At 43.3% G+C, this 72,089-nt stretch overlaps 2 protein-coding genes across 4 annotated transcripts in view; both read left to right on the top strand.

Annotated features, from left to right (window-relative positions):
- Positions 1 to 19,314, top strand: part of LOC135523917 (ubiquitin carboxyl-terminal hydrolase 43-like) — a 128,433-nt gene extending 109,119 nt beyond the window's left edge. The window contains exons 9-16 of one of the 2 annotated variants that reach the window (XM_064950947.1): positions 3,443 to 3,546; positions 9,249 to 9,326; positions 9,473 to 9,602; positions 10,311 to 10,430; positions 10,587 to 10,845; positions 11,108 to 11,266; positions 11,671 to 11,832; positions 16,973 to 19,314. In XM_064950947.1, the coding sequence (XP_064807019.1) occupies positions 3,443 to 3,546; positions 9,249 to 9,326; positions 9,473 to 9,602; positions 10,311 to 10,430; positions 10,587 to 10,845; positions 11,108 to 11,266; positions 11,671 to 11,832; positions 16,973 to 18,195 (2,235 nt within the window). In that variant the 3' untranslated portion in view covers positions 18,196 to 19,314. Of the gene's footprint in view, positions 1 to 3,442; positions 3,547 to 9,248; positions 9,327 to 9,472; positions 9,603 to 10,310; positions 10,431 to 10,586; positions 10,846 to 11,107; positions 11,267 to 11,670; positions 11,878 to 16,972 lie in introns of both variants that reach the window. The other variant, XM_064950941.1, reaches the window with a different exon arrangement.
- A 16,558-nt stretch (positions 19,315 to 35,872) lies between these two features.
- LOC135523903 (growth factor receptor-bound protein 2-like) lies at positions 35,873 to 69,031 on the top strand. 2 transcript variants are annotated; one of them, XM_064950928.1, is made up of 6 exons: positions 35,873 to 36,017; positions 36,714 to 37,007; positions 58,553 to 58,650; positions 62,413 to 62,535; positions 63,587 to 63,755; positions 65,548 to 69,031. In XM_064950928.1, exons 2-6 carry the CDS (start codon positions 36,930 to 36,932, stop codon positions 65,731 to 65,733), a joined length of 654 nt encoding a protein of 217 aa, XP_064807000.1. In that variant the 5' UTR covers positions 35,873 to 36,017; positions 36,714 to 36,929; the 3' UTR covers positions 65,734 to 69,031. The 2 variants fall into 2 exon arrangements, with proteins under 2 accessions (XP_064807000.1, XP_064806991.1); XM_064950919.1 differs by lacking the exon at positions 35,873 to 36,017 and having other exon boundaries at positions 36,050 to 37,007.
- Positions 69,032 to 72,089: the final 3,058 nt, after the last annotated feature.

Here is a 72,089-nt window from a genome sequence, read left to right as displayed (position 1 = left end):
TTTAAATTGATCTACAGACTATACCCCATAATGAAAAAGTTTTGAGAAGATTTATTTTTTTGTATTGAAAATAAAATACAGAAATATATAATTTACATAAATTGTCAGACCCCTGAGTCAATACTTTGTAGAAGCGCCTTTGGCAGAAATTACAGCTGTGAATCTAAAAGCTTTCCACACCTGGATTGTACAACAGTTGTCCATTATTCTTTTCCAAAATGTTCAAGCTCTGTCAAATTGGTTGTTGATCATTTCCAGACAGCCATTTTCAGGTCTTGCCATAGATTTTCAAGGATATTTAAGTCAAAACTGTAACTTGGCCACTCAGGAACATTCACTGTCTTCTTGGTAAGCAACTCCAGTGTAGATTGGGCCTTGTGTTTTAGGTTATTGTCCTTCTGAAAGGGGAATTAATCTCCCAGTATCTGGTGAAAAGCAGACTAAACCAGGTTTTCCTCTAGGATTTTGCCTGTGTTTAGCTCCATTCCATTTCTTTTTATTCAGAAAAACTCCCCAGTCCTTAAAGATTACAAGCATACCCATAACATAATGCAGCCAACACTATAAAATATGTGTTGTGTTGGATTGCCCCAAAAATAATTACACTCTGACGTTATGGAATATTGTGTGTAATTGTCTATTTAATCATGTTAATTCAATTTAATTTATGCAACTTATTATGTGATTTGTTATGCAGGTTTTTACTCCTGCACTTATTTAGGCTTGCCATAACAAGGGGGTTGAATACTTATTGACTCGAGACATTTCAGCTTTAGTTTTTTATAAATATATATTACATTTTCTACAACCAAAATTCCACGTTGACGTCATGGGGTATTGTTTTTAGATCAATAACAAACCATCTCAATTGAATCCATTTTAAATGCAGGCTGTAACACAAGGACATTTGGGGAAAATGAAAGGTGTGTGAATACTGTCTGAAGGCTCTGTAACAAGTGATGTTTTGAGCACTATATACTACCCTGTATCACCACCAAAACTGTCCTCTAGCAGGGAAGAGATTGCTTGAAAGATTCGTAATTTACAGGCAATACACCAGTGAAATGAGAACATGCGAGGAGAAGTGTCTGTTATGGTTTGGTAAGTTCCTCGCCACACCATGTGTTGTAGAGGTCAGATCTTGCTCTCGTTAGATCCCACAACCACATAAAAGCTTTAGTACCCACCTACATATGAGTCATTCCAGCATTGTGTCAACTTTAGACAAAGGGAGATGATTGTGGAATACAGGAAAATGGGGGCGTACTCAGTCCTCTTTCTCATCGAAGGGGGTGTAGTAGAGCAGGTTGAGAGCTTCAAGTTCCTTGGTGTCCACATCACCAATAAACTAACATGGTCCAAGCACACCAAGACAGTCGTGAAGAGGGCACGACAAAACCTATTCCCCCTCAGGAGACTGAAAAATATTTGGCATGGGTCCTCAGATCCTCAAAATGTTCTACAGCTGCACCATCGAGAGCATCCTGACTGGTTGCATCACTGCCTGGTATGGCAACTGCTCGGCCTCCAACCGCAAGGCACTACAGACGGTAGTGCGTACGGCCAGTACATCACTAAGGCCAAGCTTCCTGCCATCCAGGACCTCTATACCAGGCGTTGTCAGAGGAAGGCCTAGTCATAGACTGCTCTCTCTGCTACCGCACGGCAAGTGATACCAGAGCGCCAAGTCTAGGTCCAAGAGGCTTCTAAACAGCTTCTACCCCCAAGCCATAAGACTCCTGAACATCATGTCAAATGGCTACCCAGACTATTTGCATTGCCCCCCCCCCCCACTACTTTCTGTTATTATATATGCATCGTCACTTTAATAACTACTTACATGTACATATTACCTCAATTACCTCGACTAACCGGTGCCCCCGCACATTGACTCTGTACCTGTATATAGTCTCGCTATTGTTATTTTACTGCTGCTCTTTAATTACTTGTTACTTTTATTTCTTATTCATATTTTTTGGGAAACTGCATTGTTGGTTAGGGGCTCGTAAGTAAGCATTTCACTCTATGGTCTACACCTGTTGTATTCGGCGCATGTGACTAATCCGATTTGATTGCAGTATGCTGATAACTGTTAGATCAAATCTACAAGACAGATAATAATGTACAAGACATATTACTTTGAGGCTCAGAGAGGATGTGTCTCTTTGAAAAAGATCCTATGTGTGTTGTGCACTATATAGAAGTAGTTCAGAAGTAGTGTACTGTGTAGGGAATAGGGTGCCATTTTAGACACAGACCTGTGATTTTTTTCCAGGCTTGGTGTATTTTCTGCACCATACAGTTTGTTGTTCTCGCGAGCTGTGCTTTTTGATCATTTGTGTCTGTCCCCAACAAATACACAAACATTTGCTGAAAAGGAAGATAAGGATTTTCTCTCCTCAAGGCTTTGTCGGTTTAATATTTAATCCCACTTGATTTGTCCCTAATCCAGACAGATTAAACGTATTACAGATATCCTCCAGAAAGACAGTGGTATGACAGGAAATCTTCACAGGCATTAAATAAACAGGTGTTTATCTATTCTTCAACATGCACACATACACACACACCTCCTCCACTCACTTTCACTCTACTCTCCCTCATCCAAAGAAGTTCCCTCGAGTTACAAACTTCCCTCAAACTTCCCCAAACTCACTTATAAACTCAGCCTAATTGCTCATCAACGCAGAGTTGTTCATTATGGTCTTACGAAAGATAACCCCACACCCGCATATGTATGGTCCACTCCCCCAAACAAAATACTTCTTTGCCGTTTTCATTTGGTGGTCACGGTCTTATTAACTAGGATGCATCCCAAATGTCACCCTATTCCCTACACAGTGCACTACTTTTGACCAGAGCCCTATGGCTCTAGTTGTGCCCTGTGTAGGGAATAGGTTGCCGTTTGGGACACAGGGTTACTCATTTATTTCTCTGTATGCTTGGCTGCGGCTCTATTCTCCAGCGGCCTTCATTCCAAATGAGACCATTAGGTTTAATTTGCGACGTGATTCTCCTCTCTACCTTCTAATAACTTAGCCCCTCTTGTCTAATTCATCTCCTAATGCACCTTGTTCAGTCAAGGGTGGAGCTGTGGAGCTAGAGACACCGCTAACAAACTTGTTGCTATGCGTGGAAGCTATGTCCGTTTGTGATACATGTTTATTTTAGCCAAAGAACGATACCGTACTGCTTGCTCCCGCAGTGTTCTTACAGTATTACAATGCACTGGTACGATAGAAGCAGTTTGAACATTTTCGACCACCTCTGTTGTGGTGACCAGGCAGCTTTCAGAAGCATAGCAAGTTTCACTGCAAATGTACGATATCTCGTCTCGTGTCATCTTGCCTCGTCTCGTCTTATCTCATGGCGTCTTATCTTACCTCTTCTCGTCTTATCCCGTGTCTCACTTATCCCTCTGAATGTCTGTGTTTCCCTGCAGAATGCAGGGTCGCTGTTCAAGATCAGAGTGGTGGGGGGGTCTGCCTCCTACAGCTACCTGTCCCCACAAGATGGACGCCCTCTCTTCCACCCTGCCGTGGACAGGTAAGACCACCAGCACCTGCATTATCCATCTCTCTCTCGCTCTTTCTGTCTCACTCTCGTACTCACACTCTCTTTCTCTCTTTCTCTCACACTCTTTCTCTCTCAGACACTGTATCTCTCTCTCTCTCTGTATCTCTCTCTCACTCTGTATCTCTCTCTCACACTCTGTATCTCTCTCTCTCTCTCTCTCTCTCACACACTCTGTATCTCTCTCTCTCTCTCTCTCTCTCTCTCTCTCTCTCTCTGTCAGTCAGTCAATCTAAAATACCTGAACTAAGGTACTGTTCGTACATAAAGCCCACTAAAATACCTGTCATTGAGTAGCTTTTCCAGTCTACTGAACTGCCACTGTCAGACATAAAATGGTAAATCATGGTGTCTCTGAACACTTGCCTATTCTGTGCAAACAAAGCCTTTGAGAAGCCAAAGACACTGTTTACTGTAAAAAAAAAAGTAGAGGAATCAAGTCGCAGTGAAGATAAGACAAAAGCCTTTATTCTCCCTCCTGTAGAGCGGGTTCAGCTGTCGTAGGAGCCACAGGGAGCTCCATCTAAAGCTGTGCTGTTGTTGTGATGTCACGGTATAGTGCAGTAGTTCTATTGAGGAGGTGGGACATGGGGTCAGACGCTCGGTAAAAGTAAACTTGTCTCAGGGTGGGTGAGTTTGGGGAAGAGGGCTTGTCTGAATGTCTCTCATCAGCGTTTTCAAGAGAAGATGTGTCATGGAATGTTAAACCGCATATCCGTTTATATGCAGAGATACATAGATTGATCAGAAAACCGTCTCGATCTGGATCATCTCTGAGTTGTCCCTTCAGTATACTGAATTGACCAGAATGAACAAGTGGTATCTGTTACGGTTTTCTTCTGGTGAAAGAAAGAGAGGAGGACCAAAATGCAGCGTGGTTATCTTTATACGTCTTTAATGAAAGATGAACAATATACAAAAACCGTGAAAAACTGAAACAGCCCTATCTGGTGCAACAAACACAGAGACAGGAACAATCACCCACAAAATACCCAAAGAATATGGCTGCCTAAATATGTTTCCCAATCAGAGACAACGATAAACACCTGCCTCTGATTGAGAACCACTCTAGGCAACCATAGACTTACCTAGAATACTACACTGAACACAACCCCATCAATCTACAAAACCCCTCAACAAGACAAACACATAATCACCCATGTCACACCTTGGCTTAACCAAAATAATAAAGAAAACACAGAATACTAAGGCCAGGGCGTGACTGTATCCTATCTGACTATCCATTATCCTTTGCTCTGGCAATTCATCTCACTCAAGATCATGGCCATTCAGTTCCCAAGGTCCTTGAATTACGATGCGGTTATAAACGAAAACATGGTACCATTGCTATTTCAATTGTGTTCTTCCCTAAAGTTAGAGAGGAGCCGCCCTGTCTGGCCTTTATATTTAAAAACGTGTATTTTCATCATAACACAGTATTACTGTATTCCTCTTACAATGAAATTGCACCAAGTCATTTTTCATAAACGAGCAGGCAAGGAGACTTGGGGTATTGACCTCTATACAGCGTTGGCTTTACAAACATGTCATATGGAAGTTATTTCATCAAATGTTCCCTGGCCAATGTCGAACATGATGTTCCTCAGAAACAGTACATAGCCTGAGGCAACAATTTCAGGTATGAACAAGATTCGATTAAAGAGTAGGAGTCTTTAGGAAAGAACCACATTGGGGATTTGTATGGTCAGGTAGGTATTCTGCTAGAGGCAGAGGGGAAGGTGAGCCACAAACACAGACAGACAGGGAGACAGGAGACTTTCTCCTCAGATCAAGTATACAGACAGGAGGAGAGAGAGTGACAGAGGGAATAGCAGCTGACTGACAAGTAGCTGGTTGGCTGAGGACTGAGTAGGTGGACAGCTCTGTACAGCAGGGGGACATGGTATCATCATCAGACACTCTTCAAGGGTTCTGAGCTTGGCTCTCCCATGAATGAGTGATCCTCTGAAGGTCAGAGATGAGGCCCTTGGGAACTGGAAAAGGGCACTGGGAAAGGTCAAGGGCACTGAGAAAGGGCTCGACAGGCTTCCTACCACCCACCACCCTCTCTGGGAGTGTGTGCATGCATGTGTACGTCTCTCTCTCTCGCTCTTTCCCCTGGTGCTAATTTCAACCGCTCCTTCAGGGTATTAGGAGGTCTGGTATTCTAAAATGAAGTGGTATTGATCGCCAGGGAAAGGAAAGGTGAAGAGGAGGGGGAGGTTTGAGAAGTAGGACTGTTCTCAAGGGAATTAGAATGGCGTGTGACGGACAGAGGATGAGACACAGGCATGGCTTTTGAAGGAGCATGTGTGTGTGTGTGTGTGACAAGTATACATGTGGATGAAAGAGCCATTGGAACCCCAATAGTGCTTTGAATCAGAGTGCATTGTTGGTCTGAGTGTATTGAGGCTGAATGGGGTGCTTCTACACCTGCATTGCTTGCTGTTTGGAGTTTTAGGCTGGGTTTCTGTACAGCACTTTGAGATATCAGCTGATGTAAGAAGGGCTATATAAATACAGTTGATTTTGAATTCCAAGTCAGAGCACATGTGACAAAGATCCAATGTAAAGAATGTTGACACCAGTGCCTCTTGACACGGTCATCCTGTATTGAAGATACAGTCAGGGGGGGATGAGGTTATCTTCCTTGATTTCCTTTTGTAGGATTAGCATTTTTATCCAGTCAAAAGAATAACAGTGACATCATACTCTCTCTCTCTCCTCATCTCTGTAACTCTTTTTTTAATCTATTCCATGACAGAGAGACAAAAAACAATCCTATAAGCAGCTCTGCTATAGTGCCTAAGTGCCTGCTCTTTGCCCCCAGTTAGTAAAGTCATAAGCAGGCATTTAAAACGTTAGGTTCAGACCGTGGCAGACTTTTCAGCTCTGAATTACACAGTCAGACTCATTTTGACAAGCAGCCTCTCTTCCTTAATTGCAATTGTTTCTGCGTGGATTTGAAGGCGGGTTGGAATAATGCGTGAACGTGAAAGGAATTAATGGGGCCGTGGTCGTCTGTGAAGGGAAGCTGGCTGTTCATTCTGAGGTGATATTGATGAACACAATACACATGCATCCAGACATGATTGCATGCACACACACACACACACACACACACACACACACACACACACACACACACACACACACACACACACACACACACACACACACACACACACACACAAACAACACATCCTTTACAGATTCAGCTATTTATAGTTAAGTTAAGAGTTCAAGTTAAGGAAAGGCTTAAAAAACTATTTTTACACGCAACCCTCAGCGCCAGAGCTCAACTTTTACACCCGTCCACCATCCCTGTCCACAATGCCCTATAGCAAGCCAAAAGCCTACTTAAAAGTAGTAGCACTCACCGTTCCCCCTAGTGGCCGGTTTTTGAAGGCTATTCTATTCACGTTCTTGGGACCTGGATGGATGTCTCTCCTTTGACTTCAAACTAAAGCGATCTCCCTGGTCCATGAACACACGCACACACAGAGAGAGAGAGAGAGAGAGAGAGAGAGAGAGAGAGAGAGCGAAGTCAGACGACATCCACTATTGAAGCAGTGTCCTTTATGTCCCAGTGTCCTGCTGGTAGAGGAAGTGTTAGATCTATCACAGTGTGTATTCATCACTCATCACTGTCTGTCTGGGACTGTGACCTTCGGTTGATTCCAAGGCAGACAGCAGCACACACCGTCACACAACCGAGGACTAACTTACCTTTACAACGTACACTTTCAAGGACACAAACAAACACACGCTCAGACACCAAATGAATCCTCTCACAACTGTTTTTCTGACAGCAGTACTTCAGACACTAAGTTGATTCCCCGGATGGATTTCTCCGTCTGTGCTTCTACCTCAGAACTCCCTGTTTCCTGGAGAGGGATTGTTGAAGAGAGAGACGTTGAAGGTTGCCTTCTATAGCAACCCTTTGTGTCAGTGAGACCAAAAGGGAGACGAATGATCCTTGTCACACGACAGTATCGTGTCTATTGTGGCAGCTGCTCGGCAGCAGTTGAAAGCCACAAAGAAAAGTTAAAAAGCACTCCGTTTACAGTTCCAACAGAGAGCAGTCTCTTTCATTAAATCTATTTATTTTCAGTCACTTTCATTTCGTGCTGTTTTAGTAATCAACACTGTGATCAAGATGATTTGATTTTGCTCTTGGCGTCATTACCTTATGGAAGCCTGACACCTAGTGGTGCATGTCAGAACTTCCCACTGTGCCCACGAACCGGTGCCCATTGTATTTCACTCTGTCAGCACTTCTTATCATCAATCAGACTCACTTACAAAGACTACCTGTACGTTTGAGTCAGGAATGTTTTACCATGATGGAAGTCTCAGGTAAACAATGGCTTGACTTAGAATACGGATGTTTGTTTGCATCCACACCACCACACATACACCGTAACTAACAGGGAAAGGTTAGCAGGGACGTGATGGCATCTCAAAACAATATCTGACACTTTAGGATTCCGAAGGCTTGACGACTGTGCTTACAAACTGATACAAGAGTATCATGCTGCAGAATACTGATGTGTATTACAGTGTCAGTTACAGATGGACTTCAATAAATGCAGTTTAATACCACATATAATACAACTCCCATCGTAATGGCATTTTAAAACAGTAGTGAGACTCAAACCTTTGTCTAATTGGAAAAAAATGACTGTATGGGATACCTAAGGCTCACTCTTTATCCCAGTGGTAGTCTGGTAGACATTGTACCCAGTGGTAGTCAGGTAGATATTGAATCCAGTGGTAGTCAGGTAGACATTCTATCCAGTGGTAGTCTGGTAGACATTGTATCCAGTGGTAGTCAGGTAGACATTGTATCCAGTGGTAGTCAGGTAGACATTGTATCCAGTGGTAGTCAGGTAGACATTGTATCCAGTAGTAGACAGGTAGACATTGTATCCAGTAGTAGTCAGGTAGACATTGTATCCAGTAGTAGTCAGGTAGACATTGTATCCAGTGGTAGTCAGGTAGACATTGTATCCAGTGGTAGTCAGGTAGACATTGTATCCAGTGGTAGTCAGGTAGACATTGTATCCAGTGGTAGTCAGGTAGACATTGTATCCAGTGGTAGTCAGGTAGACATTGTATCCAGTAGTAGACAGGTAGACATTGTATCCAGTAGTAGTCAGGTAGACATTGTATCCAGTAGTAGTCAGGTAGACATTGTATCCAGTAGTAGTCAGGTAGACATTGTATCCAGTAGTAGTCAGGTAGACATTGTATCCAGTGGTAGTCAGGTAGACATTGTATCCAGTAGTAGTCAGGTAGACATTGAATCCAGTGGTAGTCAGGTAGACATTGTATCCAGTAGTAGTCAGGTAGACATTGTATCCAGTGGTAGTCAGGTAGACATTGTATCCAGTGGTAGTCAGGTAGACATTGTATCCAGTGGTAGTCAGGTAGACATTGTATCCAGTGGTATTCAGGTAGACATTGTATCCAGTGGTAGTCAGGTAGACATTGTATCCAGTGGTAGTCAGGTAGACATTGTATCCAGTGGTAGTCAGGTAGACATTGTATCCAGTGGTAGTCAGGTAGACATTGTATCCAGTAGTAGTCAGGTAGACATTGTATCCAGTGGTATTCAGGTAGACATTGTACCCAGAAGATAGTGTGTATTCATTATGTATCATTTTTTCCAGAGCGCTGAAGTTATGTGGCCCGGGAGGACCTCCCCACGTGAAGCTGGTGATTGAGTGGGAACACAAGATCAAAGAATGGTGAGCACTGGACACACACACACACACATTCATTATTTATTGTATAGAAGGATTCACTATGTCTTTATCTTTCTCCCTCTCACAAACACACACACTCATACCCCCACCTTTCTTTGTCTGTACGTGTGTGTGTGTGTGTGTGTCAGTCTGTTTGGTAACATCCAGGAGGAGGTGGTGAAGGACTCGGAGAGTGTGAGAATCCAGCAGCAGCTGCACCTGCAGCAGCACAGCTGTACCCTGGACGAGTGCTTTCAGCTCTACACCAAAGAGGAACAGGTAACATGGACTATACAATACCGTCCAATGCAACTGGTCTGCCCCTGGGGTACTGAACATTAAAGATGCACTATGCAGAATCGTACCTCCTTTCAATGAGGATGACAGCGCTATAACACACATTTCTATGTGAATTGGGTCGAGTCGACCAAAAAGTTACAGTACATATTGCATATTGCATATTTTTCTCTCTCTCCTTTCTCCCTCTCTCTCTCTCTTTTTTGTCTCTCTTTTTTTTTTTCTCCTTTCTCCCTCTCTCTCTCTTTTTTCTCTCTCTCTCCTTTTTCTCTCTCTCTCTCTCCTTTTCTCTCTCTCTCTCTCTCTCTCTCTCCTTTTTTCTTTCTTTCTTTTTTTCTCTCTCTCTCTCTCTCTCTCTCTCTCCTTTTTTCTTTCTCTCCTTTCTCCCTCTCTCTCTCTTTTTTCTCTCTCTCTCCTTTCTCCCTCTCTCTCTTTTTTCTCTCTCTCTCCCTTTTTTCTCTCTCTCTCCTTTTCTCTCTCTCTCTCTCCTTTTTTCTTTCTTTCTTTTTCTCTCTCTCTCTCTCTCTCTCTCTCTCTCTCTCTCTCTCTCTCTCTCTCTCTCTCTCTCTCTCTCTCTCTCTCATATTTCTACTCCCTGTGTATTTTTATATGGCTTTGGACAAACAGAATGTATGGTGAATATAGCTTTACCTGAGACTTCCCAACTGACCGTGCATTTTATCTCTCCAGCTGGCCCCAGACGACGCATGGAAGTGTCCCCACTGTAAGCAGCTACAGCAGGGCATGGTGAAGATGTCCCTGTGGACCCTCCCCGACATCCTCATCCTCCACCTCAAACGCTTCCGACAGGTAACTGGAGCGGATCACATGTAGCTGATTGCCATTCTTCCCTTGCCTGTCTGTTCTTCCTCAAAGGACCACAATGGAAATAAGCCATTTATTGTGTTAACCTTTGAACGTTGATTAAATGGCAGTACTGGTCTTTTGAAAAATTCAATGAATCAGGTGGGCGAGCGGCGCAACAAGCTGTCCACCCAGGTGCGCTTCCCCCTGGCCGGGTTGGACATGGCCCCCCACGTGGTGAAGAGGTCCCAGAGCATGAGGAACCTGGGGGACCTGGGACCCTGGCCCCCCACATGGAAACAGCCTGAAGGCAGCAGTCATCATATTAGTCACCCAGACATGGCCCTGCCTCCTGACTTCCTCTATGACCTCTATGCAGTGTGTAACCACCATGGTGGAATGCACGGCGGACATTACACAGGTACTGGTTGGCCATTGATATACCATTGGTATAGGAGACGTGATGTTGATGAGAGAGGTACACTGACTGGCTGTTGATCGAGAAGTGAGGAGAGAATATTGTTAGTGAGAGAGATGCCTACTGCCAAATAACGATGATTCATAGAACATGCATAACAGTACAGGGCCCTCCTCTATAGTGGTCGCATCAACTTACATTACTATACCCAGGACATAAGGATTGTGGTGCAGCCTGTCTCTACAGTCCTGTGTGCGTTTTGCAGCGTACTGCAGGAACTCAGTGGACGGCCAGTGGTACAGCTATGACGACAGCAGTGTGGACCTGGTGCCTGAGGAGGAGGTGTGTACCAGGGGGGCCTACATACTGTTCTACCAGAGGCGTAACGTCATCCCCCCCTGGTCCGCCAGCAGCTCAATCAGAGGTGGGTAGTGTAACACACACACACACACACAGGCATGGACACACACACACACATCACAGGAGAGAGTTCACTCAGGGTTCAATTCCATTACAGCTGTACTCTGTACAGAAATACAACAAGACCATTCTTAGATACAACAAGACCATTCAGCCTTTATCCACTAAAGGTTAACTCATAACTGCAGGGTTCACTCATGTCTGCAATGTATGGTGTTCCAAGCATCATGCTCAACTACCTGAACCAGCAAAACCACAATGTGATATTTCAATTGCTGAATGCTATATAGTATATAGGAATTATCTGTGTAGTTGTTCTGTGTTTTCTGTATTGACTGGAATGGAACTGACAGGTGTCTTTCTGGTCCAGTGCCCATAGTCACAGAGACGTCTCTCTCCCCTCTGTAGGCTCCACTAGTTCCTCCATGTCGGACCACTGGCTGGTCCGTCTGAATGGGGACAGTAAGAGGGGTAGTCTGGTGTCCCGCTCCTCCACCACCTGCCCCTCCTCTGTCCCCGACTCCCCAGAGTCCCCCGTCTTCCTTGACGACCCGCCCAGAGAGGAGGAAGGTGAGGGGCCTGGGAAACATGAGATGCATGGTAAACCAAAGAAAGGTAAAAAAACAACATAGGTCTTCATTCCATTGGTGGTGGAAGGGTGATGGGTGGTGGTGGTGAGTTTTCCCATTACTACAGTAGGGGAGAGTGGAGTAATGTGACTCCGTCAAGGGAAATATAGTATTCTTTCTAACAAAGATATTTACCTACACTGAGTATACTAAACATTAGGAACAGCTTCCTCATCTTGAGTTCCCCCCTTTTGCCCTCACAACGGCCTCAGTTCATCAGGGCATGGACTCTACAAGGTGTCGAAAGCCCTTCCACAGGAACACTGGCCCATGTTGACTCCAGTGCTTCCCACAGTTACGTCAAGTTGGCTGGATGTACTTTGGGTGGTGGACCATTCTTGACACACACAGGAAACTGTTGAGGCCCTGTTGAGGCCCAGCGATAATGCCTTTCATTACACCTGGGAAGAAAACACATACATTTGCTCAACTTACCCCAAGGCAAACATTTTGACTATATTAGCCCACACAGCAACAAGGATGCACTTTCCTGCTAGGTTTAGGACCTCATATTGAAGCTTATAGAGACCCAAACTGATGTATAGAACAATCTTAAAATTATCTACTTTGGTTTAGACACAAGCATCATAAAAATACACAATACATTAATTTGACTTTGTGAAAATCCATTTTTTGGACCTAACTTGCTTACCACTTTTTCCATGTGGTTTCTTCCTTTTCCTAAATATTTGGTCAAATGATTATTGTGTATGGTTTCCTAGAAACAAGGGTGGCTCAACTTACCCCTTTGGCTCAACTTACCCCACTCTCCCCTATTTAAATAACATTGAGCATCAGCTACATCTAATCAATGGTTATTATTATTCCATGTTGCTGAAAATACGCCACACGTGAGCATAGATTGCATCACCTCTTTAATGTTTAGCTGAACACATTCTACTCTAACTGTGGATGTGCATTTACATCATCTCTTCCTATACATACACAGTCCATGCCTAAATACAGTTGAAGTCAGAAGTTTACATACACTTAGGTTGGAGTCATTAAAACTTGTTTTTCAACCACTCTACAAATTTCTTGTTAACAAACTATAGTTTTGGCAAGTGGGTTAGGACATCTACTTTGTGCATGACACAAGTAATTTTTCCAACAATTGTTTACAGGCAGATTATTTCACTTATAATTCACTGTATCACAATTCCAGTGGGTCAAAAGTTTACATTCACTAAGTTGACTGTGCCTTTAAACAGCTTGTGAAATTCCAGAAAATGATGTCATGGCTTTAGAAGCTTCTGATAGGCTAATTGACATAATTTGAGTCAATTGGAGGTGTACCTGTGGATGAATGTCAAGGCCTGCCTTCGAACTCAGTGCCTCTTTGCTGACATCATGGGAAAATCAAAAGAAATCAGCCAAGACCTCAGAAAAACAATTGTAGACGTCCACAAGTCTGGTTCATCCTTGGGAGCAATTTCCATATGCCTGAAGGTACCACGTTCATCTGTACAAACAATCGTACTCAAGTATAAACACCACGGGATCACGCAGCCGTCATACCGATCAGGAAGGAGATGCGTTCTGTCTCCTAGAGATGAATGTACTTTGGTGCGACAAGTGAGAATCAATCCCGAACAACAGCAAAGGACCTTGTGAAGATGCTGGAGGAAACAGGTACAAAAGTATCTATATCCACAGTAAAACAAACTGTATCAACATAACCTGAAAGGCTGCTCAGCAAGGAAGAAGCCACTGCTCCAAAACCGCCATAGAAAAGCCAGACTACGGTTTGCAACTGCACATGGGGACAAAGATTGTACTTTTTGGAGAAATGTCCTCTGGTCTGATGAAACAAAAATAGAACTGTTTGGCCATAATGGCCATTGTTATTTTTTGAGGAAAAAGGGGGAGGCTTGCAAGCCAAAGAACACCATCCCAACCGTGAAGCACGGGGGTGGCAGCATCATGTTTGTGGGGGTGCTTTGCTGTAGGAGAGACTGGTGCCCTTCACAAAATAGATGGCATCATGAAGAGGGAAATGTTGTGGATATATTAAAGCATCTCAAGACATCAGTCTTTAAGTTAAAGCTTGGTCGCAAATGGGTCTTCCAAATGGACAATGATTGAGGTCAAGCATACTTTGACCCCAAGCATACTTCCAAAGTTGTGGCAAAATGGCTTAAGGACAACAAAGTCAGGGTATTAGAGTGGCCATCACAAAGCCCTGACCTCAAACCTATAGAACATTTGTGGGCAGAACAGAAAAGGCATGTGTGTGAGCAAGGAGGCCTACAAACCTGCCTCAGTTACACAAGCTCTGTCGGGCGAGATGGGGCAAAATACACCCAACTTATTGTGGGAAGCTTGTGGAAGGCTACTCGAAACGTTTGACCCAGGTTAAAAAATGTAAAGGCAATGCTACCAAATACTAATTGAGTGTATGTAAACTTCTCATCCACTGGGAATGTGATGAAAGAAATAAAACCTGAAATAAATCATTCTCTACTATTATTCTGACATTTCACATTCTTAATGTCACGATCCTTATAACGATTGGACCAAGGCGCAGTGTGCGTAGAGTTCCACATATTTTAATAAATCGAAACTCACCAAACAAAACAATAAAGCACAAACGTAACGTGAAGCTAACATTGCTACTATGCAACTATACATAGTCAAGATCCCACAAAGCACAATGAGGAAATGGCTTCCTAAATATGATCCCCGATCAGAGACAACGAATAAACAGCTGTCTCTGATTGGGAACCATACCAGGCCAACATAAATCATTAATCACCTAGATGACCCACACTAGTCACTGTCACGCCCCAACCAACATAGAGAATAAACAGCTCTCTATGGTCAGGGCGTGACAGTACCCCACCCCCCACAAAGGTGCGGACTCCAACCGCAAAACCTGACTCAATAGGGGAGGATGACACAGGGCGGCTCCGGTGCGGGGCGAAGTACCCACTCCGCTCGCAGATACGTCATCCTCCATGGCGACTCTGGTGCGGGGATCGTCGCCGGAAGCTCCGGACCATGGGTCGTCGCTGGAGGCACCGGACTGTGGACCGTTGCCAGAGGCTCCGGACCATGGCGTCGCTGGAGGAACCGGACCGTGGTTCATCGCATGAGGCTCTGGACTGAGAACCCCTGCTGAAGGCTCTGGACTGCCGACCGTCGCTGAAGGTTCTGGATTGCCGACTCACTGGAGGCTCTGGACCGCCGACCGTCGCTGGAGGTTCTGGATTGCCGACTCACTGGAGGCTCTGGACCGCAGACTGTCGCTGGAGGCTCCAGACCGCAGACCCTCGCTAGAGGCTCCGGATCGCAGACCGTCGCTTGAGGTTCTGGATTGCCGACTCACTGGAGGCTCTGGACCGCCGATCGTCGCTGGAGGTTCTGGATTGCCGACTCACTGGAGGCTCTGGACCGTCGCTGGAGGTTCTGGATTGCCGCCTCACTGGAGGCTCTGGACCGCCGACCGTAGCTGGAGGTTCTGGATTGCTGACTCACTGGAGGCTCTGGACCGCCGACCGTCGCTGGAGGCTCTGGACCGCAGACCGTCGCTGGAGGCTCCAGACCGCAGACCCTCGCTAGAGGCTCCGGATCGCAGACCGTCGCTGGAGGCTCCGGACCGCAGACCGTCTCAGGAGGTTCCAGACCGCAGACAGTCTAAGGAGGTTCCGGACCGCAGACCGTCTCAGGAGGTTTTGGACCGCAGACCGTCTCAGGTGGATCCGAACCGTAGACCGTCTCAGGAGGTTATGGACCGCAGACCGTCTCAGGAGGGATTTTGTCCCACTCCTCTTAAGGTCTGGAGACTGGCTAGACCACTCCAGGACCTTAATGTGCTTCTTCTTGAGCCACTCCTTTGTTGCCTTGGCCGTGTATTTTGGGTCATTGTCATGCTGGAATACCCATCAATGACCCATTTTCAATGCCCTGGCTGAGGGAAGGAGGTTCTCACCCAATATTTGACGGTACATGACCCCGTCCATCGTCCCTTTGGTACGGTGAAGTTGTCCTGTCCCCTTAGCAGAAAAAAAACCACAAAGCATAATGTTTCCACCTCCATGTTTGCGGGTGGGGATGGTGTTCTAGGCAGCATTCCTCCTCCCCCAAACGCGGCGGGTTGAGTTGATGCCAAAGAGCTCCATTTTGGTCTCATCTGACAACAACACTTTCACCCAGTTGTCCTCTGAATCATTCAGATGTTCATTAGCAAATTTCAGACGGGCATGTATATGTGCTTTCTTGAGCAGGGAGACCTTGCGGGCGCTGCAGGATTTCAGTCCTTCATGGCGTAGTGTGTTACCAATTGTTTTCTTGGTGACTATGGTCCCAGCTGCCTTGAGATCATTAACAAGATCCTCCCATGTAGTTCTGGGCTGATTCCTCACCGTTCTAAGGATCATTGCAACTCCACGAGGTGAGATCTTGCATGGAGACCCAGGCCGAGGGAGATTGACAGTTCTTTTGTGTTTCTTCCATTTGCGAATAATCGCACCAACTGTTCTCACCATTACAGCCTTGTGTAGGTCTACAATCTTGTCCCTGACATCCTTGAAGAGCTCTTTGGTCTTGGCCATGGTGGAGAGTTTGGAATCTGATTCATTGATTGCTTCTGTGGATATGTGTATTTTATACAGGCAACAAACTAAGATTATGAGCACTCTCTTTAAGAGTGGGCTCCTATTCTCAGCTCGTTACCTGTATAAAAGACACCTGGGAGCCAGAAATCGTTTTGATTGAGATGGGGTCAAATACTTATTTCCCTCATTAAAATGCGAATCAATTTCTAACCTTTTTGACATGCGTTTTTCTGGATTTTTTTGTTGTTATTCTGTCTCTCACTGTTCAAATACACCTAACATTAAAATTATAAAATTATAGACTGATCATTTCTCGTTGTCAGTGGGCAAACATACAAAATCAGCACTGTAAACTTCCGACTTCAACTGTATAATGTTTCCGGGAGAAAAGCTAATAATCATCACTGTGCTTGTTATTTGCAATTTAATAAAAGGGGTTTGAAAATGAAAGTTGGTCTAGCTTTAAATGTCAGAGACACTATGGTAAAGTGATCTTTTCTCTCTCTCTCTCTCTTTCACCCCTAGGTGGTTTTGAGACCAGGCCGTTTGTACGGGGAATCCAGGGTCGTAGCGTCAGCATGAGGACCCCCACTAAGAACAAAGAGACACTGAACAAGGTCCTCCCCCTACGCTGGTCGTTCGGCTCCAAGGACCGCCAAAAAACTGCAGCCGAGGCCGCCCCTGCTCCCATCCCCACCCCTGCCCCTGTGGAACTGGTGGAGTACCTAGAGTCTGGAAGAAGACCTCGCTGCACCAAGGAGTCTATAGTCAATTTAATGACGGGCTCTGAGAGCCGGAAGGGTCCTGCCATCAGCTCTCCCAGTGTGGGAAGCAGCCTGAACTGCATGGGACAACCAGAGTCTCCGCAGATGCCAGAGGGCCAGAGAAGACCAGTCACAGATAAGACAGGGAGTCTGAGACGAAGTAGCAAAGGGTCCCATCAGCAGCAGAGAGACCAGGGGGACCAGAGAGACCAGAGGGACGAGGGTAGGATGGGCAGTAGTAGTAGTACTAACACTCTGACCAGGAGGAATACCAAGAAGAGTAAGGAGAAGGACCAGGGAAAGCCCCAAGAGGCCCGGTCTAGGAGGGGGTCTTGTGCAGGCATCCAGCCCAGCTCCAGCACCCACAGCCTCAAGGACAGAGACTGGGAAGGCACCCTGAGGAGAGGGGCCAAGGGCCTCCAGAGCCCACCACCACGGGACCATCTGGTACCACCCGAGGGAGAAAAGTCCAGGAAAGGTGAGAAGGTAGAGGAGGACTCCAAGAGCCATGAGGGGCTGCTGTCTTTCTTCAAGAGCAACTTCAAGAAGAAGGACAAGGAGTCGTCATCTTCTCGCAAGTCCGACTCTGGAAAAGTTGGCGACGTCAGCGGGTCCAGCACCTCTCGGCTGTCCCTGTCCAGTGGAGCCCCAGGAGGGGCCACGAAGATGGGGGAGGGGAAATCCAATGGAGCCCCCCGCAACGGGGGTGCCAATCGTCTCGGAGACGAGCTGCCCAACGGTAAAGCCAGACGCGCCGCTGCTGCCGATATCAAACGCTCTCAGAGCTCATCCAACATCCCCAGCAAGGAGGAGTCTAGCATGCGAAGGACCGCCTCTTTACACCGTAAAGGGCTGTCCCATGACGTGGCTCCGCCCCCTTGCAGCCTCTCAGCCGAAAAGCCCTCCTACGGTACCCTGCAGAAGACTCGCTATAGTACCAACTCACTGGGACGCAAGAGGGCGGTCCCCGAGTCCAGCTTTTAGCTGACACGCACACACCCCCTGACACACACACACCAGGGTCGTTTTCACTAGGCACCAAACAGAAGAAAATGGACTGAAACAGGGAGGGACTAGCTTAATTTGTCCAGTAAGAAATGTTTGTTTTTGTTTTCCATTGTAAAACGTTAACTAGATTTTGCTACGGTGACTTTGTGCACTAATCAATCTGACCCTGATCAAAGCAATGGATCTCAGCTGGAAGGATACACCTGTAGGTACACACAGAAGCACAGGCATGTGTTTATAACACAAGGTGGCTCCCTCCGGGGTTGTGGAGGGGTATAGCGTCAGTCACAGGGCCAATGAGAACATTTAGGAAAGGTGACACATGAAGTACGCCTGCTAACATAAACAAAATGTCATATCAGAATGAATATTTTCTTATTCCAGTTTTGTTTTTATTTATTTTTATTTGTAAAAATGATTGTGACTTAACAAGTGCCTCAGTAACTGATATGCAGATTTAAACCAATGTGTTTGTGGACACCTGGTCATCACCGGAAGCACATGTTGTATTCACACTCACATACACACACACACACACACATACACACACACAGGCATGCACACACACACATTATCTACACTCGTGTCTTAAAATCATAGTAAATGAATGGCATTCATCACTTTATCTTCCTCAGTCGGTTTGTCCAATAGTGGCACCTAAAGGAATGTTATGACAGTGTCATGACAATACCTTTTGTTGTTTTGTCTATACGCTCTAGATGATTTGGACCAAAACATTGATTCATTGGAAGTCTACATCAGAGCTTTAATAGGTGATTTCCTCCTAGATTGAACTATGAATGATTTAACTGGTTGTACGTGCTGCTTGCACTGCAAACTGGCTGCTATATAGATTCGCACATTGCAAGTGAAGGTTATGATATTGCACTTTCTACAATGCCAATGGTACCCAACTCTCCCTTTCATGCAGTAAGAAAGATTCGATCCTGACAATATAACTTGGCCTACGCAACACTTCCCCCTTTATTCTTAAGCTCGTGAAAATATGCAGTTTGACCACACGATCCATTATTATAAATTCAAGTACATTTTTTATGGAAATTTGACATTTTTAGTACTAAAGTCTGGTTTTATGATTCTGTTTTAAATGAATAAAAAATGACCTCAGATTGATCTATTCTTGCTACCGGTAGGTAATTGAACTTACTGATGCTGATACATTGACAGTCTGGTATGTAGGTCTATGTGGTACTGTATTAGAGAGGCAAGCGGTGTCGATGGATTGTATTACTATGCAGTTCTCAATGAAGGATTATGCACTGTAACAGTAAGGTCACTGTAACAGTAAGGTCACTGTAACAGTAAGGTCACTGTAACAGTAAGGTCATTTATTTGAATCATCAGACTGTCCACTACAGTAGACAGTAGATGCACTGGTCCGACCACCCCTGAATGTCACATACATGTTATTTATCAACTGTGATGAGCTCTTTGCCCCCCCCCCCCCCTTATCCAGTCGTACTTCTCATCCTCTCTCTCTTCACTTCTCCTCATCGATCCGTCTTATCTTCTTTTTTTGTTCATTCTCTGTCATCCATCGTGTCTCTCATCAAGTCTCTTTGGCAACTGACTAAAGGTCCCCTCTGCTCCAATCTGCAGAGCTCTCGCCTGGCGTTAACGGCGCCGTAGGCGTTTGATTGAAACACCCCTCGCTTTCACTGTGGGTTAAAATTAACGGTGTAATTGGGTCGAGTCTCTACGGTACAATTTCCCTTCTTAAGAGTCGTTAAGGTACCCCGTGGGAAGAGGCTGTAGATACTGGCAGAGTCACGTAATGTCTGAGTCTCTGAGAAGCTTTTTCATTTTTTTAAGCTGTTAGTCATCCATTTTCCTTCCTGAAAGCTACAGTATATGTACAGCTGCAGTATATGTACAGCTGCAGTATATGTACAGCTACAGTCTTTGTACAGCTGCAGTATATGTACAGCTACAGTATATGTACAGCTACAGTATATGTACAGCTACAGTATATGTACAACTGCAGTATATGTACAGCTACAGTATATGTACAGCTACAGTATATGTACAGCTGCAGTATATGTACAGCTGCAGTATATGTACAGCTACAGTATATGTACAGCTACAGTATATGTACAGCTATAGTATATGTACAGCTACAGTATATGTACAGCTACAGTATATGTACAGCTACAGTATATGTACAGCTATAGTATATGTACAGCTACAGTATATGTACAGCTACAGTATATGTACAGTATATGTACAGCTACAGTATATGTACAGCTACAGTATATGTAGCTTTCAGTTGATACTTTTAATGGACCGAGCAATGCCACACTTTATCGTAGGGGTGAGAAAAACACCCCACACCAGTTAGTCCTTGACACTAATTAACTCCTTACACGTCTGCCTGTGCCACTCAGGCACAGTTCTAAGCAATAAAGATTGAATGAATGTCTGGTCACGTCGTGTCCATGTTTTGCACATAGAATATACTGCTGAAATGTAAGTTGAAGGAAGCATTGTAGGCAGCAATTCAACAGCTTGTCATTGGTACGCCAAGCAGGGATAACAATAAGGTACCAAATCTATATGGGCAGTTTTCAGCTGATGTCTTTAACACATTTTTCCTTTGTTAGTATAGCCAGTTTTCACTCACAATAATTAGTGGACCAAGCCAAAGCATTGGTATTATCCTGGAGCAATTCTTTACAAAATCAAAACTCACCAGTCACTATTGACTTTGTTGGGAAGATGGAGGATCACATCAGTTTTATGTTAAATAAATAGTTCGCAAATAAATGATACTATTACAATCCTGAATTGTGATGTTTGTTATTTGTCTTTGCAGCTTGAATTCCTGGGGGACAGAGGGGTGTTGAATTTGAGTTGCTACAGTACTTCCCAGTCAACCGTCTGAAAACGTCACTGTTGCCCGTAGGTCTTTTCTGTGACAGAGCTATGCTTGGTGATTGATAGCATGTCTTATCTATAGACAACATGGTCTCATTAAAATATGTCGAAATAGTGCCATATTAGCCATTGTAGTTATACTCTATGTCACCAAAACGAGCACTTGTATTTAAAATGAAGACTATAAATGAAGGATTTTTTTTTTTCAATTCTTTTGTGAAATGTGGGATAAAGATGTTTTATATGCAACTTTTCTACATTTTATAAAGGTTTTGTAAATGAATGAATACACATTGCTCTATATAATGTATGTAAAGGGAGAGATGATGTAGCATAGCCTTGTATAAATCACGGGACTATGAGGTTAAGGCTGATGCACAAGTATAGGCTACAACTGTGGTGTGTACTGTTCTTCTATGCACAAGAGTACGACAAGGTATATGCTATTACTGTAAAACTACAACAAGGGTTTGTATCTGCCTAATATGTCTCTGTAATGATATCCAATTACATTTTTTTTATACTGCAAATAAAACACATTGTTTATCACAATTGGGCTTGTGTGCAGTTATTATGTATTCACTCACTTGGCTGCATGTGTATTGTATATTATAAACAGAATGGTTCGAGCCCAGAATGTTGATTGGCTGACAGCCGTGGTATATCAGACCGTATACCACGGGTATGACAAAACATTACTTTTTACTGGACTACGTTGGCAACCAGTTTATAATGGCCATAAACAACACCCCCTCAGGCCTTATTGCTTAATGTTCTTAATGTTTTGTACACTCAGTGTATAGTATAGTATACGTGAGTATAGTATGGTGCTTGGTTCCATTGTTGGAGCTGTCTTCATACTCTTCAAGCGTCTACATAAAGCACACCTATAAACATCATCTCTCCCACCTACCATGCCAGTATTTCTTTGAAAGGTTCACATTGTTGCACTTCAGTGCTGGGTTCAATTCGAATTGAAGGTATTCAATTCAGGAGGGGATTTAAAAAATATATGAAATGGAAACACTTTTGAAATAAATAGCTTCTACTACTCAGTTTATTGAGAAGTCATTGAAAATAGATACAATTTTTTTTAAATGACGTTTACTTTCTGAATTGACTGCCTTCAATTCGAATTGGTCTCTAGTACTTTATACGTCAACAGTGTTAAAGCAAGAGGCTTTTATCTTATTGGTAATAAGATCAGCCTGTTAATCAAAGCTATTTCCCTTCCTGTTTTTTCTTGAAGGGATGTGCTCATTATCCCTATACAGTGCAATACTCTGACTAGAGCCTAACAGGGTGTTGTTTTGGATGCACATAGAGACTGGGGCTTTTATGGGACATTCTGTCATTCACTTGATCACTATGATGCATCATACGTTCCTCACCCTAATGCCAGTATTTAGGTAAGTCAGACAAGTCAGTTTCACATGGTTGGCAATAATTGCTCAGTAGATGGCACTATTGCAGTTGGTATGGTTGTGTCTCGTGGTTGAGTGCAAATTATATCGTTTGATCATATCGGGTTTAGTTCTAACGTTCATCACATTCTAATTCTGTTTGGAAAAGTAAACCTGCCCTGAGTCATAGATTGAAGGCAATGAGACCAGACAAATTCATATTAGTCTGTCTTAATGTAATTTATGCTTAATGTACATCTTGAGAAATGTATTTGGGTATAAATGAAATTGTGTATATTAACCTTCCATTTGATTTCATACCAGTGAATCATGGGATACATGGTGAGCCGTCAGGTAGAACATTCAACAATCCTTTGCCCTGACACCTGAGGGTCAGTAGAGATGCCGATACAATTAGCTCCTTAGTTCCTATGGAGAAACAGACGTCTGGCTCGGAGCCATTTACAGACATGTACAGATGTGACTTGTTATCTTTAGTCACACTGAGACAGAGATCCACAGTGTGTGAACTAAAGGAGAAGGGATGAATGAATAGGGTAAAGGTATCCTGTGGCGTCTTCACAAAGATGGCACCCATTTAGACTGAAATTAACAGGCTCTCTCTATTGAAGTCTCATTGATACATCTGATGCATTGAATTGTAATGACTACATCTGAAAGAACACACGCCATGCCTCCTGCCTTGCATTGACAACATTGAGCGGTTACAGCGAGTTTTATCTGTTTTCTGCGGCAGTGATTTTTGACCAATGTGAGGAGACGTCCCAAATGGCATCCTATTCCCTATGTAGTGCAGTATAAAGGCAATAGGGTGTAATTCTGGTTAAACGTAGTGCACTATAAAGGGAATAGGGTGTAATTCTGGTTAAACGTAGTGCACTATAAAGGCAATAGGGTGTAATTCTGGTTAAACGTAGTGCACTATAAAGGGAATAGGGTGTAATTCTGGTTAAACGTAGTGCACTATAAAGGGAATAGGGTGTAATTCTGGTTAAACGTAGTGCACTATAAAGGGAATATGGTGTAATTCTGGTTAAATGTAGTGCACTATAAAGGGAATAGGGTGTAATTCTGGTTAAACGTAGTGCACTATAAAGGGAATAGAGTGTAATTATGGTTAAATGTAGTGCACTATAAAGGGAATAGGGTGTAATTTGGGATGCACACCAGTTTGTTCTTATATGTGATCATGTTGGCTGGATTTATGGCTGCGTTCTGGTCTGGAGAGTGGACTGTCAGACTCAGTAGAATGAGTGGGATTAAATTAGATAATGACCACTATACAGAACAAAGATAATAGACACAATGGACAGAACATTACCCTGTTCTTGGAAACGAGAAAGAACAGCATCCTAAGCTTCGCCAATGAGGTGAAGGGACATTGGGTTTGTTTGAGTTGACTTTGTCATTAACTCGCAGTGCTTTACTTTCCATATTACCCTCATTCTAATGGTTTACTTAAAGTTCTTGAGTTCTTGGTAACCTTTCAGATTTTTAAATGAAGAAGGCTCAACTTCAGTCCCTAGGTGACTAATGTAATAATATAATTACTTCTGATGCCCTTTAATAGCCACTCTTGTTTGCTCAATTAAAAATCAAAGTGGAAAGAAAATCAGCCCACTATGGGGCTTTAATGACTATGGAGCTTTAATAACTATGGTGACTATGGGGATTTAATGACTATGGAGCTTTAATGACTATGTAGCTTTAATGACTATGGTGACTATGGGGATTTAATGACTATGGAGCTTTAATGACTATGGTGACTATGGAGCTTTAATGACTATGGAGCTTTAATGACTATGTAGCTTTAATGACTATGGTGACTATGGAGCTTTAATGACTATGGTGCTTTAATGACTATGGAGCTTTAATGACTATGGTGACTATGGAGCTTTAATGACTATGGAGCTTTAATAACTATGGTGACTATGGAGTTTTAATGACTATGTAGCTTTAATGACTATGGTGACTATGGAGCTTTAATGACTATGGAGCTTTAATGACTATGGAGCTTTAATGACTATGGTGACTATGGAGCTTTAATGACTATGGAGCTTTAATGACTATGGTGACTATGGAGCTTTAATGACTATGAAGCTTTAATGACTATGGAGCTTTAATAACTATGGTGACTATGGAGCTTTAATGACTATGGAGCTTTAATGACTATGGTGACTATGGAGCTTTAATGACTATGGAGCTTTAATAACTATGGTGACTATGGAGCTTTAATGACTATGTAGCTTTAATGACTATGGTGACTATGGAGCTTTAATGACTATGGTGACTATGGGGCTTTAATGACTATGGAGCTTTAATGACTATGGTGACTATGGAGCTTTAATGACTATGGTGACTATGGAGCTTTAATGACTATGGTGACTATGGAGCTTTAATGACTATTGAGCTCCGCCCACAACCGTAAGGCTCTCCAGAGGGTAGTGAGGTCTGCACAACGCATCACCGGGGACAAACTACCTGCCCTCCAGGACACCTACACCACCCGATGTTACAGGAAGGCCATAAAGATCATCAAGGACAACAACCACCCGAGCCACTGCCTGTTCACCCCGCTATCATCCAGAAGGCGAGGTCAGTACAGGTGCATCAAAGCTGGGACCGAGAGACTGAAAAACAGCTTCTATCTCAAGGCCATCAGACTGTTAAACAGCAACCACTAACATTGAGTGGCTGCTGCCAACACACTGACACTGACTCAACTCCAGCCACTTTAATAATGGGAATTGATGGGAAATGATGTCAAATATATCACTAGCCACTTTAAACAATGCTACCTAATATAATGTTTACATACCCTACATTATTCATCTCATATGCATACGTATATACTGTACTCTATATAATCTACTGCATCTTTATGTAATACATGTATCACTAGCCACTTTAACTATGCCACTTTGTTTACATACTCATCTCATATGTATATACTGTACTCGATACCATCTACTGTATCTTGCCTATGCTGCTCTGTACCATCACTCATTCATATATCTTTATGTACATATTCTTTATCCCCTTACACTGTGTATAAGAAATTCGTTTTTGAATTGTTAGTTAGATTACTTTTTGGTTATTACTGCATTGTCGGAACTAGAAGCACAAGCATTTCGCTACACTCGCATTAACATCTGCTAACCATGTGTATGTGGCAAATAACATTTGATTTGATTTGATTTAAAGGACTATGGAGCTTTTCTCTTAATCCAACTCTCAGCGAGCGCCTCCAGGCTTTAGGTGATGACGTCATTTAAAGAAAACTTCATAAAAAATCACATGCTGACAGTCATTAGGCCCTATAAGTTAAAGCTATGGTTCTTAATAGTACTATTCGTTCAGTACTATTCGTTGTATTTTCAGTTAATCACACACAGAGTCATTTAATACTGAATCGTTCCTGGGGCAAGCTGAGACATCAAGTACCGCAATTGATGTTGCAGCTGAATCAGATCTGTGTGACTGTGAGGTACGCTCATCACACAGACACACAGACACACAGACACACAGACACACAGACACACAGACACACACACACACACACACAGACACACAGACACACAGACACACAGACACACAGACACCTCCCACCCATGCAGTATTAAACTGACTGACCTGCCATTCTCAGAATCTACACTATAAAAAAGATGATGCCCTCCAGAGAGAGGTCATGAGTGTGTTCTTTCCTGTAGTGTGTCTGCTCAGAGTTAGCTTCTGAAGGCTCCTTTTCTCCAAATGCCAAGCACATTTTCATTTCAGCCCACTAAGGTAAAAATATAACTTTGTTTGATTTCTGAGTATTTTTTAAGGACATTAATTCCTTGAAGACCCTACTAAATGTTATATATTCATAAACATATTTCCAGTATGAATTCACCGTCTGTTTTATTTTGTCTAGAAACATAAGTACACAGCATTTGTCAATGCAACCCAGAATATATACTCCCTAATCATAACCAGAAGCAAACATTATGCTTGGAGAAAATTGCATGTGTGTCACGCCCTGACCGGTGTGATTTGGGTGTGCAGTCTATGTTTTATGTTCTATGATTTTCTATTTCTATGTGTTTGGCCGGGTGTGGTTCTCAATCAGAGGCAGCTGTCTATCATTGTCTCTGATTGAGAACCATTCTTAGGTACCCTTTTCCCCCACCTGTTTTGTGGGAAGTTAACTTTGTCTTTGTTCAGGGCACATAGCCCAAAGCTTCACGGTTTGTTTTTTGGTCTTCGTTATGTCGCCGTCATTTTTTAATAGAGAGAAAATCCAGAACTGGCTCAATACGTCCAGGCTGGATGCCCATTCTAGCCCGGCAAATGCGAGGAGCTGGAATAGAGCGCTCCGCTTTCGCTGCATCTAACTCCTCAGAATGGCGATACTCCCCCAGCTGTGTCCAGGGTCCTGCTCCATCTAATATCTCCTCCCAGGTCAATTTCCCCATTAAGCGCTGTTCCTCCTTTTCACGCTGCTTGGTCCTGGTTTGGTGGGTTATTCTGTCGTATTGATGAGACCAAGGAGCAGCGTGATATGAATACATTCTACTTTATTAAACGAAGAACACTAAACAAAATAACAACACAAACGTGAAGCTATATACAGTGGGGCAAAAAAGTATTTAGTCAACCACCATTTGTGCAAATTCTCCCACTTAAAAAGATGAGAGGCCTGTAATTTTCATCATAGGTACACTTCAACTATGACAGACAAAATGAGAAAACAAAATCCAGAAAATCACATTGTATGATTTTTTTAAATGAATTTATTTGCAAATTATGGTGGAAAATAAGTATTTGGTCACCTACAAACAAGCAAGATTTCTGGCTCTCACAGACCTGTAACTTCTTTAAGTGGCGCCTCTGTCCTCCACTCGTTACCTGTATTAATGGCACCTGTTTGAACTTGTTATCAGTATAAAAGACACCTGTCCACAACCTCAAACAGTCACACTCCAAACTCCACTATGGCCAAGACCAAAGAGCTGTCAAAGGACACCAGAAACAAAATTGTAGACCTGCACCAGGCTGGGAAGACTGAATCTGCAATAGGTAAGCAGCTTGGTTTGAAGAAATCAACTGTGGGAGCAATTATTAGGAAATGGAAGACATACAAGACCACTGATAATCTCCCTCGATCTGGGGCTCCACGCAAGATCTCACCCCGTGGGGTCAAAATGATCACAAGAACGGTGAGCAAAATCCCAGAACCACACGGGGGGACCTAGTGAATGACCTGCAGAGATCTGGGTCCAAAGTAACAAAGCCTACCATCAGCAAGGGCATTGAAGATGAAACGTGGCTGGGTCTTTCAGCATGACAATGATCCAAAACACACCGCCCGGGCAACGGAGTGGCTTCGTAAGAAGCATTTCAAGGTCATGGAGTGGCCTAGCCAGTCTCCAGATCTCAACCCCATAGAAAATCTTTGGAGGGAGTTGAAAGTCCGTGTTGCCCAGCAACAGCCCCAAAACATCACTGCTCTAGAGGAGATCTGCATGGAGGAATGGGCCAAAATACCAGCAACAGTGTGTGAAAACCGGGTGAAGACTTACAGAAAACGTTTGACCTCTGTCATTGCCAACAAAGGGTATATAACAAAGTTTTGAGATAAACTTTTGTTATTGATCAAATACTTATTTTCCACCATAATTTGCAAATAAATTCATTAAAAATCCTACAATGTGATCTTCTGAAAAAAAAAATCTCATTTTGTCTCTCATAGTTGAAGTGTACCTATGATGAAAATGACAGGCCTCTCTCATTTTTTTTGAAGTGGGAGAACTTGCACAATTGGTGGCTGACTAAATACTTTTTTGCCCCACTGTATCTCCAACTGTAGCTTCAAAAATACCAATCTGTAGAAAAGGAGAGGAATCAGATTAAGATTCAAAGTGAGATTTGAAGTGTCAAAGCTAAACAAAGCCTAACAGTTTATTAAATAAATTCAGATGGGCCAAATGTCATTGCCATTGCATTGTTGATTAAGCAAATGTATGATTAATATGAGGATTGCACTGGTTATGCATGAAATTATACTTGGTATTGCCTGTCTCTATACTGTGATGAGAAGTGTGAGTTTGAACCATATTTATTGTAATTTCAATCATGAACAACATCTGTAAATGGTGTTGACATTAAAATGCGAATAAATGAAAAAACCCTGTGAAACACATGAAAAAACACTGTTTCTGTACAAATACAATTACACCAAAACATACAGTATATATATATATTAGTATATATATATATATTAATATATACATATATATTGTAATGTCATGTGTGTAGGTGGCAGGGAAGTCAGGCGCAGGAGAATCGAACTTGGTATAAATGGAGTAGTTTAATAGCCTTTAACAAAACTCCAAAACTAAAGTACATAATATATAAAGTGGGTAGAGGAACCCGTCGTGCACCAATACATGATACACGAGCATACAAAAACAAACACTCTGACAAGGACATGAGGGGAAACAGAGGGTTAAATACACAACATGTAATGAATGAATGAAAATTAAAAATGGATTAATGATGGCTAGAAGAACGGTGACGTCGACCGCCGAGCACTGCCCGAACAAGCAGAGGCATCGACTGTTAGAAGAACAGGCATTTCTTAGCCTTGACGCACAGGTCATGCTCCAACAGGCGACTAAGCACTCTGCGCACCAGGGACACATGCTCGGCGCGTGTAGCGGAGTATATCAGAATGTCATTGATATACACCACTACACTCTGCCCGTGCAGGTCCCTGAAAATCTCGTCTACAAAGGATTGGAAGACTGATGGAGCATTCATCAACCCGTACGGCATGACGAGGTACTCATAATGCCCTGAGGTGGTACTAAATGCCGTCTTCATATCGTCTCCCTCCCGGACACGCACCAGGTTGTACGCGGACCTGAGATCCAGTTTAGTGAAGAAGCGCACCCTGTGCATTAACTCAATCGGCGTGGCGATAAGAGGTAGCGGGTAACTGTACCTCACCGTGATTTGATTGAGACCTCGATAATTAATGCACGGTCGTAGACCTCCATCCTTCTTCTTCACAAAAACGAAACTCGAAGAGACGGGTGAAGTGGAGGACCAAATGTACCCCTGGCCCAGGGATTCGGAGACATATGTCTCCATAGCCACCGTCTCCGCCTGCGACAGGGGCTACACGTGACTCCTGGGAAGTGCAGCGTCTACCAGGAGATCTATTTCACAATCCCCCCGTCGATGGGGTGGTAATTGAGTCGCCTTCTTTTTACAGAAGGCGAGAGCCAAATCGGCATATTCTGGGGGAATGAGCACGTGGAGACCTGGTCTGGACTCTCCACCGTAGTAGCACCAACGGAAACCCATAAACACCTACCGGAGCACTCTCGCGATCAGCCCGTGAGAGTCCTCTGTGGCCAAGAAACGGTGGGGTTATGACAAGCTAACCAGGGTAGGCCCAGCACCACGGGAAACGCAGGAGAATCAATAAGGAAAATACATTTTTTTTCCATGTGACCCCGCTGCGTCACCATGCCCAAAGGAGCGGTGGCCTCCCTGATGAACCCTGACCCTAATGGTCGACTATCTATGGCGTGAATGGGGAAGGGCACATCCATGGGACACAATAGTGATCCCTAAAATATGAGCTTACGCTCTATCAATGAAATTCCCAGCTGCGCCTGAATCTACTAGCGCCTTCGCTGGGAATGCGGGGACTCCCTGCCTGCTGCCTCGATCCCCAGAGGAACCAGCCCGGCACCGACCGGCAGTGTGACAAGAACATGAGGGGAAAAAGAGGGTTAAATACACAACATGTAACGAATGGGATTGAAACCAGGTGTGCAGGAAGACAAGACAAAACCAATGGAAAATTAAAAATGGATCAATGATGGCTCGAAGACTGGTGACGTCGACCGCCGAGCACCGCCCAAACAAGGAGAGGCATCGACTACGGCAGAAGTAGTGACATATATTTACGACACATCCACACTGATTGGTCATACCTGATGACTTCTTAGACAATGTACAAATGTACAGTATGATAAAAAGTACCACGCAACATTAAGTGAAGGTGAAACATACATTTATGATGCAATTACAGTGTAGGTACTAGGTACTGAACATACTGTACAATATAAGTGGTATGTGAACATTGTACATTGAAATGAAATTTAACACACATTAGTTAGATTGACAAACCAAAACTACAGTAAGGGATTGTGCTAAAACTTGCCTTCCCTGAAGAATTGGAATACAAATGCCTGACACAATATCAAATTAGTCATAATCATGCTGGTAATTTATGTCTGTGTATGTATTTATTCATTGATCCATACATTGAGCTATGAACCCTCTTGACTCTCACACTTTTACATTATCCACTGAATATCATTAGCAAATAATTTAAAAATATATACAGTGCCTTGCGAAAGTATTCGGCCCCCTTGAACTTTGCGACCTTTTGCCACATTTCAGGCTTCAAACATAGAGATATAAAACTGTATTTTTTTGTGAAGAATCAACAACAAGTGGGACACAATCATGAAGTGGAACGACATTTATTGGATACTTCAAACTTTTTTAACAAATCAAAAACTGAAAAATTGGGTGTGCAAAATTATTCAGCCCCCTTAAGTTAATACTTTGTAGCGCCACCTTTTGCTGCGATTACAGCTGTAAATCGCTTGGGGTATGTCTGTATCAGTTTTTCACATCGAGAGACTGAAATTTTTTCCCATTCCTCCTTGCAAAACAGCTCGAGCTCAGTGAGGTTGGATGGAGAGCATTTGTAAACAGCAGTTTTCAGTTCTTTCCACAGATTCTCGATTGGATTCAGGTCTGGACTTTGACTTGGCCATTCTAACACCTGGATATGTTTATTTTTGAACCATTCCATTGTAGATGTGACTTTATGTTTTGGATCATTGTCTTGTTGGAAGACAAATCTCATGTCCCAGTCTCAGGTCTTTTGCAGACTCCATCAGGTTTTCTTCCAGAATGGTCCTGTATTTGCCTCCATCCATCTTCCCATCAATTTTATCCATCTTCCCTGTCCCTGCTGAAGAAAAGCAGGCCCAAACCATGATGCTGCCACCACCATGTTTGACAGTGGGTATGGAGTGTTCAGGGTGATGAGCTGTGTTGCTTTTACGCCAAACATAACGTTTTGCATTGTTGCCAAAAAGTTCAATTTTGGTTTCATCTGACCAGAGCACCTTCTTCCACATGTTTGGTGTGTCTCCCAGGTGGCTTGTGGCAAACTTTAAACAACACTTTTTATGGATATCTTTAAGAAATGGCTTTCTTCTTGCCACTCTTCCATAAAGGCCAGATGTGTGCAATATACGACTGATTGTTGTCCTATGGACAGAGTCTCCCACCTCAGCTGTAGATCTCTGCAGTTCATCCAGAGTGATCATGGGCCTCTTGGCTGCATCTCTGATCAGTCTTCTCCTTGTATGAGCTGAAAGTTTAGAGGGACGGCCAGGTCTTGGTAGATTTGCAGTGGTCTGATACTCCTTCCATTTCAATATTATCGCTTGCACAGTGCTCCTTGGGATGTTTAAAGCTTGGGAAATATTTTTGTATCCAAATCCGGCTTTAAACTTCTTCACAACAGTATCTCGGACCTGCCTGGTGTGTTCCTTGTTCTTCATGATGCTCTCTGCGCTTTTAACGGACCTCTGAGACTATCACAGTGCAGGTGCATTTATACGGAGACTTGATTACACACAGGTGGATTGTATTTATCATCACTAGTCATTTAGGTCAACATTGGATCATTCAGAGATCCTCACTGAACTTCTGGAGAGAGTTTGCTGCACTGAAAGTAAAGGGGCTGAATAATTTTGCACACCCAATTTTTCAGTTTTTGATTTGTTCAAAAAGTTTGAAATATCCAATAAATGTCGTTCCACTTCATGATTGTGTTCCACTTGTTGTTGATTCTTCACAAAAAAATACAGTTTTATATCTTTATGTTTGAAGCCTGAAATGTGGCAAAAGGTCGCAAAGTTCAAGGGGGCCGAATACTTTCGCAAGGCACTGTATCTGTTCCATTTATTATAAGTACGCTTCGGAGTCGTCAGTAGAACCCAGCATCTTAGGATGCAACATAGAAATCACTTGACCATAAATATTAGACACGGTAAAAACATTTGTTTGGAGAATATATCATTTTATTTGACATTCTGGGAGAAGGTAACTCCGCTCCCCTTGCAGATTACGGATCCATAAATGTAATAAAATCCAACAATAAAATGATGACAAACTCATTTGTTACATTACAGACTTATTCTAAAATTGATTAAATAAGTACACACAATACCCCATAACGACAAAGCAAAAACAAGTTTTTAGAATTTTAGCAAATGTATAAAAATAAAAAACAGAAATACCTTATTTACATAAGTATTCAGACCCTTTGCTGTGAGACTGGAAAATGAGGTCAGGTGCATCCTGTTCCATTGATCATCATTGAGATGTTTCTACAACTTGATTGGAGTCCACCTGTGGTAAATTCAATTGATTGGACATGATTTGGAAAGGCACAAACCTGTCATTATAAGGTTCCACAGTTGAAAGTGCATGTCAGAGAAAAAAAAACAAGCCATGAGGTCGAAGGAATTGTCCGTAGAGCTCTGAGACAGGATTGTGTTGAGGCACAGATCTGGGGAAGGGTACCACCAACAACAATTCTGCAGCATTGAAGGTCCCCAAGAACACAGTGGCCTCCATCATTCTTAAATGGAAGAAGTTTGGAACCACCAAGACTCTTCCTAGAGCTGGCCGCCCGGCCAAACTGCGCAATTGTGGGAGAAGGGCCACCATGGTCACTCTGACAGGGCTCTAGAATTCCTCTGTGGAGATGGGAGAAGCTTCCAGAAGGACAATCATCTCTGCAGCACTCCACCAATCAGGCCTTTATGGAAGAGTCCAAGGCTTTTACTTGCGACATGATGTTAAATGCACTAAAGAGAAACAATGGGCACATATTGAAGATGCATGTTTATGCATGTGCATGTTTATCCCAGAATCTTTTCACATGTCTGTTTTCAAAGGATGGAGCTAAGAACATGAACAACTTCACAGTTAAGAACACTATAACAACTTGAGGGATTTCTATTTAAGTCAGACAATTATACCCATATGATAGGTAAGATATACAAAGATATACAAAACCTTACAGAAAAAAAAATAACTAAATGTTGGGCCTTTTATAAACGCATTTCATGCAATTCTACGTCATTTTAGACGACTGGAGACTTTGGCATAATCGTTTTTAATTCTGCGTTTCAAAAAACTGGCAATTAGGAGTTGGGAAAGTCTCCGACTTCAGTGTGTTCAAGACAACTGAGAAATCAGGGAAAAACAAGTTCCCGACTGAGAATATTAGTTTAACGGTCATCTAACTCAAAATTATAGTCCTAAAAATGCTTTCTAGTTCCACTGACTCGCCCAAGGAGTCTTGCTGGTGATGGCATATGAGCTCATGGAAAAAGCCTTTCTGTCTCTTGCTCTCTCATTTTACTTTGCAAAAAAATATTTGGAAGTTGATCTGATTGCTGATGGCAATGCTGGACGCCCGATGTCTATAGTGTTGCAGGGCAGTAAGTATGATGGGATGTTAATTGCTTAATTCCATTTTGGGGGGCAATTACCTGTATGTAGCCTATCCAATTATATGCATATTTTTTCTCCTGTGTCATTTTACAATTTATTCTAATTTTGTACCACTAGATGGCCAAGTAATCCCTGCTATGGAGTCAATGGTTGGCATTACACACCTATTAGGCCTACATGTACCCTACACCTTATGACACGTCTACAACAGGTGAGGTCTAGAGCCAAACTAAATGTTGTCTTCTACTCTTCACACATGTATATTCATGCAAAAGTGTGTGTTTGTGTGTGAGAAAGAGAGAGAGATCATTAGAAAATGAAAAGATAATTACTTGTCACATTGGAAAGAACTAACCAAAAAAACAGAACTGAATTTGGCCCTAAACAGAGAGTAGTACACAGTGGCAGTATACCTGAACACTGTGACTGATCCAAAATTAAGGAATGCTCAGTTTCCACAAAATGAGGTGGAAACTGAGATGCACTTTCTAACCTCCTGCCAAATGTATAACATATTATTTTTTTAATGTATCCTTTATTTAACTAGGCAATTCAGTTAAGAACACATTTGTAATTACAATGACGGCCTACCAAAAGGCAGGGACGGGGGCTGGAATTAAACATAAATTAAATAAAAATATAGGACAGAATACATATCACAACAAGAGACAACACTACATAAAGAGATACCTAAGACAACACAACATGACAACATGGTAGCAACACAACACGGCAGCAGCACAACATGGTAGCAGCACAAAGCAGGGTGCAAACATTATTGGGCACAGACAACAGCACAAAGGGCAAGAAGGTAGAGACAACAGTACATCACGCAAAGCAGCCTCAACTGTCAGTACGAGTGTCCATGATTGAGTCTTTGAATGAAGAGATTGAGATAAAACGGTCCAGTTTGAGTGTGCGCTGCAGCTCGTTCCAGTCTCGAGCTGCAGCGAATTAAAAGACGAGCAAGCCAGGGATGTGTGTGCTTGGTGGACCTTTAACAGAATGTGACTGGCAGAGGGGTGTTTTATGTGGAGGATGAGGGATGCAGTAGATATCTCAGATAGGGTGGAGGGAGGCCTAAGAGGGTTTTATAAATAAGCATCAACCAGTGGGTCTTGCCACAGGTACACAGAGATGACCAGTTTACAGAGGAGTATAGAGTGCAGTGATGTGTCCATATAAGGAGCATTGCCAATGCCAATTAGAGACACATATTTCCCTCAGATTACACTGACCCACAAAGAATTTGAAAACAAATCCAATTTTGATGAACTCCCTTATCTATTAGGTTAAATACCACAGTGTGCCATCACAGCAGCAAGATTTGTGACCTGTTGCCACAAAAGGACAACCAGTGAAGCAAAAAAATCAATTTAAAAAACAAACTATATTCATCTGTCTAATTATTTTCGCTTTTGTACTTTTCACATTGTTACAACACTGCGCATAGCCAGAAGTATAACATTTAAAATGTCTCTATTCTTTTCAAAACTTTTGAGAGTTTGTTTACTGTTAATTTATGATTGTTTATTTCACTTTTGTTTATTTTCTCTTCCACTTCCATTGGCAATCTAAACATGTTACCCCTGCCAATAAAGCCATTTGAATTGCAAAGGGAGAGAGAGGGCGGAGCAGTGGAACAGGGGAGTGGGCAAATTTCTGTGCAGATTTAAGTAATCCCATAATGTCGCGATAGGAAGCTTCCTATATATACAGAGCTCACGTTCTAGGGAGTGGATAGCCTACTAATAACACGTTTTTTGTATAATTCCAAGGGATAGAAAGTAGAAAACAAGGTAACATTAAATGAGTGTAGGTGGACAAGGCTACTTCGGAGACCTGAACAGTCACTTCAAGCAAGACCTGGTGGGCCATCGATCACTTTTTTGAAATGATTTAGCCTATATTCTTGTTTAATTAATTCGTAATCTTTCTTCTGTTGGAGCTAAAGTAGGCCTACAAGTCTCATTTCGTAGTTTTAGCAATTGTTACAACTAGGTTACTTTTAACTTTGTAACAAACAGTTGCTTGTCAAATTTGGAAACAATGCAATACATATCACAGCTCTTTGTTTTTACTCCACAATGTTTCACTCAAATTAGCTGGAAAGGTATACAAAAGAAGGACTTGGCTAATGGCAAGGAAAGACGGCAGAAAATATTGTACGCGACATAAAATGATTTTGAGTCGAAACTAAACATTCTACATTTAGCTCGAGGTTTGAGTCATCAACCATATCTGCCTGTCAAAAAATCCTCTACAAAGCGTGTAAATTAGCAATCCCATTGGTTTTGCACAGCTACAGAACACCTATTGGATATGACAGTATTCTCACATCCGATTGGTCAATTGTGGAGATGATGTGCTTTAGTTGGCCTGGGGAGACGTCAATCAGATTATATATTTCCTCTCTTGATTGCGCGAGCGTCAGAATGCTAGTATTGTCTATGGGCGCGGCATCACATCACAAACTATCATATTAGTCCATTGTTTTTCGTTGTTGGTTAATGTTAATTTGCTGCTACATAGTCTCTGGTTCTCTATCTGCGTTCTTGTTCACAGGTTTGTAGCGGCGCGCAGCTAGTGAGGGTATTTGTGCTACTCGGAGTGACTGGTCAGACCAGGGGGAAAACGGGACCGGAGCTGTTCTGTTTTTTTTCTTCTGACATTGTTAATAATTTTCATCATTCCTTTGAGGAATAAACTCAATTGAAAGACTTCAGAAGGGTACTTGTACATTCATCAACACAGCATACAGGTGTTCCAACAATCCTCACCATGGAGGCCATTGCCAAATACGATTTCAAAGCCACTGCAGATGATGAGTTGAGTTTTAAACGTGGAGAAACGTTGAAGGTAAGCAGCCCATTGCTTCACTATTTATATTCTTAAATGTGTCAGATATTTTTCCTTTGTGGTTATTATTATGTCTAGTTATTACACTATTTACAATAGCCTGTTACCTTTTTTGTTGTTGATCATTTTGTGTCTTAATTTTAGACACTCCTGTAACTGGTAACTGGTTTTAAGGACATTATCTAAAAAACTTGTAACCAGTAAGTCCCTTAACTTGAATTGGTCGATATTCAAAGTATTTTGTAAGAGAGTTTACCTTGTCTTTTCAGAGGTCTATTTATTATGATAAGCCTACAGAATGAGAGGGAATATAATGGAATATAATATAAAGAAAAAACATGTTGCAGGGGTGTTGTCCTTTGGTTCCAACACATTTGAATGAGGGGCAGCTAATGTCTTTGTCAATGGCAAGTCATATGGTAATCGGTGTCATGTTTTCAAGGAAAAGTTCAGCGATTGTTTCCGTACAGATATGGAAAAGGATAGCACTGGTAGTCTTTGGCAGGACACGATTCTGTCTTTCTCGCATCCTATAACAAGCATCCTATACTGTACGCCACATTTTACCAGCAGTCGTCATTTTGTGTGGAGAACCAGAATGAGCAACCCCAAAATTAGTCTTTGTAGTCTATATGACAATTTTTAGTCAAAGAAATGTTACAAGAGGAGACAGAATAAGCAAGTAACCCTCCCCCTAGTTTGTTAAAAACTACACTTAATAAGCTCTTCCATTGAAACATTCATTATCCTCAGTTCAGCAATATTGGACTTCTGTGGTAGACTGTAGGCTGCGATAATGCTGAAACAGGAAGTCTCCAGTATCATCCTTGGCTTCTATACATTTTCCCTCACTCAGTCAGAAACAGAGAAGGAAGGAGAGCTAAAGAGAGAGGATGAGCTGGCAGTATGTTTACAACCACACCCCTTCCCTTGCTGGGATTATGACAGCTCCTTCATTTCAGTGTCAGAACAGTACTTTAACAGCTCTGCTTCAAGACACATTATAATGGTTATAAAAACTCTATTATAGCTGAGCTTTTTGTGGCATAACTGCATGCTGACTGCCTGCACTGCAATCATAATACTGGTGTCAGTTCAGGTTAAAACCATATGCAAAAAAATAGTAATAAAAACAATATGCAGTAAAGAGAAGATTGAGAGTGAAGTGTGTGTCCGAGGTAAACGTCTGGTTGTGTGCAGTCTTGTCTTCTTTCCAGTTCCCTCTTTCAGCTGGTGTTTTGAGAACAGTCTGGCCCTGTGCTCTGTTCTCCTCTACTCTGGCAATGTATCCCGGCAACGCCACGGTCAGAGGCAGAAACAGATCCGGCGAACCAGGACAGGAATACACATTCATATCTCCTCAAGAGAAACATCAGTTGAAGATGTTCACACTAGAAACAGGAACAAATCTGATCATGAGGCCTTAAAAGGAATATGGCCGCGAGCTGTGAAAACGGTGAACAAAGTTATCAGTCAATTTGTTGCCTGAGTCAACCTCAGTTCATCATGCAGCAGCTTTCATACTTCAAAGAGAAGCAGTGTTCGTCACGCCGTTTCTGGCTGCATTTACCGACTTAACAAGTCTGTGATTGCTCAAGAGGAGCATCTGAAGGACAATTGGTTCGATTGCTGATCGGTGATAGGAGGCATGTGAGTGCAGGCTATATTACATACAGTATACACTAGTCTAAGTAACTTTTACTATCCGTGTAGTACATTCTGTCCGCTAAACCAATGTCCCTCCTGTATTAGCCAAGCTTTTAGCCAGCGTGACAATGACCATAGCATTTGGCAAGACGGCACAAACACATCTGGGAGCGGGCTATATTCTAAAAGCCAAATCAATAGATTTCTTTCTTGTGTTACCTGATTTGTTCACAGAAATGAAGCTCAATGGAGAGCGAACATTCTTTATCTCAGCACTGTAGAAGTTGATGGGGGGGTATGCCAGGCAGCTTGCTCCATCCCCTGGGCTTTAGGCTTCGCTCGCTCGGCGGGCGCCACATAAATATTAATCGTCCAAGAGTGTGGTGTGGTGTGTGGCAACAACTTGCCGGTAAAAATGCTACTACACCCGAGGCTATTCTTTTTTTTCTCCCTGCTCGGTTCTTCCTGCGTAGCGCAGCATGCATGCACAAACTCCGCCCGGAGTTGCGAAAGGGTTCTGTCGAGTTCCGTTTTTGCAACTTCCCGGGAACGCTCTGCTGACGCAGTCTTGGCTTTTCTGAGTTCATAGAGGGAGAATCTGGAGTGGATTCAGGAATGTCGGCAGTGATCTTATGCCTATTTTCCAAATTGAATTCTGACCGTGGCGGGAGGATGGCTGGAGAACGGGGCTCTTTGACACAATTCTCGGGACCCATAGGTGTCCTCTTCTTAACCACACACTTCAAAGCTTCTGGCTTGGCACTGTGTCTATACCCCAGTTCTGTTCCAGCATGTACTATAACACAAGTGTTACATGATGTTCAGTCAAGTGGCTGTTGTGAAATAGGTGTACTCTCTTGATGAATTGAGCTCTTATGGAATAAGCTTACTGTCTTGGTGAATTGCTGAGAATTAGAATACAGCCAATGCGTGACGTGCCATGTCCATGATCGATTTAGCTCGGTTCTTGAGATCCCCTTACAATACAGGGGACATTAATTTCTCATGGATATTTTTAGAGATCTGTGAAGATGAGATTATTTCCTCCTAATATGTAGGGTAACTCCCCCATCCCCCACTGTACAAAGGGTGGAGGAGTTTATTTGCTGGAATTGAGTTGTCAGGAAGAGAACATCAGAAATAAATAACGCTTACTGCCAGAAGTCTTGTCTTGAGTAACACAAACATCTCTGTTTTTCTCATGCATTTAGAAGGGCACGAGAGGAGACCTCAGTTTTTATTTACTGAGTTTTTTTGATGCAGGACAGACATTCAATGGCTCTGGGGCATGCAACGTCTCTCTGTTTCTCTCTCCCTTTATTTATTTCTGTCAACTGAGGCCGCAGCACAAAAGCCGGGCAGCATCAGGTCTAAATTTAGCCTGCAAGCAAGGAGTGGAAAGAAGAACCATCTGAGACAGGAACCTGGTCAAGGTCTGTGTGTGTGACAGAGAAGTGCAAAGAGAATGGAGCATCACTTCTGGTCAAAAAAAGGAGAAGAAGGAAACCACAAACAGCTTTGGTCTCAAGTCACCCAATTGTGTCTGGCTAAATAGTTTTAGGGAATTAGCAGCACCTTGGCCTGGTCCCAGATTAGTTTTTGCTGCTTAGCCAAATCCTATGGCCATTGTCAGTGCCATTTGGCTAAGGCTATACCGCACAGATCTCAGACCTGCCTGGTCTCACTTTGGGTCTTTGGCTTTTTGGTGTGAACCCAGGGACGTCAGCAGTCTGTTTTCTGAGCTTGCAGTCAGGCACAGAAGGATAAAGAGAGGGAGAGAAAGAAAAAATCACTCCACACCACTCTCCCATAATGCCAGAGGCAGCGGGAGCTAAAACGGGATGTACTGTCAATGTACAGTAAAGTACAGGCAGCGTCTGTCAACACGAGCTAGTGAACTGAACTCATTCCCATGGCGGATGTTAACCTGGCTAGGTTTCTTAGGACCTTATACACCAGAAGCTGCATCCTATGGGTCACTTATGTCGTGCATAGTAGGTTCTTCTGCCATTTGACCATAGCATTTCTATGTGTATACTTATGAGTGTGTATGGGTGCGTGTGCACCAGCGTGTGGGTGACACTGACTCCTTTGACAGGGCGAATGTAGAATATATCAACGCTCCCATTACAAGGTGGAATCACCACTCTATCCAGATGAGTGTCAAGACAAGGGCGACGCAAGGAAAGACAATAATAGACACACATTGACTGTCCCCATTGAGAGAAGAACAGAACAATCATTAATCTATCTGCCCTTCTCTGTCACAGCTCTTGTCCTTATCTTTGTCCTCCAGAAGGAGGAAATGAAGGTGAGTGATGTGGCTGGCTGCTCTCCTCCGTCTCCATTTCTCTCCTCTGCTCCCTTCATCCCTCGTTCTCTTCCTCCTGCAGACTGAAGCACTGTTGATATAGAGAACGAGGCCCTGTTTATTTATTTCCCCTGGCAGAAAGAGAGTGAGTGAAAGACCAAAACAAACTAGCAGGTCCCATGTCAGAGCATGGGACCTGCTAGAGGTGCTAAAGAAGACCGAGGGAGAACAGGCCTAAAGTAAACCCACATTCCTGTGCCAGGCACTCTCTCGTCACCTCCCATCACTGTGTGTACGGAGTTACAGTATATAAAGTTTTCAATTACAGTGCAGAAAAACAAAGCATGACAAAGAAAGTGAGGGGGGGATGGCAGACGGAGAGGTAGACTAGTGTTGAGGAACCTTCTTGATGAGATTAGTGGCTCCGAATCCCAAGACGTATCGTGTTGCCTTACTACACGATGGACACAACTTTAAAAACCCCAAAAACAGACCTAAATTGATAGAGCAAGCATAAAGCCATCATGTATAAGGTTAGGTTTGTGAACTAATGTCCGGGTGTTGACAAATCGTGCACACCCCCTAGGTTAAGTTAGGATGTTCTAACAAATCGTGCACTCCCCTCTACAATGGCAGGGTGTTAAAAAGATTTTTGCACCCTCGTCCCCCTGCGGCTACTGCAGCATAGATGATGCTTATTACCCTTGGAAGTGAATCTGACCTAATTACAGTATGAGATCGTCTGACTGGAGGGCTGGCAGTGCACACATGCAAAGAGAGATATACGTTTACTGCTACTGTCTGACCCGGTCGTAAGCCCAAAGGCTGCTCTTATTACCCCTGTGTTCAGGGACCTTCGCTTTGAAGCCATCCTGGAGCCTTGCTTCCTTGTTTTCCTGCTTGTCCTCCTATGTGGTTTGGGATGGGTAGATGCCGAGTTCGCTCCATTTCTGTTGGGAATGTCCTGAAATTTGACAACATCAAAGGAACGAGGGATTTTAAAATTTCAGGAGAAAAGAGTGACTATCTTTTCAGGTGTGCTCAGAAATTTCCAGACCTCACAACTTGCCAGAGTTTCATTTTGCATGGGTTGACTTCACCCAGTCTTAATTTTCTCCAGGGCTACAGTAGTCGAGGCTCACCACAACACACTCCCTACTGCTCTTTAGCTAGGAGTGTGATCATGGGCCCGACAGTGTGAAAAGCAAGACATGTTTTCCTGTCACAGCTAATGCTTCTCTTGACTCTCAGCCTCACAAAACGCATGCAAGCAGATGCATGCATACATACACACACACACACACACACACAACTTTCAAGCCCACCCTAGAAAAGACACGCATTCACTCACGCACACTAAACTAATCCGCAGTGGGACTAGTGTGGGCTCTTCAACATGATGTTTTTCCTCAAAGCTGCGATCCCCAACACCGCTCTGTCTAATACCTTGGAAACAACCCTCTCCTCTCCCACACCTCTCTCTCACCACACACAGCCTCTCACCCTCTCTACAGTGCTCTTTCAAAGATCTATCTCTAAGCCCAGTCAAATGCTTTAACCATTGATTAAACCTAAACCGGCCTTCTCCCATGTGGACCAACCATACAGTACAATACCTTGGCCTGTTAGCTCTATACAGATGGCTTTCTAACTAGAAGCTTTGTTTTCCCTCCCTCCCTAAGCGTTGGGTTTTTTATCACAACACCCTGAAATGGCTCCCTATTCCCTATATAGTACACTACTTTTGACCAGTCTTATGGGCCCAATCAAAAGTCGTGCGCTATATATGAAAATAGGGTTCCATTTTGGATGCACAAGTTGCCTTCTCACACCTAATTTGTCTTTACTGTGATGTCAATAGAGCCACTTCCTGATATTGATCGTTCTCACTCTATTTGTATACTTCAGGGAACTGGAGGGAACAGGCTAAATGCTCACTGCAAGATTATTGACTGGTTTGCTTCCATTCCAGGAAAGCGTAATTGTTTCAGGAACCGTGTGTGTGAGAAATTAAGCAATTTCTTCTTTCCCATCCTGTAATTTAGCCATCGTGATGGAACACAATTCCATCAACATAATGTGCATGAAAACACCCATAACTTTTGCTTATGTGGTTCCCAAAGTGGCATTTGTTTTATTTGTGTGTGTGTGAATAAAATATATATATATATATATATACACTGCTCAAAAAGGTAAAGGGAACACTAAAATAAAACATCCTAGATCTGAATGAATGAAAAATTCTTATTAAATACTTTTTTATTTTCATAGTTGAATGTGCTGACAACAAAATCACACAAATTATCTATGGAAATCAAATTTATCAACCCATGGAGGTCTGGATTTGGAGTCACACTCAAAATTAAAGTGGAAAACCACACTACAGGCTGATCCAACTTTGATGTAATGTCCTTAAAACAAGTCAAAATGAGGCTCCGTAGTGTGTGTGGCCTCCACGTGCCTGTATGACCTCCCTACAATACCTGGGCATGCTCCTGATGAGGTGGCGGATGGTCTCCTGAGGGTTCTCCCAGACCTGGACTAAAGCATCCACCAATTCCTGGACAGTCTGTGGTGCAATGTGGCGTTGGTGGATGGAGTAAGACATGATGTCCCAGATGTGCTCAATTGGATTCAGGTCTGGGGAACAGGCGGGCAAGTCCATAGCATCAATGCCTTCCTCTTGCAGGAACTGCTGACACACTCCAGCCACATGAGGTCTAGCATTGTCTTGCATTAGGAGGAACCCGGGGCCAACCGCACCAGCATATGGTCTCACAAGGGGTCTGAGGATCTCATCTCGGTACCTAATGGTAGTCAGGCTACCTCTGGCGAGCACATGGAGGGCTGTGCGGCCCCCCAAAGAAATGCCACCCCACACCATGACTGACCCACCGCCAAACCGGTCATGCTGGAGGATGTTGCAGGCAGCAGAACGTTCTCCATGGCGTCTCCAGACTGTCACGTCTGTCACGTGCTCAGTGTGAACCTGCTTTCATCTGTGAAGAGCACAGGGCGCCAGTGGCGAATTTGCTAATCTTGGTGTTCTCTGGCAAATGCCAAACGTCCTGCACGGTGTTGGGCTGTAAGCACAACCCCCACCTGTGGACGTCGGGCCGTCATACCACCCTCATGGAGTCTGTTTCTGACCGTTTGAGCAGACACATGCACATTTGTGGCCTGCTGGAGGCCATTTTGCAGGGCACTGGCAGTGCTCCTCCTGCTCTTTCTTGCACAAAGGCAGGGGTAGTGGTCCTGCTGCTGGGTTGTTGCCCTCCTACGGCCTCCTCCACATCTCCTGATGTACTGGCCTGTCTCCTGGTAGCGCCTCCATGCTCTGGACACTATGCTGACACACAGCAAACCTTCTTGCCACGGCTCGCATTGATGTGCCATCCTGGATGAGCTGCACTACCTGAGCCACTTGTGTGGGTTGTAGACTCCGTCTCATGCTACCACTAGAGTGAAAGCACCGCCAGCATTCAAAAGTGACCAAAACATCAGCCAGAAAGCATAGGAACTGAGAAGTGGTCTGTGGTCACCACCTGCAGAACCACTCCTTTATTGGGGGTGTCTTGCTAATTGCCTATAATTTCCACCTGTTGTCTATTCCATTTGCACAACAGCATGTGAAATGTATTGTCAGTCAGTGTTGCTTCCTAAGTGGACAGTTTGATTTCACAGAAGTGTGATTGACTTGGGAGTTACATTGTGTTGTTTAAGTGTTCCCTTTATTTTTTTGAGCAGTGTATATATAAGGCATGGCCTCTCCCCCGCTCAAGAGCCTGCCTGGCTGCTGCTCTGCTTCGCTCTCCCTCGTACAGCTCCGGTTAATGAAGTAGATAAAAATGAGTTTTTTTTCTCCTAGTAAATGTTACAGCTTTGTTGCGTTAGGTATTTGTAAAAAAAATAAAAAAATAAAATTTAAAATCCCTTTATGATGCCGATCAGGACCTGTTGGTGGTAGCTTTGTGATTTTAACTTTAGTAAGGACGGAAAAAAGACGCTTTTCGGTTAGGGATTTTCTTAACGTCAACAATCCAAATTTCACAGCCCTAGTTAAGTTACTACAATAAAGAAGTTAAATATTTGTTCATGAACAGCAAAACAAGCTTACAAATTTGTAGAATCAAAATTGTAGAATTTAGCTAGCTAAGCTAGGTTTTTTACATCCACTGCACTGGGTTTCTCAAGATGAGTCTGGTTTGCTCAGGAGTCTAAAACATTCAAAAACACGTATTACAAGTCATACAAATGTCATGTCCATCAGCAAGCTAAATATATGGTTAGTTGGCTAATGTTAGCTAGTCACCTTGTTAAATAGCAATTTTTGTAAATTAAATTATGACCAAAAAATATGCAGAATCCTTTCCTGCATTAATATATTCCTCTTAACTACATTTTTTTGCATGATTTGTTATGACGTAGTAATTACTTACGTTTGCTTCCGTCGTAGTATTTTTGCCAGGCATCTTCCTGAAGCAACTTTAGAGACTTGGGTCACAGTGTTTCATGGGAGTTCTGATAACCACTAGATGGGAAGTCAGCATGTCAATTCGCATCATTTGGAGGGACAACTACAGGGCTCAAAGGTTCTACCCCTCGCTCAAAGTTGAACTTTGAACACCACTCCGGCTCGATGTGAATCGCGGGATGGCACAACACGGAGGGGGAGGGCTAAGGTTTGGGATAACTGGGATTGAGCCCGATGAGGCGGAGCGAGAGGGTTTACTCCTCCCAAAATCTGTCCACATTTAGAAGATTATTCATTATTAAACAAGTGACGTGTTTTTGTATGGGGGGCAATTAGAGTTTAGTCAAGATAAAAATGTATTGCTATTGTGGTGTTGTGAGGCTTTTTTATCTAATAGACATTTCGTAATGCTTAGCATGTTACGAGTGTACCGACGCGAGTGATATCCTGGTAACTTTCAGAAAAATCACTTTATATCAGTGTTGTCCCTGTTGGAGCTCGTGACAATCTATGCATATTCATGGGGTTAGCATAGCATCTCACTCTACATTGAAAACAGGCGGTTGACGTCAACACCCCTCATTTAATATTTTTTAAATAAATAACGCAATCTATACACCAATCACCAGAGAGGAATAGACAGGAGCTTGACAGCCTGCCATTCCGCACTGTGGACAACGAATCCCATTGTTAGGAATTGATACTTATCCCGTCATTATATCCAGTACCTCTGGTTATACCCAAACTCTAGTCTATACCCAGAGTTTCTGATGAGTTTGACACCACTGCCTCCTCTGAGAAGTCATAGTTACGATGTAACCATCCTGTTACAACCGTTTCTGTACCCATTCGAGCAAAATAACCATATTTTGCCGTTCCAGAAGCCTTGTGGTGTGCGTCTGAGAGTAACCAGGGGAGCAGGGAGAGATGGCAACCATGTTGACTCGCAGTGGTAGACTTATTGCTCGTTATTCATCTCGTCTGATTACGTAGTATCTGTCTTGACTGCATCAAACTGAGAGAAATTAGCTTAGCTAGGCTCCAATCCATGAGCGCGTCTGTAAATGGATTTTGTCCCACCCACACCAAACGCGATCAGAACACGCAGTTTGAAATATCAAAACAATCTCTGAACCAATTATATTAATTTGGGGACAGGTTGAAAAGCATGAAACATTTTTGGAAATTTAGCTAGTTAGCTTGCTGTTGCTAGCTAATCTGGCTTGAGATATAAACATTGGTGTTATTTTACCTGAAATGCACAAGGTCCTTTACTCAATTAATCCACACAAAACGATCAACTGAATCGTTTCTAGTCATCTCTCCTCCTTCCAGGCTTTTTCTTCTTTGAACATGATATGGCGATTGGCAACTAACTTTCATAATAAGGTGTATTACCGACATTCTGTTCATCTTTCAATCACCCACGTGGGTATAACCAATGAGGCGATGGCACGTGGGTATATGCTTCTATAAACCAATGAGAAGATGAATGCACCGCATTCAGCATCACAAATAGAACTGACTTCTATTTTAGCACTTGGCAATGCAGATGCTCGTTGGCCTACGCGGGCAGTGTGGGTGCAATGATTGATTAACATGTATGTGTACATTTATTTCAGATTATTAAGTAGCAGCCTACCTGTGGGCCTCTCGGGGGTTGTAGCTTGTCCTTCTCATTTAACTTTGAGTTCTGTCATTTCAATTCCATCTTCCATTGATTAGCCTAGATATCTGCCACACGGAGCCTCTATCTATGACTGTAGCCTAGTGCCGGTTTGATGACTTCAGAACAGTACTTCCACTGGTAGTGACCGAGTGAAGGAAATGCGATGGTTACATGTCAAACTGCTATGGAATGAAGGTCCAGCTTCAGTACTCCACTTTGAACCACAACCAGAGGATGGGTATGTTATGGGCATATTGTTGTTCTGCTGTTCTCATTTGTAGCTCATGTGGTAAGTATGTATTTGTTGTACGAGAAATATAAGGAAAGGTATTACTGCCACCAGTACAGGCATTGTGAAAAACAAGGCTCGTCAAGGAATTGAGTGGTATCCGTTGACAGTTTTTGATGTGTGCAACTGATGTAGTGATGTCCCATTCCCCAAGCCTAATTTAGCTCTCCCTACCACTAGTTGCTCCATTTGAGTACGAATCCTCCACCAAGCGACCCTCTAAAATGAGGGGGAGGTATTTGGAATAAGCCTTCCTCTCTGGTTTAACCTAGTCCTTGAGTACCTACATACAGAACAGGACTCTCTCTCTTTATTTTTTAACCTTTATTTAACCAGGCAAGTCAGTTAAAGAAGAAATTCTGATTTTCAATGTCGGCCTAGGAACAGTGGGTTAACTCCCTGTTCAGGGGCAGAATCTTCCGGTTACTAGTCCAACGCCCTAACCACTAGGCTACCCTGCCTTCCTTGAGTACCAACATACAGGACTCTGAACCCTAGTCCTTGTGTGCCAACATACAGTACAGGACTCTCAACCCTAGTCCTTGTGTGCCAACATACAGTACAGGACTCTCAACCCTAAGTCCTTGAGTGCCAACATACAGTACAGGACTCTCAACCCTAGTCCTTGTGTGCCAACATACAGTACAGGACTCTCAACCCTAGTCCTTGTGTGCCAACATACAGTACAGGACTCTCAACCCTAGTCCTTGAGTGCCATGTTTTTGATTGAACTGACCTGGAAGACCAGCTGTGTTAAATTCAATCACTGAACTGATCAATTAGCTCAGTTGGTTAGGTTTGTTGCCTAGTTGGGACAAAAATATGATGGACTATGTAGACCCTCTGTTGCCTCAAGCTGACTCATCCCCAGCTGGTCTCATCACCGTGGGTGAGTCAGTTGGCATTAGAGTGCTAACATGCTAGGCAGGCACCGAGACATACAGGACTCGTTTTCTGCTGGTCTTCCTGATCAGACTGACTCATTCCTCTAAGTTACCCCTGCGCTCCTTCACACTAAACAACAGCAGCATACAGTGTTTTCCACAAGCACATGGAGTAGCCAGCCAAATCGAAAAAGTAGCCAGCCAGGTTCGGGTACATTCTAATACTGGATAGTTTCTGGCTGAAAATACAATTGGGATATAACACTGATCAAATATTATCACACTTTTACATTGTTAGTTTCATCAGCTGTTGTGCAATATGATATAAACCACAGGAACAACTTAATTTTGACTGCACTGGGCCTTTAATGCATCCTGTGAGAGTCTGACTTCCACATGCTTCAGGTATGATTGAAGAATGAAGCAGGTGTTACACATGGGCTTTGCCACACAGGAAGCAGCATTGTCAAAATGTTCATTAAATCAGTAGACCGACAGTATATCCATCTTTTGAAAATAAGTATAATTGACTCTTAAAACAATTCAAAGCCTACCGGTATGCAAATTAGAGAGCCAAATTAACTGTTCTCTTAATGATGCGACTCGAGACTACTGACGAGTCACTCACTTTAACTCACTATAACATCATTGTCTGGCGAGTACTAACGGACTTCATATCGAAAATACAAACAAGATCTTTACTTGTCCCGATGTGACACCATGGACATATACAGTAACTACGTTGTATGATTTTATGAATGGCAAGGATATGAGATTGACTTCCTACAGTAAGTTCCACACCTTTTATAAACAAGTCGAGCTTGCTGTTCGTCAATCAAAGCACAGTAAAGAGCCTATGCGCCACCACTCCGTGCTGTTTATGAAACACTCCAGGGTCCAACGTTAGCTTTTTTTCTCACTGGTAAAAATCATCCAGTTAACGTTGGAACCTGGCAGAAATCTACTGGCCCGTGTAGTTCTTAAAGGGATAATTCAGTATTTTGCAATGAATGTTTGAAGGAAGTTGCTAACTAGCATTAGCGCAATTGCTAACTACCATTAACACAATGGCTGGAAGTCTATGGTAACTGCTAGCATGCTAGTAGGTACCTAGCATTAGCTTGAGAAAACTACCACCGCCAAAACCCAGAAGTATCCCTTTAAATGCACTGGGGTCAGGCAGGGCCTATAGGTTGGAATGCTTTCTCTCTATATTCAGCTATTAGGAGGCTACATTTGGTTATTATATGTATTAAAAAGCTGTGTAATATAATTTGGCAATGTAAGTCATTACGCTGTTATTTAGAATTGTATTAATTGCATACATTTTTGTTTCTAAAGTAGTATGTCATTTTGAGAAGATTTGAAAATAGGACGCTGCCTCTTTAAGAGTCCAAAGGACATATCGACATGGCTAGCCAAGACTAATTCTGTGTTTTTTGTAGCTTTCTTTTTGCAGACTATCAACAGTAGCCAGCATATTGCTAGTATGTTTATTTTTGTAATTCACTTTCACTAAAAGAAGCCCATAGGCTAAGTGGATTTCGACTCATCGTTAGCACTTTATATAGGACGTGCAAATTCATGCTCCATCCCTCCGTGTAAAGAAATTTGACTGCAACCACAGAACACACAACACACGCACACCCAAGTACTGAGAGACGGGACAGACAGCAGACTGTCAAACCAGCTATGTTCCCTGTCATCACTCACTTTGTAAAGCATAACCTCTTTCAATAGTTCTCCTCAAAATAGGATCAGTTGCAGTTGCCTCTGTAGCATCTGCTCGTCTGTCACCTGGGGTGAGTCAGTTAGCATTACTGCGCTAACTTGTTTATGCTAGTGCTAACGTGCCCAGGCCCGGCTGCCTGCTGTGTCTCCTGTGAGGCGAGAGACATAGTTCGCATTAGAGATACACCAGGGACACTCATCTTCTCTTCATCTTCCCAGCCAGAGTATCAAAGTGACTCATTCCTCCCCTAAGTAACTCCTGCGCTCCTTCACAAGTGGTAGATGTCATGCCACTCACTACACCTGTCAGTGGAGCAGGGTAGAGGGGTTAGCTTGTGTTTGTGTGTGTATGCTTTCTTCTCCTGCATTAAAAGCTCATGTCGATTCTGCTTTCTCTCCAATTTAAGGCATGGGAAACATGTTTACATTGCCAAAGCAAGTGAAATGGATAATAAACAAAAGGTATCTCTCTTGCTCTCTCTCTTTGTCTCTGTGATGACCCTGAAACTCTACTGTTGTTGACAGTTTGTAAACATCGATAGAAAGCTCTCCCAGGAGGGGAAGAGTGTCTGCGAGGGGCCATCTGGGCAGACAAGATCCTCAGAGGCCTGTCCCCTACACTGAACCTCTCTCTAGTCTGAGTGGGCTATGTTGTGACTGTCTCTCTAAACCTAATAGGCCTGCTCTTTCTCTGTCGTTCTTTCTCCCTCTGTCGCTCTCTCTGTCTCTCTCTCTCTTTCTAATCCAGACAGCCCCAATCTGGGATCTCGTTAAAAGTGTCCCAGTGCTGTAGCTGGATTAGCGGTTTAGCTGTCGCTCCTCGCCCTTTATCCTCTCCTCCGACACAAGATAAATAGACCTCGTGGATTAGCCCCAAAACAGAGTCTGGGACCGGGGCCAACCGGGCAGAACCAGGACAGGGGTTAGCGAGGGACACAACGTCACACAGCTCTCCAGGAAAGCAAGGCTCCAGCTGCTACAGGCTAGGCTCTTGGAACCATCCAAAATCCCAGAAAACTAGAAGGTTGCGTAATGAACCTCAATTACCACGGATTTTATCCAAGTGAAGGCTTGGATGTGTGGCAACTGGCAATATAAGATTAATTCCAACTAGAGGATTGTGTGATGTTGTGCTACTATACTATGCATCAATGTTTTAGTGTTGCTATTTACAAAAGCAGTAGTTTGGATGATGTTGTAGACACGCTAGGTACCATGTTACTATGCAAAGTATGCATCAATGCTTAATGTTGCTATTTTCATAAAGCAGTGGGTTGGAAAATGTTAGACATGTCATAGTTTGTTTTCAGAGATATAAACAGATGCAAATCACTGTGCTGTACATGGAAATGCACCTCGTTGTTCACTACCAATTCCCACAGTATGCTTCTATAAATCGCTGCTTAAAGCACTATTTGTACGTTTTTGTGGAGACAAAGCAGATTCTTGTGAGTTTATGTAGAGCCTCTTCGTGGAAATAAATATACTGACCAAAAATGCAACATGTAAAGTGTCGACCCCATGTTTCATGAGCTAAAATAAAAGATCCCAGAAATGTTCCATATGCACAAAAAGATTATTTCTCTAAAATGCAGAAATGTGTTTACGTCCTTGTTAGTGAGCATTTCTCCTATGCCAAGAGAATCAATCCATCTGACAGGTGTGGCATATCAATAAGCTGATTAAACAGCATGATGGGTCACCTTAAAAGGCCACTCTAACATGTGCAGTATTGTCACCCGACACAATGCCAAGTTGTCTCAAGTTTTGAGGGAGCGTGCAAGTGGCATGCTGACTGCAGGAATGTCCACCAGAGCTGTTGCCACAGAATTGAAAGTTAACTGCTCTACCATAAGCCGCCGCCGTTGTTTTAGAGAATTTGGCACTACGTCCAACTGGCCTCAACTGCAAACCACGTGGAGTTACGCCAGCCCAGGACCTCCACATCTGGCTTCTTGACCTGGGGGATCGTCTGAGACCAGCCGCCCAGACAGCTGATAAAACTGGGGGTTTGCACAACCAAAGAATTTCTGAACAAACTGGCAGAAACCTTCTCATGGAAGCTCACCTGCGTGTGTCCTCACCAGGGTCTTGATCTGACTGCAGTTCGCCATAGTAACAGACTTCAATAGGCAAATGTTCACCTTCGAAAGCCACTGGCACGCTGGAGAAGTGTGCTCTTCACGGATGAATCTTGGTTTCAGCTGTCCCGGGCAGGTGGTGTCGTGTGAGCGAGTGGTTTGCGGATGTCAACGTTGTGAACAGAGTGCCCCATGGTGGCAGTAGGGTTGTAATTTGGGCAGGCAAGAGCTACGGACAACAAACACAATTGCATTTTATCAATGGCAATTTGAATGCATAGAGATACAGTGATGAGATCCTGAGGCTCATTGACGTGCCTTTCATCCGCCGCCATCACCTCATGTTTCAGCATTATAATGCACAGCCCCATGTCGCAAGGATCTGTACACAATTCCTGGAAGCGAATATCCCAGTTCTTCCATAGCTTACATCCTCACCAGACATGTCACCCGTTGAGCATGTTTGGGATGCTCTGGATCGACGTGTACGACAGCGGGTTCCAGTTCCTGCCAATATCCAGCAACTTTACAAGCCATTGAAGGAGAATAGGACACCATTCCACAGGCCACAATCGACAGCCTGGACAACTCTATGCGAAGGAGATGTCGTGCTGCATGAGGCAAATGGTGGTCACCAGATACTGGCTTTCAGATCCACGCCCCGACTTTTTTTTTTTTAAGGGGTCTATCTGTGACCAACCGATGCATATCTGTATTCCCAGTCATATGAAATCCATAGATTAGGGCCTAATTAATTTATTTAAATTGACTGATTCCCTTATGAGCTGTAACTCAGTAAAATCTTTGAAATTGTTGCGTGATGCGTTTTATATTTTTGTTCAGTGTAGATATACATTTTTCTTTTGCACACTCCCCCCTGCAGTTGATCCATTTTCTTGTCTGCTCTGATTCCCATCAGAGTTCATTAAGTTTTCTGTCAGGTATCGCCCGTCTGTTTCTCCACGCTCCTCCACAGACACCTTGGCTGTTTATCTCTGGGAGAAAGATAAGCTTGCCTCCTGTGTGTATCTGTGTGTGTGTTTCTCTGTTTCTCTCTCTGTTTCTCTGTTTCTCTCTCTGAATTTCTCTCTCTTTCTTGCTCTCTGAATTTCTGTGTCTCTGTCTCGCTCTCTTTCATTATGCTCAATTTTTCTCTCTTTCCTTCTCGTCTACCATCTCATGTATATTCATGACGCACCAGAAAACAGTATTCGCCCTGAATGCCTTGTTCTCAGGCTGGTTGTGGATACAGAACAGGCTCACACACATACATACACTGAAACACATAAATACATACACACACATTCCCCCCACTCAAACACCACACAGAAGTCTCTCTTGTCGGAGGAAAGGAACCCCCTGTGGATATGTTTTAGATTTAAGAGCATGGTGTCTGAGTTGTTGCCCCGATTTTGAATTCACATCCCTGGTTATAATCCTGTAGTTTGATTCCTTCCCAATCCTCTCTGGACTACACTCTGCAGTGGCAAAATACCCCTCTTCCACCTCCCTCTCCCCCTCTTTCACCTCTCTTCCATCCTTCTCTTCATTTTACTCCTCGTCCATCATGCTCTTTTTCTGAGACCTTATTTTAAGTATGAGAGAACATGGTGCAGTAGCGTTGGCGTCCTATATTTAGATGTGGATAGGCATGCAAGGTGTGTGTGTGTGTGTGTGTGTGAGCGAGGGAATGCAATGCAAAGCCATACGTGTGGATGTGTGCTTGTGTCTCTGTGTGTTAGTATGCGTCCATGCATGTGGTTTTGCCACCCACTGCTATTGACAGGCGTGTTCCACTCCCATGGGGAAGCGTGTTAACCGGGACCTTCCTCCCAGGTCACTCTCATGTCACGTACAGCCCTATCTGGTGTCTGTTCCTCCTGAAAAACCACAGTGGTTCTTCGCACACAAACTGTAACACTTGGTTCCTCGGGGCACAGCGGCTGCAGCAGTAATGGTGCCATCACAAGACTTATCACGTCTGGTTTAGGAGATGACAGGATGAGGATTTGGGATGATCAGGATGGTGTGTGTGGCAGCTGTGAATGAGATTACTCCGGGATCTTGTAAATGTAACCGCATCAACGCCCTTAGAGGTTTACAACAAGGCAACGAGATCTGTCCACGGGACTGTGCCTCATCCACGACCAGTAACACTCTGTGAGAAGATTTGCCATACTGAGATACATCATTCACTACAGCCACTGTCTATGGTTCTGCCTGCTGAATGGGAAGCAGGTGCTTATAGCTTCACCCTCTGTTAGCACGGTGGTTGCTGATGACAGCCTATACTTATCATAGTGTCATTGTGCTTCAGTATAGAAAATACAGAGAAGTGGAGACAGAATGGGGGTGGGGGGGGGGCGATGACGCAGGACACAGAGGTATCAAGAAAATGGAGAAGGCGAGAGAGAAAGAATGCATCACTGTGTACGACAGGAAGAAAGAGCTAGGAGAGACAGATGTGTGTGCATGTCATTGCCCCAGCCAGTCAGCCAATTGTGACAGCTAGGCTACCTCTGTTTCTGTCCCTGGGCCTGATTGGATCAAACTAGCAGATGGTATTATAGCACTGAGTGGTGTGGTCTCATTTCATGAAGTCGACAGACAGTTTTTTGTTTTTCCAGCTTTAAAACCCATTACCGGTCTCTGTTATGGGAAGTCCAAACTGAATTAGACAGCCACTGATGAAACGATGTACTGTCCAACAAAATCTACTTGCAAATGGTAGCCAGAAAAAGGACACTGACTGAAACGGTCTTCATTGCCGTGTCGAATGGGTTTTACTAGTCTGTTTTGTTTCTCATTCTTTGAAGTGCGCTTGTCTTTATTTGGCTTTAACAAATCCCTGGTTAAAATTCACTTTGCCATTGTGCCAATTGCATGGCCGCGTTGCCTTTTTCTTTTTTCAGAACATCTCAAAGTCTTTATAGGATGGGATAACAAAGTTATATCCTTCCAAACCATGGATTAGACGTGTTTAAGATTCTCTCTCTTACGTCTTACTCTTGTGATTGTGTTGGAAGGGTTAATGTGAAGGGGGTGCCTCTTACTAGTCAGAAAGCAAGGTGGAGAGTGTCCACATTGCTTCCAGTATATAGTCCAGTACCCTTCTGTTGTTCCACCTGTTATGACCCCCATACCACACACACTCACATACAGGACGCAGCCTCTACTTCTGTCTACTTCTTCTCCCTCTACGTTCTCTCTCTCTCTCCGTCAGAGCACTAGCTCCTCGTTTCCTAGCATTGGTGTAATTAGTTTTATCAGCAACCGGAGCTCCTGCCTCGCTCATGGGAGGGAGAGGACTGTCATTATATCCCTCATTTCCTTCCCTCCAGTGCACACACACACAGACACACTGTTCCACATTTCCACACAGACATGGGATTGCGCAGGCACACACACATGGATGTACACACACACACACACACACACACACACACACTGGCACAGAGACATTAGCTCATCCTCTCCCTCAGAGATTCATGTATGAGCAGTATTCAGTCATACTAGAGGCCCTACATGTGTCTGTCAGGACTGGATTGGCTCTGACTCTTCACAAGGTTACAGCACCGCCCCTCTCTTCATCACTAGCAGTAGCTATCACTTTAGAATCCTGCTCAGGCCAACACAGCCCCCAGGGTACAGACTGGGTGAGTCACCAGTACTGAGCAGCTGGGCGTGTGTGCCTGGTGGTGGTGGGGGGGGGGGGGTGTGTGTGTGTGTGTGTGTGTGTGTGTAACTGTGTGTCACACTGTGTCTTTCTCTCTCCCCTATCGCTCTCTCTCTGTATGTTTATCTCCTGCGTTCTCAACCTGTATGAGTATTTATTACCGTGTTTTGGAGTGTGAGGTCATGCAGAGTTTAGAGAGACAGCCGGCCAGTGTTAGAAAGAGGCATGGGCCAAACTCACACTGCGCTGGTCGTGCTATGGGAGGTGCTGACTGTGTGTGATTGGCAGATTGGGAAGCAGTCAGAGGCCAGCAGTAGACCCACACCAGCATCCCTCAGAACAAAGAAGGGTATCCACCCCCTCATCTGTCACTTTCTCTGTGTGTGTGTGTGTGTGTGTGTGTGTGTGTGGTGGGGGGTGTATGCTTGCTTATCAGTCTTAAACCCCTCATCTCTGCCAATGGGGGATTTGAATTCAATAGAACAGAAATTGGGGCAGATTTTGCATATATTCAGATTTCTCTCCACAGGAAAAGGAGGTCAGCTAGTACAACACTGGCTCCTTGTTATAGTTATTTTTGGAACAAATATCTATGGTAAACAGTGGGGCAATTCCACGGCAACAGAATGATGCTGAGACTCCCAATTTTTCACTTTAAAATGCATGTTAAACAAAAGCAGTCAACTTTTTGCACAAGGATGACATTTAACACATTCCACAGAACATTTTACAAAAAACAATATACTTAAAGAACAGTGCAGATTCAAAGTTTGGTGACAGAATGATGGCACAAACTGTAATTCTGTTACCAAGCTTTTTGTAACATTTTCAGTAGAAATTGTTAGAAGTCATCCTTGTGCGTGGAGTGGTATGGTTTAACTTTAATCATTGTTTTTAGTTTGACGTGCATTTTAAAGTGGAACATCTGACTCTCAGCCTCATTCTGTTATCGTCAAATTGCTCAGTAGTAGAGTTGGGGAAGATCATGGTACAACAGAAAGCATTTTAGGAATCACTAGCACAGTTAAAATTGGCCCGTATGTGACATCACAATTGCCTATACATTTTCTAACCCACTATTATTTACATTAGGAAGCCTAAAATATAACCCGTGTCTTTGTTTCCTGCTTGGTGCACATTGTTTCCTGTCCTCTGTGTTTACAGTGGCAGTCCATTTCACTTGTGGCCTGGTAAGAGTGGCGCCATAGCCCCATGGCAGAGACCGAGAGACAGCGAGAGAAAGCTAAGATTAATGGGTGTTTACTGAGACCAGCAAAGGCTAAGAGACTAAGCCTGGCCATTTCTCTCCACTAAGATGACTGGGTCATTCACCGTAGAGTGTGGAGACACTGTGGGAGACGATGCAGGCCCCAGTCACATCAGTGTTCTGTATGATGGTCTTGCTTGTGGGAGACAATGCAGTCCCATGCTGAAACTGAGTTGGTTTGACATCAGACAGGGACAGGGTAATAGAGTGGAGGTGTAAGGCCTTATGTTTGAAATAATCTGTCTAGGTAGAAGTTGCCTTTATAGACCAACAAGCAATGTTTCACTCAAACAAACTCATCCAGAAAGATCAATTCCACCAAGACTCATACTACTCCTTCTCACACCTAAAATCCAATTCATGTTCTATCAACCGGAATCCTCTTCCATCCAACCCTAAAAACCCATCTAACTCCACAGAGTGTTTGGTCGTGGTCTCTGATAGCTTTCTGCCCCGGTTACAGAGTGTTTGTGTCGGCCATCGACGCTGATGGATCTGTGGCCGGAGTGGCTGTGACAGATGGTGTCTCTGTAGGGACAGGAGGGGGTGTGGTGGCAGTCTGGTCAGGTCCCACTGTTGAGCCTCCAGATGATCACGGTCATGTTGACTGACCCGGACTAGGACACCTGGGTGCAGGGATGGGGGCAGTCTGTCTGGAATGTCATTTCACCTGGCTAGGCTTGTGAATGGACATATGGGAGGTTAGGGGGGAAATATGTACAGTATATGGCAATGATGGGATGAATGGTGTATTCTAAGCAGTATTCTCCTACATTGCAATGTTCTGCTTTTTGTCTCTGCGTCTGGGAGCATATGGGGGAAATGCACTGTGTACAAAACATTAGGAACACCTTCCCAATATTCAGTTGCACCCCCTTTTGCCCTCGGAACAGCTTCAATTTGTCGGGGCGTGGACTCTACAAGGTGTCGAAAGCGTTCCACAGTGATGCTGGCCCATGTAGACTCCAATGCTTCCTACAGTTGTGTCAAGTTGGCTGGATGTCCTTTGGGTGGTGGACCATTCTTGATACACACGGGAAACTGTTGTGTGATAAACCCAGTAGCATTGCAGTTCTTGATACGCTCAATCCGGTGCGCCTGGCACCTACTACCATACCCTGTTCAATGGTACTTTTGTCTTCCATAATGTCTTAGGTTAAAGAAGGATTTTTAAGCCTTGTCTCCTCCCCTTCATTTACACTGATTTTGAATTGGATTTAACAAGTGACATCAATCAGGGGTCATAGACTGACCAGGTGAATCTAGCTGAAAGCTATCATGGAAAGAGCAGTTCCTAATGTTTTGTTCACTCAGCGTATGTACATGGCAATACATGAATATAGAGGATCTGCATGATATTTCCTTAAATGTGTTAGCTCATCCAATGGTTTCCACACCATTATGTTGGCTTTCATGTACCCACTCTGTCAGTGGGTTTTTATAGTGTGGTCTTAATGTTTTCTAACCATTTGTGACTCTTTAACCCAACTCTCTTCCCTCTGTTTTGTGTCTTCAGGTTTTGAATGAAGAATGCGACCAGAACTGGTACAAGGCAGAGCTGAATGGGAAGGAAGGCTTCATCCCCAAGAACTACATTGAAATGAAGGGACACCCGTAAGTATGAGGCAACCTTCGATACCAGTTCCCCTATCTGAGCCTGCCACAAGTCCACATGAAACTGGAGAGCCAAAATGGCAGCGTTCACCTCCCCCAAATGACTTCATGTTTAACCTGGAGCTCAAAATGGGGGTATCAAACGTGAGGTTCTAATGTTGGTTCCAGTACTAGTTTGTCAAATGTCTTTTTTCCAGAGGGCATTTATTTGTGTTACATATCGGAAGAAAAGTAGCTTCATAGACAGTTTTACTTCTCTAGTTCCCATGGTTAGAACCATTCAGAAGACACTGGAACCAGATTCTAGCAAAGTCCTGTGGCTAGGATAAATGCTCCTCTGGTCTGACGATAAGGGGGATAAAGGTCTCCTCATGTTGCTGCTGTGGTCTGGAAGCTAGCCTGGAAGCGACCCTGCTTTCTAGATCTGATTTGTGGGTTACAGGCCTCTGAGATCCATGTGGTCGCAGGGTTGTCGGTTTGGCAACTCAGAATTCCCTCATCATGTGGCGTCGTCAGTCCTGATTCCAGAGTCTGTTTCTGCTGCGTCAGACCTATTAGGTTTTCCCCCACAATCGCCCTCTGGCCAAATATAGCCTATGTGGATCTTTCTACATACAGTGCATTAGGAAAGTATTCAGACTCCTTTACTTTTTCCACATTTTGTTGCATTACAGCCTTATTCTAAAATGGATTAAATAGTTGTTGTTTTTTCACTCAATCTACACACAATACCCCATAATGAAAAAGCATAAATTGTTTTTTAGAAATTTTGGCAAATGTATAGAGGGAAAAAAACTATCATAAGTATTCAGACCTTTTACTCAGTACTTTGTTGAAGCACCTTTGGCAGTGATTACAGCCTCACGCTTTCTTGGGTAAGACGCTACAAGCTTGGCACACCTGTATTTGGGGAGTTTCTTCCATTCTTCTCTGCAGATCCTCTCAAGCTCGGTTAGGTTGGATGGGGAGCGTTGCTGCACACCTGATTGATGGAGTGCTGCAGAGATGGTTGTCCTTCTGGAAGGTTCTCCCATCTCCACAGAGGAATTCTAGAGCTCTGTCAGAGTGACCAAGACTCTGATGGTCACCTCCCTGACCAAGGCCCTTCTCCCCTGATTGCTCAGTTTGGCTGGGCGGCCAGCTCTAGGAAAGGTCTTGGTGGTTCCAAACTTATTCCATTTTAAGAATGATGGAGGCCACTGCGTTGTTGGGGACCTTCAATGCTGCAGACATTTGTTGGTACCCTTCCCCAGATCTGTGCCTCGACACAATACGGTCTGCCTTTTCAGATGTGCCTTTTCAAAATCATGTCCAATCAATTGAATTTACCACAGGCGGACTCCAATCAAGTTTAGAAACATCTCAAGGATGATCAATGAAACAGGATGCACCTGAGCTCAATTTCGAGTCTCATAGCAAAGGGTCTGAATACTTATGTAAATAAGGTTTTTCAGTTTTTTTATTTTTAATACATTTGCAAAAACAAATCTTTACTGTTTTCGGTTTGTCATTATGGGGTAATGTGTGTAGATTGATGAGGAAAAAATATAATTTAATAAATTTTAGAATAAGGCTGTAATGTAACAAGGTGAAGGGGTCTGAATACGTTCCGTATGCACTGTAGGCCCCATTGTTTCAATATAGGGCACCGTTTCTAACAAACTTAAAGGTCACTAAATGGATCCTATTCTGAGGTAGCCATTAAATAGAGATGGATTGTACTTTATATTCTACAGACGCACACAGTAGCAAAGAGGGTCTCTGTCTTGTATAGTTGTCAGCTGTGTGAGAACGCTTTCCCCACCACCGCCACCTGCTCTCAGGGCTGTGAGGGCTCACACCGCAACCAATCAGATACAGAGAGCCCTATTATAGCAGTCAGGAAGAGACTGTCCATTGGCTTTAAGGAACCTATGACTGATTGGTCAGCTGGGCCTAAATACAGGAGGGAGGGAATCACCTGCTCTATAGAGGAGCAGCTGGTGGAGGAGGAGGGTCCAGGATAGCAGGCAGGCAGATGGTGGGGCTAGATATGAAGAAAAAAACAGTACTCATTTCACTATTGGGCTGGCCTTGGCCTGGTTACATGCACCATGGTTGCTTTTACCATGCTGGAAAGGATCATGTGAGGAGAAGATGGCCAAGTCACAACAGTTTGGTTCAGCTCGATGGTGTGTAAAGGGCTTTGACTCCCTTATGGAAGCCTGGTAGCCGTGGATGTCAGTGTGACCACATCAAAGAGCAGCACTCCACCACAAAGCAGGAAGGACCGGGATAATAGGAGGATATCCACATTATCTCTCTACACACAGTGTTACTGTTACCTCAGGGTGTTACCTCAGGGAGATCAGAGCACTGTGGATGAGGGGGTTGGAGTTCTGTCATCCCTTAAGCTTGTTTGAGTGTGAACACCAGGCACAAAGAATAGCATTGCTAAATGCTAAAGACTTGTGGGTTGAAACCAATGGCCCAGAGGTCAATGTGTGTGTACGCATGTAATGGACTGATAACTTGTGCTACTCGTAGCTGTCATCTTTACCCAGCAGGCAAAATTAGCCGGTGGGTATGTGGCTATCGACTTGTGACACTGTTTGAGGACTCTGCCCTGATGATGATACTGCATGTGAAACCTGGCTGGATTATCATTCCCTCATGAGGAACAGCTGGACAGTTGATCAGGTCCTCTGGCTTTGTCATGTTGTCTGAGCTCACAAACGAACAAGCTAAGCGGCTTAGCGCTAGCACTCACCTGCACTGACATGATCTATTGCAGAGGCTGTGTCCATTGGCTAAGTCAAGGGTATGCTATCGCTAAGATAAGCTACAGTATATGGTACGGCTAAGCTATATGGCTAAATTAAGCTATATAGATAAAGCTCAGGGTGTGTATGCTTTCACTGGAGATAGAGGCAAACATCGTGTGTTGCAACACCTTTGTTGGCACATTGACAGAACACCTTTATCTAGACAGTAAAATTCCACACCTGACGAGTCACCGAAGGAAAGGGAGGTCACACACACCATCTCACACTGCACCCATGCGCAAACACACACACAGTGACACACACTGTGTATGGCGTATCCATGGGTGTTGATGACTGACCGCTGGTATTGGGCACCAGTAAGAGCCAGACAGTCAGAGCCAGAGGAGTAGGTAGCAGGTGCGGTTGGCATGGCAGCACACAGTTGTCATTGTCTCGGCTCAAGGCTCCACCAGCTCTTTTATCAGACCAGGAACCTCCCTGTAATTGCAACCTACTAGGACAAATGCAAAAATACAAAATTAAATGGCCCATCCGTGCTCACTTGATTTCATTCTATTTGGCATGCAAAATAGATGTGATATTCTGATTTTGACATCATTGTTTAGTAGTGTTAATGGTTGCTATGCACTTCACAGACACATCAACCACTACAACTGTCAATAACAGTGGTCAGGTTTGAGGTCAAGCTCTGCTTAAGGCCATGTTTCCATGACATTGAGTCACGCCTATGACCCTACGCTTTGATGTTACTCAAAAGGTCAACGTTAACTAGCTACCCGTCACAACCACAATCAAATTCTGGTGCTGCTTTTCCTACAAATGAAGGAAAAACCACCCAGCTTGGTAGGGCAGGTTGAAACAATGTCATTTCAACCAGTTTTGCCAGCACTTTTTCTTCTTCTTAATTTGCAGTAAAACAGCACTTGTCACTGTTACTTGTTTTTATATAATTTTTAATGAGTTATAAGTGTTTTTTTGTTCTGATTTGTTGTCCCAGGTGGTTCTATGGTAAGATCCCCCGGGCGAAGGCAGAGGAGATGCTGAACAAACAAAGGCATGATGGGGCCTTCCTCATCCGAGAGTCGGAGAGCGCACCGGGAGACTTCTCCCTCTCTGTCAAGTATGTCACACGCACACGCTCAGTTTTATTGAACCTTTATTTCAGTTCAATCATTGTATAACTCATCAACCGATCATATCACGTTCCCCTTTTTTATTCCTTTCAAATATTCACTTTTCTCCAATATCAGTCCTTCGTTTCATTTTCTTTCTAACTCTGTGCAAAGTGCTTTCTTTCTTTAAGCACAGCTCCCATCTTGGTTTGCGAGGGTGGCGTCTAGCCAGCTTGACCTAGGAAGTGCTGACTGTTCTAAGTCAGTGACTGACCACCCTGTTCCCGCCCTTGTCTTTATGTAAAGTCGCTGTGCAGATCTACAGATCCATATCAAGTTAATTGGCTGTGTCATCTCTGACTCACCTGGGGCTAACCAACAGTTATCTGCTACTAAAGCACTTTGGTCTCTGTCAGATAGCTCCGGTGTGGGCGCTGCTGCCTGTTATCAAAGCTTTGCAAGCTGGCACGTTCCCTAGTCCCAGGCTGTGTCTGCAGTAAGTAAGTGTGTGTGTGAGAAATGGAACCTTATTCCCTTTGTCCAGGCCAAAAGTTGTACACTCTATAGAGAATAGGGTGCCATTGTGGACACAGACTCCAGTTCAGCACTTACAGTAGGTGATAGTATATTATTCTTGTCGCTACTGCTACAGTTGCATTGTCCTAGTATCACAGCTGTGTACCAAACAACTGTCCCTGTATAATGCAATCTAATGAAGTATATCTTCGGTGTCAAAATCCCAAACTCATGGTATCACGCGGGGAGAAGGAAACTGGGCCATCTGGGCTTAAATCATTCATTAAAGCGCTGACACAGATGGTTATGAAACGATTGCCCACGTGATGTAGACTTAACAGTGTTTTGACTGCTGTTCTCAGTTGGTTACCACGGTAAATGTCAACACTCACTTTCTGTTTTATTCTACACTTATCTCCCTCTTCTCCTCCACCACATGTTTGGTCATCACAGATCTGAAATGGTTGGACTGATGGAAGTAGTAGGGCGTCACCTTGTTTAATCTTAACCAGTCACTTCAAGATCTATGCTACCTCTCCCCAGGTTTGGTAATGACGTGCAGCACTTCAAGGTCCTGCGTGACGGGGCTGGGAAGTACTTCCTGTGGGTGGTCAAGTTCAATTCTCTCAACTCCCTGGTGGACTACCACCGTTCCACCTCTGTGTCCCGCAACCAGCCCATCTTCCTCAGGGACATCGAGCAGGTCCCACAGGTAAGGACACACACACACACACACACACACACACACACAGGGGACCCTCATCGATCAAATCAAATGTATTTATATAGCCCTTCTTACATCAGCTGATATCTCAAAGTGCTGTACAGAAACCCAGCCTAAAACCCCAAACAGCAAGCAATGCAGGTGTAGAAGCAAGGTGGATAGGAAAAACTCCCTAGAAAATCCAAAACCTAGGAAGAAACCTAGAGAGGAACCAGGCTATGTGGGGTGGCCAGTCCTCTTCTGGCTGTGCCACCGTTTTCCTTTTTATTACTTTCGAAAAGCCACTTCTCCTAAACCACTCCTTTACCTTATCAGTAATCACAAATGTTCTGTTTATTCTGTCCTTATCTCCCTCTTCTGCTTCTTCTTCATCTTTTTCCTCTTCTACTTCTTCTCATCCTTGTCGTTCTCCACCCTCCCCCCAATACACACACACAAATACATGTACACACACACACGTACAGTGCCTTCAGAAAGTATTCACACCCCTTGACTTATTCCACATTTTGTTGTTAGTCTGAATTAAAAAGTATTACATTTATTTTGTTCCTCACTCATCTATACACAATACCCCATCTTGACAAAGCGAAAACATGTTTTTAGAAATGTTTGCAATTGTGTTCAAAATAAAGTACAGAAATATCTCGTTTACATAGTTATTGACACCTCTGAGTCAATACTTTGTAGAAGCACTTTTGACAGCGATGACAGCTGGAAGTCTTTTTGGGTACGTCTCTAAAGAGCTTTTCACACCTGGATTGTGCAACATTTGCCAATTATTGTTTTCAAAATTCTTCAAGATCTTAGTGGTGGTTGGTCATTGCTAAACAACCATTTTCAGGTTTTGTCATAGATTTATGTAGATTTAAGTGAATACTGTAACTTGGCCAATCTTCCAATAGATACCCTTTGCAGGGCATAGGAAAACCTCCCCGGTCTTTGTGGTTGAATCTGTGTTTGAAATTCACTACTTGACTGAGGAACCTAGTCATAAAACAAAACACTATTATTGCACCCAGAGTGAGTACATGTGACTTGTTAAGCAAATGTTTGCTCCTGAACCTATTTAGGCTTGCCGTAACAGAAGGGTTGAATACTTATTGATTCAAGAGATTTTAACTTTTCATTTTTTTAAATGAATTTGTAAAAATTTCCAAAAACACATTTCCACTTTTAACACTATGGGGTATTGTGTGGACAAAAAAAACATCTCAATTTAATCTATTTTAAATTGAGGCTGTAACACAACAAAATGTGGAGAAAGTCTAGGGGTGTGAATACTTTCTGGTGGTAATGTATGTATACACAGTGCTGCACATCATACGGAATACCAGGGAAATCCTCATCTCTGACAATCATTTAATGAGATGCGTAATCTCAATCTAAGCAATCATGCAAAACACAGCGTAGCCGATTTACCAGTGAACTACAGTTCACCAAGCAATTTTGCAGGCAAATAGCTTAATTCACAATGGTCTCCATGTTGGTTATGAGACAATAATACAAGTAGAAGTACAATAGGTGGTTGGAAAAAAGGGTCATGTTCATTAGGCACCAAACAGAAGAAAACTGACTTTAACAGAGGGTCTACTACACAGACCAAAACTAAACACTTAATTTCCTATTCTGTTGCAAAGCATTTTAAAACCATTATCTGTTGCGTGCCCTAATGAACATGATCCATGACTATGTCTTGGCTAACCTGCCCGACTACCCTCATCACGTATTCTAACCCTCATCATGTATTCTAAACCATGTGTTTCTCCTCTCGTCTCTCCAGCATTCAACGTACGTGCAGGCGCTGTTTGACTTCGATCCTCAGGAGGACGGCGAGCTGGGTTTCCGACGCGGCGACTTCATCCAGGTCCTGGACAACTCCGACCCCAACTGGTGGAAAGGCGCTTGCCACGGCCAGACGGGCATGTTCCCGCGCAACTACGTCACGCCAGTCAACCAAAACATGTGATCATGTCACGCCCGTCAACCAAAACATTTGACTGGCTTAAATGAATAATGACATGGTCCCCCCCCATTTGGCCCATTTACACCCCCTCAGGACTTTGAGGGACACTTCAGAAACACAGACCTATATGAGGAATGGAAGAATGGGAAGTGGAGCAAAAACCCTGCAAAGACCGAGCGAGAGGCAGATTTCATTACTCGGACTCGACAGTTGACTGTGGATTCTTTGATGCAATGAGGGAGACACACGGAACAGAGATGCATTGCAAAGGAACCTAAGTTGGAGTAAAAAAACAAACACAAGGGATCCGGCTATAGCTCGACTCCGGCATCGGCCTCCCTTCCTATACATTCTTTGTTTTCTTTCTTTACGCATGACATCACCGTTCTATGTTTCAGTCTATTAGACAAAGACAATGAAGAAGATGTCAGAGACCAAAGACTCTTGTCTCGTGTGTTATTCATATCAACCCAGCTTTGGGCTCTCAGAGAAGGACCATGGACTGGAGAGAAATTCTATTGTTATCGACGTGTATGTATATCTATAAATATTTGTAGTTTGAACCTGTTTTAGTGTGGGTGTTTTTCCATAAATTTCCTTGATTTTTTTTTCTCCCCCCCCCCCCTATTTGTAGGCCTACATATTGTCGTTTTCTAGGATCATATTAATTTGGTACCAAATGGAAGGAAACAGATCCAAACAGAGAGGGAACTACCGGAATGGAATAAGAATCACTAATTGTAGTTTTTCGTAGAAAAACGTTTTGTTACGTTTTGAAACTGTGCACTAATTAATATGACCCAGATCATACACAGAGTCTCTGAGACAAGAAGCTAAATGGTTTTTATGTGATCGGGAGTTATTCAATACAGGAATAATATTTAAGGTGGAAATCTAATTTGGAAAAGGATTTCTACTTTGTTCTGGTATGAAAGCGGAAGCGCGGCTATTATCAGCTGGAACAAATTGTGTCCTTTTTTACCCGCTTAGACATGTGGGCGCTTTCTGCATTCTTAAATGTAGCAATCTTTCTCAATCAAATCAGAGACAATGGTATAGAGTTTTATGTCCATCCGCAATCAATAGACTTAACTGATGATGGGGCTGATTCGATATGACCTAAATGTAGCTAAATTGGGTTGAACGTGTTCTTTATGGAGATTGCTAGTGTTTGACTGGGTTGAAACGGCAGTATCCTTATCATTAATTCTATAAAAGAAGGTGTTGAATAGTGTACAGATGAGCGCGCTACACTCACTGATTTCACCCTGCGTTTGTGGAAGTTGGGTAGTGCCTTTTCCATCTCTGGTGTTTTTTTGTCTCTCCAGGTTGACCAATGAGCGCTTTTTAAGCAGCAGATCTCAGAGATACGGTGACCAATACAATGTCTCCATTCTCCACACATGCCGGCCATTGGTTAGGGGATACCTTATGGAAACCCCAGTCTGAATCTCTAAACCCGTCTCAGCTCTGCAGTCTCTTCTGTCTCACTTTCAAGTATGACAATTTGATGAAAGAGAAACATGTTTTGTGCCAGAGGGTGTTGTTATGTAGTGTTTCCCTTGAGAAATGACTAAATGGTTTGATGTAAATGTGCAGTGTGGATCTATGTTTAACAGAAGGACATGCGCATGACAAAGTCTTGTTTTGTCTGATTATGGGACGCATCAAAAGGGCTTTTGGAACTCTATGCGATTTAGATGCGCACACATTATCTGCCGGTTTGGTTGTGTCTAAAGGGGGACATTTTTGACAGCGGGCGAAAAGAAATCACAGAAAAGGTAGTTTAGCTTTTCCTGAAAGAGGGGACATAAAGTGCTTGATCTGGGCAACATCTTCAGTGTCTATCCTTCAGTCAGTGTCTGCTTGTGACGGAGGCAGAATGGAATCCTCCATCTTGATAAAAAGATTAAAGGACCAATGATGCTGACAAACTGACTGTAGATCAGGACGACAAGCACAACGGGTGGGGTCATTGACCTCTATTGAGCTTTGTGTCCACAACTCTCTACTTTGGACCTTTTTGAGAATCTTGAGGAGGACCTCGGAATTTCATATTATCTCTCCTCCACTCTGCTTGTTATTCCCTATCTACACTCATTGATTTGAAAAACTACTCGAATATACTTTATGGTTTGTTGAAGTAAAATGGCTGAAATACACTGAGGCAGGTCTGAAGGGACCATGCAAGTTTTTTCAATGGTATTTCTAGCCTGCAATGAACTGCAATGAGCCATTCCAATGAACTGATACTACAATTGACTTGCAGGTGTTTGAAAATGCAAGGGCGCGAGAAACCTTGCTTACGTGGTTTGTCTATGAACTGTAGCCTGGCTGTGTGTCACCTTACTGTTGTTGCAAGCCCCCCCCCCCCCCATTCAAAGTTCAGTATGTCACATTATGTAAAAAAAAAAACTTTAAAAAAACAAGTGTGACGCGTGTGTGTATTTACTTCTTCAGGTGTGTCTGTATTCTCAGCCAATCATATGACATGTATGACCCTGAAGTTTTCCTGACCATCTGATCTGGAGTATTACCAAGTCGTGTCACGTGTTCAGGGAACATTCCTGGCCCAAGACCTTATGCGATTGCAAGGGTCAATGTTTCTGCAGGTTTTAGAGTTGAGACCGGTACCCTAATGGTTGACTCTTAGCCTGATTAAACCAGATTGAACGCTGCGTTCAGCATTGTCTGTTCTACCAGGCTAGTTGACACTACCAGACGGTGGATTTCGCTGCTCTCAAGGGGCCTGATAAATAGTCCAAAATGTTGATGTCTAATTACGCTGTCTCTAGGTTCCTGGACAGCCTTGCACTCTACTGTGGTCAATATTTACACTCTCCTCAGTCAGTCAGCCATTCATTACAGTGTGAAGGTCGCTGGCAAGTGTACCATTCATTAAGCCGAGTTAAATAAGACACAACGCTGCACTCGGCACTCACTATTGTTTCACTTCGGTGACAATAGTCTCCAGTCTGCCAATATCCTTCTATGGTTTATTTCCTCGTTCACTCAGTTGCAGCCGTCTGACTCGCGTTATTCCAGAGTGGTATCTTACAGTGGTAGACAGCTAAGACGATGTGATTGTTTACATTATGCTGGAAAGTCTTTGTATGTATGTCTATCTGACATGGTTGCTTTTATGTCATTTCATGATGTGCACGTATTAAAAACGTTTATTTTTTACATTTCTGTTTTCAAACTGGAGGATGATGATGTCCCCTGATGTCTGTCACAGCATTTGATTTCCTTTGAACGTAGATAGACGACGACAGAATAATAAAACATTCACTATGAAGAAGCTACTGTTGTGACGTTGGTTACTTCTTGCTGTCGTATGTTTCAGATTAGAACCATGCACATTTTCTTATGAGGAAGTTTTACGCATAGAAATGAGAACATTATGGGCCACTCAAAACTGTTTTTTTTTCAATGTAGATCCTCCATTTGAGAATGCTTTTAAATCCAGGACTAGGCTTCATCTGGGGAAACTGGCCCTGTATCTCTATGGTTACTCCATTATTTCACCACTTGAGCACAACGGAGAGAGTTCCTACAGAGAGCATGGAGGAGCAATGTAGCAGATTGGATGTGGGCTCATATCATGGATCATGTTTGGTTACACTCAACACCAAAAACTGTGACACAATGTTTCAAACGAGAAAGATGCTGATTAACTGGGTGACATAAGTAGTTGGAAAATATGCCCAAGTCCTGATCTAAGATCAGTTTGACCTGTACCCACTAATGGTTACTATTAGAACTAGTCTAAGTTGTCTTATCCTAGATATGTGTTCACAGCCCAGACAGTCTGATACAGGGTCAGTATAGCCTTTTAGATATGATCAAATGGACAGTGGTGGGGGGGGTGGGGGGACTGATCCTAGATCAGCACTCCAACACTGAGAAGCTTTATAAATACGGGCCCATAGGCTCCCTCTACCCAGTAGCGTTGCGTGGAGAAAATCACAGGGGAAGCCAAGCCAGTTAAAAAAAAAAAAAATGTTTCTGTGATAATCGCGTTGTTTGTTCTATAACCTGTTAGGCCTACAGATCAATGTCAAGGCATATGAACTAGGGCTGAGAAGACATAGTGGCAGAATACATTCTTCCACACCTTTGTTTCCTTACAAAACCGGAGAGCAACATCTGTCCTGTGAAGTCCACAAACCATTTTACATGTAACAAACCGTTACATAACTTACAGCAAGGTAATGTTTCCAAAATTTTCAGACTACTAAACAACTATTGATTTACAACCACAGAGTTACTGCAATTTGCAAAACAACAGGAGCTGCCTCCACTATTCCAGAACAATTTCAACATCAACTAATCACCTCTGCTTAGTCTAATCGAGTGGCAACTAAAAGATACCAAAAATGTTTTCGTCCAATCAACATAAGCTAAATATGTGGCTGTCCATGGTATTGATTTCTGTGTGTTTTGGTATGTGCGTGCAAGTAGAAGAAACATGTTGACTCACCCCTACTGCCATCTTAATTGTTTTGTCTATGACACTGGCTTCCCTTGACACTTTCTTTTGGTGCACCAGGACCAATCACAGCTGAGCTCACTCAGTTTAGCTCAACACTGATTTGGCTGTTCTCTTTTTTTAAAATTATTATTATCAAGGGAGGCCAAATGGTCGTTGGCTTCCCTTGCATTCAATGCTACTGGCGGCAACAATGTCACTCTTTTTGACCGGACAGCATCAGATCGATATGTTTGGATGCTTTCTCCAGTGAGATACATTCAGCCTCTTGCGAATTGAAGGAAATTGATGAAACACGGGGAGACAAAGATACATTGTTTTGTATGTTTTTATTCTTGGCACATTTTTGGCTTCCCTTGGCATCCATGAATACACGCCACTGCCTATACCTGGAGTGTATGTATGTATGTAATAGAGATTGTCTCTCTCTGGTTTGGGAGGGGTTGTCTCACCCATCCTGCTGTCAGTCATACGTATGACCCATCTCCAGATCAAAGTCAGTGTTTCGGGTGGAGGAGCCACTCCTCCCTGACATGAACTTCCTGTCTGAAAAACATGCAAAAACCCTTCTGTTGCCTCACACTGGTTTCTTTGTCTGCTCTAATCTAATCTGAGGTTTTGATCTGTGTCTGTTAGACTATGCTGTTCTTTCACACATTGGCACACCCCTGCTCAGTGTGTTCACATGGAGGAAGATCTGTGGGAAGTTACTCACCTAGACAGAAGTGAATGTTGAAGAAGAGGTTAACTGGTCTAGCCTAGTGCTCTAGTAGTTAACTATAGTGTAAATGTGACATGCTGTCTATCTATGATGTACATGCATTTGCATCATGGTACCCATACCATACTCGCATAATGAATGACCCAATGGGCCGCCCTATCTAGCGTTTTGCTCTTGGTTTTTGTACTCTTTGGTACTCTGGCTCTTTCTAGTAAGGCCGGCAGGTAGTCATAGATTATATACTGTGTTATTAGCGCCATCTGCTGGCAATAAAACAATTACAGTACAAAAACACCAAACACCAACCACTGCGACAACAGAAAATATTTAACTGGTAACGAATTAAGTGAAACCTTTTCTAAAAAGATAATATATTATAAATCTTGTGTTTTTGTGCACCCCCCCCCCCCCCCAAAAAAAAAAAACAACAGCACTACACCCTATCTCGCAAGAGGACACACCGCATGTGTAATGCAATGCAGCAGCACCCCCTGAAAAATCTGAATAAAACACACATATACAGTACCAGTCAAAAGTTTGGATACACCTACTCATTCCAGGGTTTTTCTATATTTGGACTATTTTCTACATTGTAGAATAATAGTGAAGACATCAAAACTATGAAATAACACCTATGGAATCATGTAGTAACCAAATAAGTTTTAAACAAAAACATGTTTTTTTATTTGAGATTCTTCAAAGAAGCCACCCTTTGCCTTGATGACACCTTTGCACACTCTTGGCATTATCTCAACCAGCTTCATGAGGTAGTCACCTGGAATGCATTTCAATTAAGAGGTGTGCCTTGTTAAGTTCATTTGTGGAATTTCTTTCCTTAATGCATTTGAGCCAATCAGTTGTGTTGTGACAAGTTAGGGGTGGTTATCAGAAAATATCCCTATTTGGTAAAAGACCAAGTCCATATTATGGCAAGAATAGCTCAAATAAGCAAAGAGAAATGACAGTCCATCATTACTTTAAGACATGAAGGTCAGTCAATCTGGAAAATTTCAAGAACTTTGTAAGTTTCTTCAAGTGCAGTCTCAAAAACCATCAAGTGCTATGATGAAACTGGCTCTCATGAGGACCGCCACAGAAAAGGAAGACACAGAGTTACCTCTGTTGCAGAGGATAAGTTAATTAATT

The sequence above is a fragment of the Oncorhynchus masou genome, chromosome 4 (genome assembly GCF_036934945.1).
Source record: "Oncorhynchus masou masou isolate Uvic2021 chromosome 4, UVic_Omas_1.1, whole genome shotgun sequence".
In the NCBI taxonomy this organism is placed as follows: Eukaryota; Metazoa; Chordata; class Actinopteri; order Salmoniformes; family Salmonidae; genus Oncorhynchus; species Oncorhynchus masou.
This window is presented reverse-complemented; position numbering and strand designations above follow the sequence as displayed.

Coding starts and splice junctions, on each gene's coding strand:
- LOC135523903 (XM_064950928.1), top strand. CDS start 36,930: ATGGAGGCCATTGCCAAATACGATTTCAAAGCCACTGCAGATGATGAG. Junction 62,536..63,586: donor GACTTCTCCCTCTCTGTCAA/GTATGTCACACG, acceptor ACCTCTCCCCAG/GTTTGGTAATGACGTGCAGC. Junction 63,756..65,547: donor ACATCGAGCAGGTCCCACAG/GTAAGGACACAC, acceptor TCGTCTCTCCAG/CATTCAACGTACGTGCAGGC.